Source organism: Hyperoodon ampullatus (genome assembly GCF_949752795.1).
Source record: "Hyperoodon ampullatus genome assembly, chromosome: 16".
In the NCBI taxonomy this organism is placed as follows: domain Eukaryota; kingdom Metazoa; phylum Chordata; class Mammalia; order Artiodactyla; family Ziphiidae; genus Hyperoodon; species Hyperoodon ampullatus.
The window spans coordinates 77,636,844-77,708,177 of NC_136929.1; the positions used below are offsets into that span (position 1 = coordinate 77,636,844).

General features: G+C 50.4%; 2 protein-coding genes across 4 annotated transcripts; both read left to right on the forward strand.

Annotated features, from left to right (window-relative positions):
* The first annotated feature begins 18,369 nt into the window (after positions 1–18,369).
* On the forward strand, positions 18,370–26,059 carry GJB6 (gap junction protein beta 6). Of its 2 annotated transcripts, none has more exons than XM_079721917.1 (2): positions 18,370–18,500; positions 24,554–26,059. In XM_079721917.1, the coding sequence occupies exon 2, from the start codon at positions 24,569–24,571 to the stop codon at positions 25,352–25,354; it is 786 nt and encodes a 261-aa protein (XP_079578043.1). In that variant the 5' UTR covers positions 18,370–18,500; positions 24,554–24,568; the 3' UTR covers positions 25,355–26,059. The 2 variants fall into 2 exon arrangements, with proteins under 2 accessions (XP_079578043.1, XP_079578042.1); XM_079721916.1 differs by having other exon boundaries at positions 18,383–18,562.
* Positions 26,060–41,633: 15,574 nt separating this feature from the next.
* On the forward strand, positions 41,634–45,794 carry GJB2 (gap junction protein beta 2). 2 transcript variants are annotated; one of them, XM_079722004.1, is made up of 2 exons: positions 41,634–41,775; positions 44,684–45,794. In XM_079722004.1, the coding sequence occupies exon 2, from the start codon at positions 44,706–44,708 to the stop codon at positions 45,384–45,386; it is 681 nt and encodes a 226-aa protein (XP_079578130.1). In that variant the 5' UTR covers positions 41,634–41,775; positions 44,684–44,705; the 3' UTR covers positions 45,387–45,794. The 2 variants fall into 2 exon arrangements, with proteins under 2 accessions (XP_079578130.1, XP_079578131.1); XM_079722005.1 differs by lacking the exon at positions 41,634–41,775 and adding an exon at positions 44,514–44,528.
* The last annotated feature ends 25,540 nt before the right edge of the window (positions 45,795–71,334 follow it).

The following is a 71,334-nucleotide window of genomic DNA, read 5'->3' on the forward strand; positions in this document are numbered from 1 at the left end:
GCTCTGATTAAAACTGAGGTCAGGGCTTCCCTGGTGGCGCAGTGGTTGGGAGTCTGCCTGCTAATGCAGGGGACACGGGTTCGAGCCCTGGTCTGGGAGGATACCACATGCCGCGGAGCAACTGGGCCCGTGAGCCACAGCTACTGAGCCTGCGCGTCTGGAGCCTGTGCTCCGCAACAAGAGAGGCCGCGATAGTGAGAGGCCCGCGCACTGCGATGAAGAGTGGCCCCCACTTGCCGCAACTAGAGAAAGCCCTCGCACAGAAATGAAGACCCATCACAGCAGAAATAAAATTAATTAAAAAAAACAAAAACAAAACTGAGGTCAGTGGTCTGGAGCCCCACTACCCAGTCCCACTGACTTTGGAGGTGATTCCAAAGCCCCTCTTTAGAACTAGAAAGATGGGCGATAGTTTGGAAATCTGCCCTGATCCAACCCCTGCTGGTTCCTAGCACCGCTGCCAGCAAGTACAGTAATACTGATGAAGACACGTGTCCTAGACTACCTGAACGCACGAGTGGAGTTACAACGTCTAGTAAATAATGGAATCTGATTTTTTTTTTCTAAGAAACTTTCTCAAATTCTTGCAGTTCAAAGTTACTACATGCTGTTCCTTTTATTTTTTCTCAGCTCCAGCACCCAGACACCCAACGTTAGGAGCATCAATGTCACCTTCTTCAGCATCTCTCTCAATTATTCATCTATTACTCAAATACCTAATAAGTAATTAATTATATACATATGTGTGTATACATACACATATGTATTATGATAGGTAATTGGGAAACGAATTGGAATAAGGCATAATCTGTGCCCCCCAAGAAACTTGGAATCTAACAGAGATGAAAACTGATAGAAGATGCACAGATATTATGGACACCCAGAGAAAGGACATATAAATTAGCCTGATGACAGTGAACAGAGGTCAAGGGACCCTTTCCAGAGAAATGACATATGACCAAGTATTGAACGAGAAACAGGATTAAGATAAAAACAAATGATTTGCTAGAGAGATGGGCAAAGTCCAAATTGTGAAAAACGTTGTGCTTTTCCTCTTGTATTTATGTGACATTCTCAACCAGAGAAAACTGTAGTATGGGGGACAGATGAGTGACCGCTAAGGTGAGGGCTTAGCGCTCTGTACCCTGCCTGTGGTGAAGGTCACACAGACCTACTCCTGTGCTAACGTTCATAGAACTGCAGAGCCTCCACAGACCAAACTTACTGTGTGATCAAAAATACACAACTGCCGGGCTTCCCTGGTGGCGCAGTGGTTGACAGTCCGCCTGCTGATGCAGGGGACACGGGTTCGTGCCCCGGTCCGGGAAGATCCCACATGCCGCGGAGCGGCTGGGCCCGTGAGCCATGGCCGCTGAGCCTGCGCGTCTGGAGCCTGTGCTCCGCAACGGGAGAGGCCACAACAGTGAGAGGCCTGCGTACCGCCAAAAAAAAAAAAAAAAAGTAATTGGGACTTCCCTGGGTTCAATCCTTGGTCAGGGAACTAAGATCCCACATGTCGCGGGGCAACTAAGCCCCCGTGCCACAACTACTGAGCTCACATTCCTCAAGGAGAGAGCCCACGTGCTGCAAACTACAGAGCCCACATGCTCTGGAGCCCGCGTGCCACAACTAGAGAGAAGCCCATGCACCGCAACTAAGACCTGATGCAGCCAAAAATAAATAAAGAAAGAAATAATAAATCTAAAAAAAAGAATGCACGAGTGATGATTCTTAAAAAGAAGATGATGGCAAAGGGACACAACAAGGAAACGATCCAAGGAGAACTCAGCGCTGTGTCACAGGTGCCACCTTCTCGCAAGCCATGTGCCCTGGGTGAGTCATTAACCTGTCCAAACCTCAATTTCCTCACATGGAAAAAAGGGAATAACTCTTTTGTTGTAAGGATTAATTGAGAGAACATATGTAAAGCAATTTATGTCTTAACACAATAGTGGCTCTAAATGATGTATTTAAATAATAATAGTGATACTAGTCATTGACATTTATTAAATGCTTATTCAGGTTCAGACACTGTGTTTTGAGTATTATTTATTTAACCTTCAAAGCCACCATGGAGTTAGGAACTATTCTCTCCATTTTACAGAAACTGAAGAGCACAGAAGTTAAAGTAACTCGACAAAGGCCAACAAAATACATTAAAAAACCCCAAACAATCAGAGATAAAGATGATGCAGAGATGAAGCTGTGATGTAGACTTCACATCACACCGAGATCTCCACGGCCCGTGGAGACCCGCTGAGCAAGGACAGCGGGTTTGGAGGCTCGAATCTGCAACAAGGTTGGTCCAGCCCTCCTCCTCGTGTAGCTTCTGGTCTAAAATAAAGGGGCTCAAGAACCAAAGGCTGTGAGCTGGCTCCCTCCCCCACTCCTCTGTGTGTGTGTGTGTGTGTGTGTGTGTGCGCCTGCCATCTAGCCCACACATTCTGTGGCTCTGAGGTTAAATTATCTAACACCTGGAAAACAGGTGCGAGAAAGAAAAGATAACAGATTTGATCAGAACCCCAGGCCGGGCCCGCGGCAGGGCAGGGACTGTCTCAGGCCCCAGGCCCCCCCGACCCCCCGCTCGCTGCCACCTCCGTCCCTCCCCCTCCCCTCCCCTCCCCTCCCCCCTCCATCAACCTGGCCCCATCCATGAGCACACGCTGGAGGTAGGGACAAAAGACTAACAAGACGGGCACCCTGCCCTTCAGGAGATGGCCACGTGACGAGCGGACAGCAAGCAGGGCCCCACACACCAACCGGAACACAAGCCAGCAGGTGCTGGCCCGTCTTCATCTCCCAGAATCAGAGGGTCGGAGGATGGCCTTGGGGCCCCATTGACGGACTCGGGCCTCGACCTCGAGCTCCGCACAAAACTGAAGACCACACGGCCCAGTCCCTACAGCCCCCAAGCGTGGGAGCCAGAGGGTCATAAATCACCAGGACGCAGGTGACAGGTCGAAGGGGAGGGAGTGTGAACTACACGCAGTGAACATGGGAACCAGCCTTCGAACCCACCCGCCAGACCCCTGAAAACTAAAGTGGATAAAAGGGGACCCCAAAATGCTCATTTTTAATTTGACTCCCTCTTTCAAGAAGAAAAACGTATCAACGACAACACAGATAATCAGGTTAATGCTGTGTTTGCTATACTGTTGACACGAAGTTTAAAAAGCATCCTGCTTCTCAGCAGCAACCATAGGAAAGCTGTGGGTGCATTTGTGTGTTTTGTTTTGGTTTCGGGGGTTTCGGGGTTTGTTTCGGAAAGATTGCTTTTAATTGTTTGATTTCTGTAGGATAATAAGTAACACTTGGCAAGAAAAAAATGTCAGGACTCTGCCGCAGCAGTCAAGTTCCCAAACAATCTTCAGTAGCCCTCGAAAACCAAACACCAAAAGGAACTTCACTGGGGAAAAGAGAAGGAAAAAAACAGCAACCACCAGCAAGCCTCTACATTTTTTGCAGAAGTCCAGTGTTCGGAGAAGCTTCCTTGCTTGGCCCACATCTGCTGATTGGTCATTTGTTATTCAGGTTAAAAACAAAACAGAAGTGGGCATTGTTCTGATACTTGCCCTGATAATATCCCAAGAAAACTCTAGAGCTGGCAGCAGAGAAAAGCAGATAATGGTCAATGCTGTCACTTGACTTTAAAAAGCACTGATTTTTCTTTTAAAGGAACATCTTCAGTTTCCAAGACCGTACACGGTTTCTCACTGCAGCTCAAAATTTTCCACTGGGCTCCCTCCTGGGAACAGACAGGGCCCAGGGCAGACGCTGCGGACCCGCCACACAGGCCAGGGGTCGGCTCTGTCCTTGGATTGCCTGCCACTCCCCGGGAAGCAGGACCTTCTGTTCCTCCTGTGCCTGTAAAGAGGATTCCTCAGACCGGCGCTCTAGGTCTTTTGCAATCACAGTTGAGTTTCCTAGACCGAAAAGAATTACCCGTCATATTTATTAAGTGCTTTGATTGCCTATGATAAATTATTTAATCCTCCAAATAGCGCTTTGAGGAGGCTGCTCCCGCCCATGCCGCCAAGGCAGCCTTTCCTGGTGGTGTGGGGGTCGCCGGCTGAGGTCAGTGAGAGCGGGGGAGGGGCCGCCCGCACCTGCCCGGACCGACCCCCGTGCCCTGCTGGTCGCTGTGTCTCCCACCCACTGCTTCTCCGCGTCACCAGCACCCAGCTCCAGCACCGCTGCCGTGACTCACTCTCCTGGAGCCACACCCCCGTTGCCTTTGCCCCCCCTCCTGTCCTCACCTCCTCCCCGAAGCCCGTCCCGGTCACCCCGCGGCCCGGCATCTCTGGGTGCTGATCCGTGTTTGCAGACGCTGGCTTGTCGGCTGGTGGGTGGAAAGGGACGGTCTGATTCAGACTCGGTTTCCAGGCCCTGATCTTCAGTCATTACCTGCGTGGCCTTGGGGACGTCCCTTCACCCCACGAGTCTCGTCACATCACCACCCAGAGGCACTGAGGGCCCGGCTCACAGGGTGAGCCCCCTACGAGCACTGGGGGGCCTGGGGGCTGGGGGACGGGGTTCCTGCCTCGCACCCTAGACGTGCCCTCAGCTCCATGCCCACCTTCAGTGCCAGTCCAATGACAGCCAGAGGATGGTGCAACTGGTGAGACCAAGGCAAACAGGAGAGGAGAGGACAGGCAGGGCGAGGTGACAGGAGGACCCAGCGCCACCTTCCCTCTCTCAAGAAACTGCTGGAGGCTATGCTTCGGCAAAATGAGGGAATAAAGCAAAGAAGAAACGTGGCCCCAGCAGGGGCAGCGGCGCCCAAGGGGGCGGCGGACATGCGCGGGGGGCCGTCCAGACGGTGGAGGGACAGCGAGGAACAAATGGAGCGCGGAGAGGTCAGAGCCTCGTCCCGGACTCCTCCTGAGCACGTGACGGGCGTGTGGAAAGGCAGGGAAAGCTGAACAATAGACACACAGAGAGCGCAGCGGAAGGAAGCGCCGTCCCTGCGGCTGCGGGGGTGGGAGGTCGTAAGAGAAGAGCGGTGTAAACAGCACGCTCAGTCCAGAAGTGACTTCGTACGCAGTTAAAAGAACATAAAGAACCACCATGTATTTAACCAGAACTGGGGACGTGGATTTGTGACGAGGACAGGGGGAGGGGTGGGCGCTGGGCGGGAGCAGTGAGGGTGAGTGGAAGCCAACCCTCCAGGTTCCGTAAACGTCAGCAGGTCTCAAACCCGGAATCAGGAAGTAGCAGAATAAGCACATTGTGTAGAAATCACGGGGTAACTCTCAGAAGAGCTGTAAGAAATGAAGGGCTTTGGTTGCCTTCGGGGCGAAGTAGAGGGTTGGGCGGAGGGCTGACCTGCTTCTTGAAAGCCTTCTAGGTCTACTTGAATGTTTCAACTGTGTACACTTAGTATGTTGATAAAAATTTTAAAATAATTAGTGTTTCAGTCAATATTTAAGTTAAACGGCACGAAATACAATTAAAACCTGTATTTCACAAATTTAAATAACGGAACATAGTTTTACCAGGACACTCAGCAAGTATTTAGCCCCAAATGAGACAGAACTGGGAAACAGAACCTCCGGCTGAAGGGACGGCGGCCTCACCCTCGGCGGCCCCAGAGGACTGCTGTCCCTGCCAGTGGCATCTGACCCCGCAGACTTAATAATGGATCTGAAATGCAAGACCTCTGAAGACGAAACATTTAGCTATTAACGCTGTTTTCATGATGGAGAGGAATCTAGGAGAACTTAAGGACAAGGAAACGTTTATGACCTGAAACACCCAGGTCAGCCGTCCAAATTGATTAGGCCACGCCCCCTCCTCCCTTGCACGGGCCCTAGAACATGGGCTCTGTCCTAAGTTCTCTTCCCTTCGGAAGCTGGCATAATCCACTCCCCTACGAGTGCAGAGCTCGTCTCCCTCTTCACACATTAGATTACCCTTCCCACCCACAGAAGGGACTCTGAGCCCCACCCAAGAGCGTGTGGTTATGAATATCCCGAAGGCCTTTACTTCTGGGCGATCTGGGTTGTGCAGACGATGCTATGGTACGTTTCCCACGGGCTGATGGAACCCTGGACCGAATGAACCCCAGTGAGCGTCGGACGTCATCACAGGCACAGAGTGGAGAGAGGCCTGGGGGGAAGAATTCCTGTCCCGGAGGAGCTCGTGATCCCACTAAGGATGCTGTAAACCTACAGAACAGGCAGTTTGAGAAGGTGCCTGAGGAGGAAGGAGGGGGAAGGGAGGGCTGATTTCCTGCTGGAACCATCAGGCGGAAACCTGAGGAAGCAGGCGGGTCCAGCAGACTGGCCGCAGCTCCCATCCCAGCATATCCTGCTGCTGCTGACTGTGCCCTCCCTGTCCAGTCACCTGCTGTCACCCTGTCGTCCACCTGTTGGAAGAGAGAACATCCATCTCGAAGCGGGAGTCGTGATAAAGCATTTCCTGATTGCTCAGTTGAAGCACTGTCATTGGGGCTTCCCTGGTGGCGCAGTGCTTAAGAAGCCGCCTGCCAATGCAGGGGACACGGGTTCGAGCCCTGGTCCTGGAAGATCCCACATGCTGCGGAGCAACTAAACCCGTGCGCCACAACTACTGAGCCTGCTCTCTAGAGCCCGCGAGCCACAACTACTGAGCCCACGTGCCACTACTACTGAAGCCTGCGCGCCTAGAGCCCGTGCTCCGCAACAAGAGAAGCCACCGCAATGAGAAGCCCGCGCACCGCAACGAAGAGTAGTCCCCGCTCGCTGCAACTAGAGAAAGCCCACGAGCAGCAACGAAGACCCAATGCAGCCAAAAATAAATAAATAAATTTATTTAAAAAAAAAAAAAAAAAGAAACACTGTCATTTAACTAAACTGCTGGCCCTTCCTCACGGCCCTACCTACCTGGAGCTCCCAGCAATCTGCTGCATTTCATTGTCTAAAATTGTGTCATTCCCGGTCGTGGCTCCTGACACCAGCTTAAAGCAAAATGGACAGCAGTTGACAACCCATCTGCACAACTGTCAGAAAACTCTGAGAAACCACAAGATTTCAGGCAATGGCTACGAAATACTAAATCCCGTGGGTCTCCATCTGCCTTGTCGCCACTATAACCTCAGTGCTCAGGACACAGAAGGGGCTTGATAGGCCTTTGTTGCCTTGAGAAAATGCATGAATGGCCAGTGCACTTATAAGAAATTCTCCAACCCCATTTCTGGGTAGTTATCAGAAAAAACAACACTAACTTGAAAAGGCATCTATGCCCCATGTTCACTGCAGCATCATTTACAATAGCTGAGATCTGGAAACAACCTAAATGTCCATCAGTGTTTGGATGGATTAAAAAAAAGATGTGTTCCCCACACAATGGAACGTTGCTTGTTCAGCCTAAAGAAGGAAATCGTGCCATTTGCAACAATGTGGATGGACCTCAAGGGCATTATGCTCAGTGAAATACGTCAGACAGAGAAAGGCAGCTACCGTATGATCTTACTTCCTACAGCCAACAAAAACCAGGCGCGTAGATACGGAGAACAGACTGATGGCTCTCAGAGGTGGTGGCCGGGTGAGGAAGGTGGATGAAGGGACTCAAAGGGCACGAACTGCTAGTTGTGAAATAAGTAAGTCATGAAGGCGGCAGCACACAGCATGAGGGCTATAATTAGCAACACTGCATGTATGTTTCAAAGTTGCTAAGAGAGTAGACCTTAAAAGCTCTCCCCACAAGGAAAAAACAAAATTCTGTAACTGTGGATGTTGACAGATGTTAGCTAGACTTACCACGGTGACCATTTCACAATATATACAAATATCGAATCACTATATTGTACACATGCAACCAATAAAATGTTATATGTCAATTATACCTCAATAAAAACAAAACAAAACAGAAAAAAACCCCAAAACCACAAAAACAAATTCTCCGTGGTAACAAATGGCAAACTGTTTAAGCCTACAAGAACTTCTATGCTGTGAAAAATGCATAGAATATTTTGAGGCTCCAAGAAAATGTTTCTAAAATACCTGATCTTATGAAAGTAAGAGGCTTAACTCAGCCACATGAAAGCATTGTTATCAAAAGAGTGACTGTCAGACTCTGAGCATGAAAAAGGAAGAAGGAAGATAATGAGCCCTACACAGGGTGAAGCGACCTGCCCACTGCCCTGCCCTGAAAGCACGAAAAAGGAAACTATGAATAAATGGATCACATTTAAGGAAATGACAGAGTGTGACGGCCACCAGGACAAGAAGGACATGAAAGAAAAACTGGAGAGACTCATTAGGGAGAAAAATTTTAAAGATAAAAGGTTTTAATTTCAAAGCTTCCCTCTTTCCCAGCATGTTTCTGAATAGAGCTTGAAAAGGAAGCAAAGTGACCGCAAACCAATAAGTGGCAGCAGAATTCCCCAATGCAGAGCTGGCGACCGCCATCGGGGCCCAGCAGGGACCCCCCCAGGCCTGTCGTGCTCACCAGGGGGGACCTGCAGCAGCGACGGGGGACTCACACACCCGCTCAGGCCACACTCGTGTCCACATCCACTCGGAGTCAGCTCTGAGATATGCAGGAAAATAAATAACACGGCCCCATTTCTCACTTGGCCGAGTGGTGTTTCCCCAGCTCAGCCACTTCTTTGTGAGCAGCCCAGATGCAGAACAACTTTCAGATGTTTCCAAATATCACATCCACTCACCGGGTGAAGCTTCGTCCCAGAGCAGCTTCTGTAGCAGCAGGGCCCAGGGTCAGGAGGGCAGGTCCTGGGTCCGTCTCTTGCTCCTTATGGGACATCAGGCTCGTCCCCGTCCTGTCCGAGATGTGGTTTCTTAGGTGTGAGGGCTACAGTTGCTCTGCAGATCGTGTCAGGTAGCTGCGCAGACAGGCTTTGCACGCTGTCGACCTGCCTTCGCACAGGGTCCGAAGACAGAGACCCGTGATGGGCTGGAGGCAGGGGCACGGCCAATCCAGGCGAGTACTGTATGGCAGACCTGACGCTGGGCCCAGCCAGGGGGTCCTGCACCCCAAAGGCAGCTCAGCTCAGGCTGAACCCCACGAGGAGAGAGCCCCGGGGCGGGGGGCCGTCCTGGGTGTGCCGGCCCCAGCCCAGCCCCTGGCGGACAAGCTGCACAGGACGCGCCCTCCATGAGATGGGCAGGCCCACGGGATCCTGAGAAATAACCTACCAGTGGTTTTGTAAACCACTACATTTTGGAGCCATTTGCTACACAGAACCGGTAACTTAAGCGATAACTCTAATAAAAAGTTTCCGTCGTTGACAAAACTCGGTTCCTTCTACAGGCAGCTCTGAAGAGGACAGCCGTCACTCAGCGGACTAAGCCCTCCTCTGGGTTTACGTTAATTACCGAAGCTCCCTGTCCACAGAGGTGGGAAGAGGGACCCACAGCTGGTACCTGTCGGGCACCAGGGCTGCTCACACCCGGCAGCTCAGCCGCTTTCCCCAACCCTCCCCCAAGACCCACAGACAGTTGGCTTGCTACAAATAAAACACAGATTTTTACTCTTTTCAGTTTCTCCTTTTAAAATTAAAAAACCCACGGAAATAGTCACTCCACGTACTACAGAAAGGAGGGCAAACGGGCCTGGAGATGTGAGCTGAGCCTGCGTCACCCCAGGGAAGCAGGTGGCCGCCTGGGCCCAGGTGCTCTGTCCGGGGCGGCCGCCGTGCCCTGTGTTACAGCCGGGCTTCCAGTGGATCCGCGCCTGGTGCTGGTCCTTCCTCTCCCCCAGTCAGCCCTGGACTGTCTACGAACCGGTCACTCTTCCTGAGCTGGCCGCCAACCTGGTGTTTCCTCAGGTAATCAGCTCCCAGTCGTCGGCTGTGTGACACAGGCCTAGTGAGGAAGCACTGGGGACACGACCCTTGTGACACATGGGACGTCAGGATGCTTTTCAAGCTCTCGTTGCCCAGACAGGGCAAGACAGCGCTGGGTTCCCGTGAACAGCACCTGGAGGATGTCACGGACGGGGGGTGCCTCGAAGAGACGGAGGTCAGGGGCAGGCTGTGCCCTTCCTGTGATGGTTCACTTTAGGAGGCAGAATCAAGGGGCAGCTTTCCAAACAGCGGCACTGCTACTTCCAAGTGTCAAAAGACCCCAAGAGGTAACAGGCTTTTACGGCTACAACCTTAACCTCAAACTGTACGCCCCCTTAACCTGTGTCTGGGTCCACACTGCATGACAGATGACAGAGAAAAAGGATCATCATTACGAACATTTATCATCAACCTCACAGAAGTCAATTGTTTGGGCGGAATTACTCACATGATACATGGAACCTGACCTTACATTTTCCAAGACCTCAAAAAGGCCAGAAACTTAGACAGGAAAGAGCTGGTCTTCTCCAGGAGGGCGCGGCTGGCACAGAGACAGACGAACAGTCAGTGTAGACCGGAGTGTCAGGACCCGCTGACCGTCCCTCTGAGGCTGTGGGTCTCTCTGAGAGTCTAATCAATGCTACGACACCTTCCCTAGAAAGACGCACATAAGCCCTTAGACACAAGCTTTGTGGACAATTGCGTGCAGCTCAGGGACCAGAAGCCCACCCTTGTGGCTCTGCTGGCGGAGCACGAGCTCCAGACTAAGACTCCCCCACACGATGCCTGGGGTCCCCGCCCCGAGACCAGGAGATGGGAGCTCAAGTCCCACCTCCGCCATTTCCTAGCCGTGCATCTTGGTCACACCACTTAACCCTCGAGCGTAGAATGGGGATCACACTTGTATTTCAAGGATTGTTGTGAAGCTTAAAATCAGTTAAGATACACCCGATAGCACATTATCTGCACACAAACAAATGTGAAAACAATGCTGAATATATGGGTGACATTCGTCTGCAAGCCCTAAGAAAGCGTCGACTCCGCTGAAGGACAGGGACGAGGTTTCCGGGTCCCTGTTAGCCACAGGCCGTCCCATCTGTGAGCAAATCAGAGACCAGCACAGTGCCTGGAGGGGCCAGGGTCGCGGACCCCCAGCGGCTCAGCCCAGTTCTGCCAGGGACCGTTGTAAAGGACAGGAACGCAGGGTGAGGAGGTGGCCTCGCTGTCCTCCCAGGGGACTCTCCGCTACAGGAGGAATGAAACAATGTCACTGCTAAGCTGGCCCTGATCTTGTGAAAAACTGGAAGGAGGGCTGAGCCCATGGAACTGGGGTCCCTCCCGGGGCTCCTGCAGGGGCCACAGACGTCCGTCCGACATCCCCGTTCTCTTCTGTCACCTCCCGTTCCCAGCGTCACGCCTCTGCTCTGCTTTACAGAACGGAGGCGTTCCTGCCACCCCCACTTCTGCCGGTGTTTCATTCCAGGCACATGAGGTGGCGGGCAGAGCCCCGGTCGGGAAGCAGGACGCTGGGTTCAGGCACCCTCACGTGTCTGGGCAGGTGCCTGCCTACATGTCTGGCCCTGCCTCGTCCAATGAATACGTGTGAAATGAAGAAATGAACGACCCTCTCGGAGCCCCTCGCTCCTTCCTCTGGAAAGGGAAAGCATCTACCTCCCCTGAGAATTGTTTTCCAATGAGCTCCCGTGTGGGAAAGCACCGCAGGATCCGTGGGGCACAGACAGTGAGTGGTGTGAGGACACACACCCCCCCCCCCGCTGAGGACCGTGAGAAACCACGCGGAGGGGGCCTCCCAGCGGGCGGGCCCTGGGGCCGCCAGCAGAGCTCAGCAGCCGTCACACCCACAGGGCAGACCTGGGCTCAGCGAGACGGGTCTTTGCCTCGATGTCACCTGTGCCCACCGAGCACGAGAGGTGTGCGTGTGTCCACCTTTCAACCGCACCTGCCTACGGACGTCGGCGGCAGCTCTGCAGGGCTGAACCACGTCCCCCAGTGCAGGGTAAGGACCACGTCAGTGTCGCTCCTTGCCCCACACTTAACTACATGGCTTGGGTGTCAGCTATCGAGGACACTGGGTTTTAATGACATGTGAAAAAGTTTACAGCAACATCACACCTACAGATGCTAATTCTGCAGAGCTGATTTCCTAGCAAAGGAAGAGTCTTTAAAATCATTACTCAGAAAACCTACGTGAGAGAAGAATCTGAAAAAGAATAGACATGTGCATATATATATATGTGTGACTGAGTCACTGTGCTGTACACCTGACACTAACACAGCAGTGTTAGTCAACTAGACTCCCATATAAAATACAAAGTTAAAAGAAAAATCATTACTCAGGTTAAGGAAGTGAGTCCTCATTCAAGTTAACAAAATTCCCTGCACACCTGCTGTGGACAAGGCACTTTACTGGCTGCTGTGCTGGGTGCTTGTGCTGGGTGCTGGGTGCTAGATACTGGGTGGTGGGTGCTGGATACTGAGTGCTGGCACTGATGCTTGGTCCTGGGTGCTGGTACTGGGGCTGGGTGCTGGGTACTAGAAGAAGCAATGATATTTCTGTTCTCAGGGGTCTTTTATCCTGAAAACGTGCAAGTAAACTCTCAGTATCACATGTCACAGAGTGACCTCAGTACGGAGTAACCGTGTGAACGACACACAGAACGGTCAGGGGGAAATGCCTGTTATTCATAAGAACCAAGAAAAGCAGCCTGTCAGCTGAGCCCTGAGAACAGGAGTGAATTTTCCAGCTGGAGAAAGCAAAATCCAGACCCCAGGAGCGGCATCACCCAGAGACGCGCAATGCCCGGCACCAAGTGCGTGGAGGGCAGCGAGGCCGGATGTGCCCGAGGCCGGCCGTGCGGCTCCACGTGGGAGGCGGGCACCCAGGGTGGGGCAGGGCGGCCTCAGGGCAGCTCCGTTCGGTGCCACCTGATTCAGGGATGTGAGTTGTGGACCAGCTGATGCACCCACGTGAGGGCCTGGGCCGCCAGCCCGCAGCCTCTCACCTCCTCCGGCCACTCCACACTGGGGGTTGGGCGCGTCCAGGTCCTCTGCCTGCCTGGCCCCCAGCAGGCCCCGGACAGAGGGTCCAGGCCCCCCGCACGGTCCCCAGGGCCCCCCCATTCATGGACCCTCAACAAGCGAGGTGAATGAAAGAATCAGCCAATGTAAAGGTGACAACGGCCCGAATAAAGTCACCAGAAAGATGAGAACAGAGACAACAGAGAAATGGAAGGAGAGAATCAAGGTGGTGCCACCCAGGGAGGGGAGGACGCCGGTGAGCGGGAGGCTGGGATCCCGGGCGGGGCTGGATGGGGCGGCGTCCCCCCGCCCCAGGCTCTCCCCTCCCCCCGCCATGACCTTCTGTGTGGTCAAATTTGGCAGACCAGTGATGAGACACTTTCGAGTCTCTACTTCCCCACCGACCGTTCCCTCGCCCTGTTGGAAACTAGCACACGACGGACAAACTAAATCAAAGTCCTCACCATCCACGGGTCTCGGGGTGTCATTCACCTCGATTAAGAGGAACTGGCTCCAAGGTTGCAATGGCCTGTCGCGGAAGATGCTGCACTTCGGTGCCACCTGATTCAGGGATGTGAGTTGTGGACCAGCTGATGCTAAGCTGCTCTCTTGGCACCAGCTGGACGTGCACAGGCCAGGACGCGACCCGAGCCGTGGGCGGCGAGACGGACGGGGGCCGCCTCCAGCTGCTGCCAGGCAGCGTGGCTGCGTGTCCTCCGAGCCGCGCAGAGGTTTTCATCAAAGATTAGACAGGGCAGCGGTGGGCACGGCCCTGTTCCGCCGAGACGGAGGGCTGCCTGTCTGGATGGCCCGCGCTGTGGGCTGAAGGAAGCCTCGGGAGTAAAACAGCTGCGGCTTTGGGTCAAAGTCCTGCCGCGCGGCTGGCCAGCCCAGCGCACTGAAGGCAGCTCCCATTCTGCAAACAACCCCAGCAGGGTAGACGATAGCTGTGTCCAAACCCTCTTTGCTGCTCAGAAAATAACGCTATGGGAACCCAGACCTGCCGACGTGGGGTGCTCCCTTCCCGTCCTCTGTAAAAGCCAGAAGGCCCTATAGCCCTTTCTAAGCAGCCTCCCCACAGACACTGCAAAGGAGCGACCCTGAGCGTCGAGGCCGGAGCCCCCCTGACATAAGGCAGCTGAGGGGAGACACAGACAGCAGAGGGGCTGAGGGGGCCAAGGGCTGCAGCCCGGGTCTCCCACCCTCGCTTGGCCCCTGCCAGGCGCTGTGTGAGGCCTGGAACACCGCAAGTCCTCACCTATTTGCTGAGCGAATGAGAGAGAAAATCACCACAGGGATCCGTGGGATACAGAACACATCTCTTAAGAGAGCAAAGCTGTTTCAACATTTCAAAGGTTTGTTGTGAGTAAATGCTGTTACAGAGGACTCCTCTGTGAATTAATGCCAGACCTGAAGCTCAAGAGCCCAGGGCTTGTCTTTACTGATTTTTTAATTAACAGACTTTATTTTTTAGAGCAGCGCTAGGCTTACAAGCAGAAAGTATAGAGAGTTCCCACACACCACCTCTCTCCTACACAGTTTCCCCACTGTCAACATGCCCGAGAGATGGTACCCTTGTTACAATGAGTGAACCTATAGACACACATCATCATCACCCAGAGTCCATGGTTTACACTGGGGTTCACTCTTGGTGTTGTACTTTCTATGGGTTTGGGCAAAAACGTATAAGACGTGTCTCCACCATTCTAGTCTCATACAGAGTAGTTTGACCTAAAAATCCTCTGTGCTCCATTTTTTCATGCCTCCATCGCCCCAAATCCTGGCAACCGCTGATCTTTTTACTGTCTCCATAGTTTTGCATTTTCCAGAATATCATATAGTTAGAATCATACAGTATGTAGCCTTTTCAGACTGGCTTCTTTCACTTAGTAATATGCACCTAAGTTTCCTCCACAGCTTTTTGTGGCTTGATAGCTCATTTCTTTGTATCACTAAATAATATTCCATTGTCTGGATGCACCACAGTTTATTTATCCATCACCTACTGAAGGACATCTTGGTTGCTTCCAAGTTTTGACCTTTATGAATAAAAGCACTATAAACATTCGCGTGCAGGTTTTTATGTGGACATAAGTTTCCAGTTTCTTTGGGTAAATACCAACGAGCACAATTGCTGGACCCTATGGTAAGACTAGCCTTGTAAGAAACAGCCAAAGTGTCTTCCAAAGTGGCTGTAAATTTTGAATTCCCACCAGCAGTGAGTGAGGGCTCCTGTTGCCCCACACACGCTCTACAGTATTTGGACTTTCCATGGTTTTGGATTTTAGACATTCTAACAGGTGTGTAGTGGTATCTCACTGCTGTTTTACTTTGCGTTTCCCTGGTGTTGTAGCTAAAAAGTCATCACCAAACCTAAGGGTACCTCTAGATTTTATCTCCTATGCTATCTTCTAAAGTTTTAAAGTTTTGGATTTTACATTTAGGTCTATGATATAACCCATTTTGAGTTAATTTCTGTGAAAGGTCTGTGTCTAGATTCTTTCTTTCTATCTCTCTCTCTTTCTTCCTTCCTTCCTTTTTCTTTTCTCTTTTTCTTTTTTTGCATGTGAATGTCCAGTTGTTCCAACACCATTTATTGAAAAGACTATCCTTTCTTCATTGAATTGCTTTTGCTCCTTCATCAAAAGTCAGTTCACTGTATTTATGTGGGTCTGTTTCTGGGCTCTCTGTTCTGTTCCACTGATCTGCGTTTCTGTTCTCTCACCAGCACCACACCTTCCTGATTCCTGTACCTTTATAGTAAGTTTTGAAGTTGGATAGTGTCCATCCTCCAACTTTGTTCTTCTTCAATATTTTGTCATCCATTCTGGGTCTTTTGCCTTTTGCCTTCCTGCTCTTTTGCCCGGTATAAATTTTATGATCGGCTTGCTTGTTGTTGTATCCACAAATAACTTGCTGAGATGTGGACTGAGATAGTTTAATCTAGAGACCAAGTTGGGAAAAGCTGGCATCTTAATAATGTTAATTCTTCCTGTCCAAGAACATCATTTTGGGTTGAATGGGGTCCCCCAAAATGACATGTTGAAGCCTTAACCCCCAGTACCTGTGAATGTGACCTTATTTGAAAACAGAGTTTTGCAGATGTAATTAGTTAAGATGAGGCCACACTGGATTAGCATGGACTCTAAATCCAATATGACTGATGGCCTTTTAAAGAGGAGAGAACAGTGATCTCAGAGACACCCGGGGAGGAAAACCATGTGACCACAGAGGCAGACACAGGAAGGAGGAGCTGGAAACCTAGAAATGCCAGCCACCACCAGAAGCTGGAAAGAAGCAAGGGAGCATTCTCCCCTAGAGCTTTCAGAGGGATCAGAGCCCGGCCCAAAACTTAATGTTGAACTTCTAGACTCCAGAACTGTGAAAGAAAAAAGAAATACTGTTGTTTTGTTCATTCAGTTTGTGATAATTTGTTGCAGCAGTACTAAAAAACTAATTCGGGCTTCCCTGGTGGCGCAGTGGTTGAGAGTCCGCCTGCCGATGCAGGGGACACGGGTTCGTGCCCCGGTCCAGGAAGATCCCACATGCCGCGGAGCGGCTGGGCCCGTGAGCCATGGCCGCTGAGCCTGCACATCCGGAGCCTGTGCTCCGCAACGGGAGAGGCCGCAACAGTGAGAGGCCCGCGTACAGGAAAAAAAAAAAAAAAAAAAAAAAAACTAATTTAAACATGAATTATCTATTTATTTAGATCTGTTATTTCTTTCATCAGAGTTTTGTTGTTTTTCTCATATAGGTCTTGTACATATTTGCTAGATTTATACCTAAGTATTTAATTTTTGGGTGCTAATATAAGTAGTGTGGTATTTTTAATTTCAAATTTCAATTGTTCATTGCTGATATATAGGCAAGTAATTGACTTTTGCATATTTAATCTTGTGTCCTGTAGTTTTTCTGTAATTGCTTGTTAGTTCCAGGAGAAATTTTATTCTTTTTTTTTTGTCATGTATAAAATAAGACAGTTTTATTTCTCCCTTCGAAGTCTGTATGCCTTTTAATTTCCTTTTCTTGTGTTATTACATTAGATGGTACATCCAATAGGATGTTGATTGGAATGTAGGGCCTTGTTCCTGATCTTAGGGGAAAGCACTGAAACATTTAGAAACAAATAACAGAATGAAAAGCCAGCTGTGGGGCTGGTACAGATCACCCAAACAGAAGAGATGTTATTTGCCCTGTGTTGAGGTGGTCCCTTTTTTGGACACTAGCAAATGCAACACATTCTCTGTGGCTGCTTTGGTTGCAAAGTTCTTTCATCGATGGTCCCGGAACAGCGGCCGCTGGTCCGGAGCATAACCGCACAGGCAGTGTCGTGCGGAACCGGCCATGGGAGTGGGCATGTGGGCCGTCCTGCCTCAAGAGCAAGAGCCGTTTCCAGGCTCAGCTGCTGTGCCGGCGGGCTCCACCAGTCAAGATGCAAACCCTCACGGAGCGGCCTCTACTGTGGGGTAAGGACCCTGCCTGGTGCTGTGGGAATGAGAAAACGTCTTAAACTTCTTATAATCCCCAAAGAAGTTTACAATCTGCTTTAAAAAGTGAGTTATTTAGGGACCTCCTTGGTGGCGCAGTGGTTAAGAATCTGCCTGCCAATGCAGGGGACATGGGTTCGACCCCCGACCCGAGAAGATCCTACATGCCGTGGAGCAGCTAAGCCTGTGATCCACAGCTACTGAGCCTGCGCTCTAGAGCCCACGAGCCGCAACTACTGAAGCCCACGTGTCCAGAGCTCGTGCTCCACAATGAGAAGTCAGTGCACCGCAACGAAGACTCATTGCGGACAAAAAATAAATAAATTATTTTTTTAAAAATTGAGTTATTTTACTATGCTAACGTTTGTGCCCTGCCTGGGGCGGCCTTGGGCATTCAGAGCCGACCTGTGAGAGGGGGCGCGGGCCGGGTCCTTGCCAGGAGCGCGGGGCTGGCTGAGGAAGGCCCCCTTCGCTTCCCTGGATGAGGAGGCAAAGAGCGGAGGTGACTAATAAAATAATCCCTTTAACTCAGTAACGTGGTCATTAATGAATAAAGACCCCCAGTCTCTGTGCCTCCAGGCTGCTCTCTGACAGGGCCTTGCACGGGCGCCTGACGGGCTGTTAAGAGGGCGGCAGTGTCCAGAACAGAGCAGTCTAAGTCCCGGGAAAAACACAGCTTGCGCCGAGCATGGATCCCAACGGGTCCAGCCCGTCGGAAGCCTGGCTGCGGGCCCACCCGGGCTCACTCGCCCAGGCCGGCTCCCGCGGGGCGCGGGCGCAGGCCCTGCCCCCGACCCCCCGGCACTGCGGGGACACCTGGGCCGCCCCGCCGGACCCGGACCGGGCTGGGCCAGGCCCCGCGCCCCGCGCCGCAGAGGGAGGGCCCGCACGCACGCCCGTGCGCCCCGCAGCCAGCGCCCCGGGGCGGGCGCGCTCCGATTCCCGCGCGCTGGTCTCGCCTCCCGCCCGAGGAGCGTCAGGACAGAGGCGGGGTGGGGCGCGGTTAAAAGGCGCTGCAGGTGGGAGCCGGGCCATCCCGGAGCGCGCGGAGGGCAGCTGCAGACGTCGCACACCCGCCGAGCTCGCGGCTCCTTGCTCTTCCTGCCCGTCCGGCGGCCGCGCAGGCGCCGCCCCGCGCCCGGACCCCGCGCTCGGACCCCGCGCCCGGCCGCATCCCCGCCGAGCAGGTGAGGGGGGCGCTACCTCTCGGCCCCTCAGGCGGAGGGCTTGTCTCCGGAAGCCGGAGCAGGTAGGTCGGCGGCCCGTGGCCCCCTCCCCCTCATCCCCCGCGCCCGCCCCCGTCGGCGACCCGCTCCAGGGCCCGCGGGTGGGGGGCGGTCCGCGAAGCCGCCCGCGCCCCGCATCTTCCCGCGGCCCGGCGCGCTCGCAGGAACGAGGATGGACTGGTTTGACTTTTACCCCGGACGGTCCCCACTGACTCCCCACAACAGGTTTTACAGATGCGTCAGCTCGTGGGTACAGGTGCCCCGTTCCCCCACTTCCTCTGCTGCCTTTTGGATTTTCTTGGCTTTCATGGGTCCCTGACGAGGTCCGGCTCGCGTTTAGGGGCGCGGGACTAGCCGGCAAGCCCAGGTGGAACTGGCCGGAGCGGCCGCTGGACGTAAGCCCGGGAGCCTGTGAGCCGCACGTGACAGTAGCACAGTCACTGGACAACAGTAATTGTCACTGGTGACACATCTCAGTAAAAGGTGGCGGCACCAGAAGGTACTTCCTCTCTCGTGGAGGAGACCGGCCCCAGGTGTCACCCGGCACGGGTGTGTGATTTTGACCGGCTTGGCCTCCCTTCCTGGAGAGCAGGACGGAGTCTGAGGTGAGTGCGGCCTGGATGCAGCTGTGGACGCCTGCAGGGGCTGGGGGCCTGCAGCCACGCAGGGACCCGGGCCAGCGACCCTGGCACCATGTCCCCCAGGTCGAATCTGGCTGTGGGTTCAGCGCGTGGTTGAATTCAGCCATGCACACTTGCTCTTTCCCTTGGGCGGACTTGATGCCACAGAAGTCTTTTCTTGCCCCAGTTCTGGCAGAGTCTGGTCAGTATTCTAGAAGAAGACGTCCTGCCCCAGCCAGACTCCTTAGAATTGCAGGATGTGCTGTGTAGAGCTTTGTCTGCTGCTCCGAATCCGCGAGCCACTGGGGTGGTGTTGGAACCCTGCCAGGCAGGGGAGAAGGGGTTATGAAGAGAGAATGTCCATAGAGAGAGCCTGTGATATAACTGGGGGAGGGGTGTTCCCGTTGCCATCACCGCGTTGACCCAACCCAGAAGACGTCAGTCAGTTCAGCTGCTTCGCGGTGTCTTTATTTAAAACAAAATTCTGATGCAGGAAATGGGAACTTCATTCTCTTTTTCTTTTACTCTTCTGAATTATAAGAGCTTTAAGAAGGAAAAGAACCAACAGAGGTTCTGACTGAACAATTTCAACAGGGTGAGAGGAAAATTCTAACTTGCAGGTCCTCACCATGCACCCCTGGCTCAGTCTGAATGTTCTTGGAGCTGTGAGTGGTTTGTATATTTTAGTTAAAAATTGTAGGTAGAATGAAATTGTGGGAAAATAATTTCCGGCCCAAGCTTCTGGGTCCGTGAGGGCATAATCCTGCCAGGGGCTTCATTATCATGTTAAGATTTTTGTTTGACTCATTTGATCCGTGAGAATGGACCGGGGTCCCCAGAGGGCTTTTTCTGTTTTTATTCCCAGGATCATTTAACTCCAGCTGGACTTAAATGTTTGGAAAGGACACAGGTTTGCTTCAGGGAACAGAGACGGCTAAACGGAAAAACAAATTTTTAACTCTTTGAAGTCTTAAGTGGATTAAGAATTACATGTACAGTATTAAAATACTCCTTCCTGAAAAAATATTTTGTGGGTCTAGATTCTAAATAATTGTGGCAGTTTCCTTTGGACTTTAACGGAATATATTAAATACATTTTTGAATAAACATATATATTCAAATTAGAACATATTTTAATTTAAAATTTATCCTATCCTTTAATAAATATTGATTGTATTCTCCAAAGAATTTAATTCAGAAGACCCCCATGATATAGCACACCTCCCACATATGGACATACGATTACATTGAATCTTGGATTATGATAGCTCAGAACCATTAAAGTTTACTTTGGACAAAAAAAAAAAAAAGTACATGTAATTCTACGAATTGTCCATTTTTATGTTTAGACTCCATAGACAGGATTTTTTTTCATTTTTATTGAGTTAATTTTGAAGAAGTATATAAATCCTAAATCCATTTTATCACTGGTCATTACTTTGAAGGGACAGTTGATGGATTTTTGAGTCACTAAATTTACAAATCAGCTGTCAGTTTGTCCCTTGGATGACCTGACATTTCCAGAGACAAAAGGAAAAGACTCTTCTTGATTACGGAGAGAGTTTAAGATTTTTTATTTTAGGCTGCTGACTTGTGGGGTAAGGGAGTATATCCAGTTCCTTAAACTCCACCTTCTTTTTTTTTTTTAATGCTCAGGGGCATGGGCTTGAGGTTTGGGATTGGGCATTATTATCATTATTGTTATTATTTTGAAAGGGAAAAGGATCCACACTCAAGATTTTATTTTGATGTTATTTGAAGTACAGGGCATCAGGAAACTGGCAGGGTCCAGACACCCCCCTTAACAGTTCTGGGGACGAAGAAAAACTACCACCCGAGGTCGTGCAGTGGACCCCCGGGGAGGAACTGAAGGGCTGTGGCCACAGCTACTAGTTTTCCCTTCACGGGTCACATCCTCACTGCCCTCCGGAAGCTGCACCTGGGTTCCCGTTCCTGGGGGGGCGCCACTGGCGGCCCAGTGGTCGGTGATCGATGGTGCAGGGAAGCCGGGTCCCAGAAGCGGGAACCTCACCCTGAGTCTCCTCTGGCCGCAGAGCTGCGAGTGCCTCCGGCGCTGCTTTTGCCTTGGCGTCACTGCGCCTCATCAGCGCAGGCTCCTCCACTGTCCAGAGCCAGTGTGGACATAGTGAGGGATGCTCCGTCCTCAGGCCCAACAGGGAGTCGGGATGACTTTGCAGGGAGTGCAGATGCCGAGGGGATGCTGGGGCTTTCGTTTTGGTCCTGTCATCAGTGAAACTGACACGGCTTTGTTAAGCAAACCAGTTATGCTTAAATTCTTAAATAAGAATTTTTAAAACAAGAAATTATATTACTGAGGCAGAATGCTGATGGACAAACTATTTGAGTGTAAGAGGGAAGCACCATCTCTCTTCCTAACACTCTGTGTCATCAGAAGTCAGGTCACTGATTTCCTATTTTCAGAGCTAAGCAATTGGACCGCAGCTGTGTGTCCACAGTGACTAGAGACACTGCACAGCCCAGTGGCGTTTGCTTCTGTGAGCTTGATTGTCACCACCTTCCTACACAGGGGCCAAGCAAACTTATTCTTTGCCTAAAAGGCAGCCAGGAAGGCGCCAGTTAAAATAAACCGCTCTGGTTCACAAAGAAAGAGTTAATATTTTGCTTTTTATTGAACAAGCTTTTCATTATTAAAGCTTTGTTTAATACTAATTGTGAGGGGTACCTACGGAGGCAGTTACTTTGGAAAGTAATTTTCAAAGTGTCTTCACATCTGCCACCAAAATGTTTCTGGCAGGCCCCCCTGAGGCTCTCCTGCAGTGGAAGAGTCCTGGGGGCAGTGGCTGCAGCCTCAGGGCAGGAAGCCTGGGGGGGTCCACACCCCCGGCCAGTCTTCTGGGAGGTGAGGTGAGCTCTGCTTCTGTTCGAGGCCTCGACAGTGACTTCCAGCCGGACAACAGGGCTTCTCCCTAAGAGCCTCGGAAGGATGCGAACAGACGCCGTAGGAAGCCATCTCATTTCTTTTTTTCCTTTAAAGGCACATTGCTGATCTTTAGTCAGAGTCAATAAGTATCGTAAAACAGATTATTTTCTGTTCAGCTTTGCTACTTTGATAGAGCGTGTAATTTGGGGACCCAGAAAAGTCAAAAGAAATAAAGATGCTGCCACAATAATTGCCCGTTTTTTAAGGAGATGCCCCAGGGGGCAGGAGTCAAGGATTCTGCTCTAGAAAGCGGGGGACCTCGTGGGGGGACATTTGACCTCCGGACCTCTCCCATGACGTCAGCCTCTCCGAATTCCTTCAGGCCAGTGGCCTCCGGCCCCTGGGAGGGTGAGGGTGGTGCCTTACTCAGGCAGCTGAAGATAGACAACTCAGAGGGGAAACAGCCTTCTTACTGGTGGGGGAGTTTAAACTCTCTGCACTTTGGAGGGTTGGAGAAAATGTGACCTTTATTGGAGAAATCCAAACCTTGCTGGTCGGGCATTGAATTCCCCACACTTCAGTGGGAGATGTTTACTAGTTAACTCTCCGGCTTGTAAACAGACAGGATGGACCTCCCAGGTGAGCCGACACTGTAAAATATGTTCAAACCTCAAGATATTTGTGTCTTCCATCCACTGGATGCATCCCGGTGCTTCCAGATCAGGAGGGCGACAACTGGGAAGATTTATTCTAACAACTTCCACCAGGAGCTAAGAGTGAATTCTACAGTTCATAGCCCTCCAGTGAGGTTTTTAAATCAAAGACTCATTACTGTGGACTTGGAAATCCTTTAGGTCATGAGGTCAGTGGTCTGAGGCAGGGGTTAGACGCAGATCCTGAGACCAGTCTTCCTGACCGAGGCCCCCGTGTCCCCCCGGACGCGCATCGGAGGCTCACACAGCCTCCCATGAGAAGCATTAACGACGAGGCACCCCAGCGTTAAGGAGTGTGTGTTTAAAGAGCTGTGCTTTTTTCTCAGCTCTTCTTTTCAAAAATCAAAAACCTGGCTGTCTGTACACTCTGCCTTTGAGTCCCGTTTAGTCCTGGATCCACATAGGAATCAAGCGCCCAGCCCCTCGGCTGCCCTGGGGGCTCCTTCCAGGCCCTTCCTCCCGTTCCTGGCCAGGTGGACGCCCACCCGCGTGCAGGTCATTCTGGAAATGCGCATGAAGAGCTGCCCAGGGGGCCCGGGCTCCACCCTCCTCACCAGCCTGAGAGGGAGAAGGCTGAGCCCACGTTCAAGTGCAAGAAAGTCTCCCCCAGGGGGGTTGACAAAAGGCCTTTGGGGCCCCTCCCCCTAAAAGGCTATGAGAACTTGGGCGAGCGTGTTTTTCTGAGGAGACGGTCTTTCACTTTCAGAAGATTCTCAAAGGGTCCATTATTCTTTTATTTTCTGAGCAGAATACTGACCAACTCTCTGGTCTGCCGTGGCCATGCAGAAGGGGTCCGTTTGATTTGTGCAGAGTTTCTGTAGACGTCAAGGGCCCTTCCCCTCAGGACGGTGGATCAGAGCCTTCACAGGGGACCCTGCACTGCAGGCGGGGCTGGTCCTGCACCTGTGGCTCTTGCTGTAAACTTGGCACCTGTCCGGCGGGGGAGCGGCACTGCCTATTACAGGGGAGAAAAGTGAGCACTTGTTGTAAAAGCCTGTGGTTCTATTTTGGAAGAGGCTCTTTGAGTAGTTTATGGCATTAGGTTTCCTAAGAACACATGATTATGGCAGATGATGTTGTTCAAGCCAGAAGTAAATACAAGCATATTGTGCAAAGTGAACTAATAAGTGTTTGGTTTCTTTTTTTCCCCTTCTCAGTCCACTGGGTAAAACAGATTGTGTCATTCCAGTGAATGATTCTTTTTCTTGGATAAGCCCTTTAACGAATAAAATCTACTGAGGGGGCTTCCCTGGTGGCGCAGTGGTTGGGAGTCCGCCTGCCGATGCGGGGGACGCGGGTTCGTGCCCCGGTCCGGGAAGATCCCACATGCCACGGAGTGGCTGGGCCCGTGAGCCGTGGCCCCTGGGCCTGCGCGTCCGGAGCCTGTGCTCCGCAACGGGAGAGGCCACAGCAGTGAGAGGCCCACAAAAAAAAGAAAAAAAAAAAATCTACTGAGGAACCTCTGTGATCCCTTGGGCAAAGCGAAACAGGGATTAAATGGGAGCTTGGAAACGAATGAGGTTTGCTTGAGGTCCTGGGTTAGTGTCAGGCAGCAACCTAACGTATAATCCGAGTTCAGCTGAATCCAGATGATCGTAAACCCTCACCGGAACGCGAGAGTGTTTTCAGAGTGGGTGTTGTTCCCTCCCAGAAAACCACCTCCTAGCAGCTCAGAGGGTGACCTCAAGAGAAACGTGCTCCTGTCTGTAACATTACAGCGGTCTTGCACATTGAAGGAAGATTCCACTAACTGCCCTGTGCTACTTTTCGCCTGTTCAGGAGTAAAGCGTCAGGATGGACTGGGGCACGCTGCACACGTTCATCGGCGGCGTGAACAAGCACTCCACCAGCATCGGGAAGGTGTGGATCACGGTCATCTTCATCTTCCGCGTCATGATCCTCGTGGTGGCCGCCCAGGAGGTGTGGGGGGATGAGCAGGCCGACTTCGTGTGCAACACGCTGCAGCCCGGGTGCAAGAACGTGTGCTACGACCACTTCTTCCCCGTGTCCCACATCCGGCTCTGGGCGCTGCAGCTCATCTTCGTGTCCACGCCGGCCCTGCTGGTGGCCATGCACGTGGCCTACTACAGACACGAGGCCGCGCGCCGGTTCAGGCGCGGGGAGAAGAGAAGCGAGTTCAAGGACTTGGAAGACATCAAACGGCAGAAGATCCGGATCGAGGGCTCCCTGTGGTGGACCTACACCAGCAGCATCTTCTTCCGCATCATCTTTGAGGCCACCTTCATGTACGTGTTCTACTTCCTGTACAACGGGTACCACCTGCCCTGGGTGCTCAAGTGTGGCATCGACCCCTGCCCCAACCTCGTGGACTGCTTCATCTCCAGACCCACGGAGAAGACTGTCTTCACCATCTTCATGATCTCCGCGTCCGTGATCTGCATGCTGCTCAACGTGGCCGAGCTGTGCTACCTGCTGCTCAAAGTGTGTTTCAGGAGATCCAAGCGAGCACAGAAGCAAAAAACCCCCCCCAACCACGCCCTCAAAGAGAGTAAACAGAACGAAATGAATGAGCTGATTTCCGAGAGCGGGCAAAACGCCATCACGGGGTTTCCTAGTTAAACGGTGCCAGGCACCACGTAGCTGACGTAGCATCACAGAACTGGGGCCTTTCCCAGAAGGCAGTGCCGACCAGGCATCCTGGCTCTCGGCTGAGACTCCGTCCTTACAAGTGGCTTTCACAATTCATAGATACCTGAGTTAGCTTTCTGTAGAATAATTGGGCCATGAATGTGCCACGTAATCAAATGTGTGGTCCGGCTCTACAGCCGGGCCTTGGTGTGACTTTTACATGTGGGTTTAAGTAGACTGTCTGACATGGGGGTATTTCCTGAAAATTTAAGGACGTAACTGTTGTCGACAAAACATTTATCTAGAAATTGATACTTTTATTAGGAAGAGATATTTTTATAGGATTGAATGTCTTAGTTCTGATTTTGAATTTATGTAAAGTATTTTTATAATGACTGGTCTTCCTTACCTGGAAAAACACACAATGTTAATTTTAGAATCATGCCTTAAGTGTCTAATATTTAAGCTTACTCTGTCTTGTTGTAGGTATTGTTTTTCGTTGTCTGCGGACAAATGTGTGAACTGTCCTGGCTCTTAGGGTGGAAAGGGTTCACTGTACAATGTATTTTCACTGCTGTCTGGGCATGGCCGGAAGTGTACGGAAGCGGGAAGCTTTTCCACGGGGCTGACTTGCAATCCTCGTGAACAGCTGATGCAGGAATGCGCTCCCTCAATAAAGATGAGCCCTTTGCTGAAGCCTTCTGTTCTGGGCCACTGCGTCCCTGGCGACCTGATGCGCAGCTCGGGGCGGGCTGCTGGGGGGGCTGCGTGGCTGCAGTGGTGTCCGCACAGCCCTGCACCCTCCTCACATCCCTCTAGCAGGGGCGCTTTAGCAGCCCCCCAGGCCTCAGCTTGGAGAGGGGTCGGCTGCTCCGGGACATGGAAGGTGTCCCCTGGGTCAGCTTCCAGCCCCTCGGACGAGGGGAGAGGGCCCTTCAGTCCACAGCTCCGCAGCCACAGGTGGTAACGGGGAGGCCTTCCTCCCGGGCTTTCCAGGCAGGACACAGATGCCTTTAGTGGGGGTACTGGTGCACCAGCCGAGGACCAATCACCCTGGAGATGTCACACCCCAGGGCCACCCCTGGGAAGGGTGCAGTCAGCACACGTGCTACGCACAGGGACACCTGGTGAACCGCGAATATTCTCCAGGGCTGGACCTGCATGCCGGGATTCCAGACCCTCTCCCCAGAAATGCAAAACAGGAAGTCTCATTTTCTTCAGAGTCCGAAGCAAATTCCAGACATATCCTTTCATCCATAAGTATTTTAGTAGCGATCCATGAAAACCAAGATCTAACCTTTAAGAACAAAACCACGATTTTTTCACGCGGAAAATCCAGTCCACCTCCGTAATTCCTGATGGTCCCATGACAACCTTTCCTGATAAACGGCTGTTTGAATGGGTCTCAAGCAAAGCCCATAAACAGGATGGGGGGACATGGGGGGGGATGAGAAGGCTTTGGTGGCAGCCCCACTGCATGGCAGAGGCTCTTCCCGCCCGCCATGCTCCCAGGGCTCCCAGCCACCCCCTTCCTCCATTTTCCCTCTCTCCTCCGCTCCTTCACTGCCCTCAACGCTCCTGCCCCTGGAGCTGTGTCTCGGCCGCCCATCCGGGTCTGAGGTGATGGCCACACTGCCAGCCTCGCCCACCCGTCACCTCCCAGCACCTTAATCTGGGCCCAGCCCCACTACCAGCCCAGGCCGCCATCAGCACCAGTGACGTTCTGACACCAGTGTAATGGCCTCTTCTCAGCGTCATCCTCGTAAAGCTCTCCTTGAGGCCTTGTTCTGTCTGGATTTCGAGACACTGTCCCCTACCCTTGGGCCTCCTGCGCTGGCTTCTCTCCCTCGCCCCCTCCCTCAGGTGGAGACCTTTCCTTTCCTCTCCCTGCACGCTTCCTTATGAGATATTATCCCCATTTTACAGATGAGGCCACTGAGGCTCAGAGGTTAAATAACTTGACCAAGGCTTACCCAGCTAAAAAGCAGCAGAGCCAAGATTCAAAGCAGGCTGAATGTCTCCAGGGTCGGTGGCTTCACTGCCGCTCCCGCAGCTCGGTGCTCAGGGACCACAGTGCCAAGATGCCCATCACCCCTCATCCAGCTCCAACAACCATCTAGCCATGCCTGTTCACATTCGGGGTGTCTCGCCCGATTATCCCCCAGCCTGGATGACTGTAAAGCAAATCCCAGACAGATCGTTTCTTCTGAAGATATTTCAATATGGGTCCTTTAAGAGTATAGACTGGGACCTCCCTGCTCGTCCAGTGGTTAAGAATCTGCCTTCCAATGCAAGGGACATGGGTTCAATCCCTGGTCGGGGAACTAAGATCCCACATGCCGCAGAGCAACTAAGCCCGCGCACCACAACTAGAGAGAAAGCCGAGTGCCACAACTAATGAGCCCTCGCACCACAACAAGAGAGAAATCCGCACGCCACGGGGAAAGATCCTGCATGCTGCAACAAAGATCCCACGTACCACAACTAAGACCCGACGCAGCCAATAAATAAATATTAAGAAAAAAAGAGTATAGGCTAAGCTTTTAAAACAAAAACACAATGCCACCATCACACTAAAATAGCCAGTCCACGTTCATAATTTCCCAATTGTCCGTTCAGGTTCTTTTCTTTTTTTAATTAAACTTGTTATTCTGAGATAACTGTAGACACATATAGGTGGAAGAAATAAAACAGACATCTTGTGTGCTTTTGGCAGTCTCCCCCAATGGTAACATCTCGAAAAACTACCGTCCAAGATCTCAGCAGGACACAACACTGACACAGTCTGGATACAGAACATTTCCATCACCACCAGGATCCTGGTGGGGCCCTTTTATACCCATACCCGATACCCTCCGATTCCGATCCCACCCACTCCGGGCAACCACTAATTTGCTCACCATCTCTCTGATTCTGTCGTTTCAGGAAAGTTACATAAATGGAATCGTGCAGTATGCAACCACTGGGACTGGATTTTTTTCTCAGTGTAATTCTCTGGAGATTCACTTGGGCCGCCGCACCAAAAGTTTGTTCCCACTGCTGGGCAGCTTGGTGGTTGCACGTTTCATTTTTGAAAAGCAGCCGAAGTGTTTTCCAGAGCAGCTGCATCATTACACACCCCACCAGCAGCATCTAAGTCAGCCGGTCTTTCCTGAGCCTCGCCAGCATTTGGTGGTGGTGGTATTTTTCATTTTAGCCATTCTTTTTTTTTTTTCAATAACCGGTTTTTAGATTGAAGTATAGTTGATTTACAATGTTGTGTTAGTTTCAGGTGTACAGAAAAGTGATTCAGTCATACATATATTCTTTTTCAGATTCTCTTCCATTATGGGTTATTACAAGACATTGAATATAGCTTCCCGTGTCGTTTTGTCATTCTGACAGGTGTGTTGCATGTGCTTTTCCCAAAGAGCTAATGAACTTGACACCTTTTCATGTGCTTATTTGCCGTTGCTCTGTCCTCTTCATTTCTTCGGCTCGTTCTCTAATTGGATTGTTTGTTTTTCTACTGTTGAGTTTTGAGAGATCTTTATGCTTTGAGAGATCTTTATGTATATAGATACAAGTCCTTGGACACAGATAGTGGTTTATAAATATTTTTCACTCTGTGGCTTTTCTTTTCATCTTCTTAACAGGGTCTTTTGCAAAGCAATAGCTTTTCATTTTAATGAAGTCCAATTTATCATTTTTTTAATTTTATGGGTTGTGGCTTTGGTGTCAAATCTAAGAACTCTTTGCCTAGCCCTAGATTCCAAAGATTTTCTCCTATGTTTTTTCTAAAAGCTGTCTAGTTTTATGCTTTACATTGAAGTCTGTGGTCCATTTTGTGTTAATTTTTATAAAAGGTCTGAGACTTGAGGTTCACTTGTTGCCTGTCAACATCCAGCTGCCCCAGCATCACGTGATGAAAGGCTCGCTTTCCTCCATTGAATGGCTTTGGCACTTTGTTAAAAATCAACTGGATGGCTTCCCTGGTAGCGCAGTGGTTAAGAATCCACCTGCCAGTGCAGGGGACACGGGTTCGAGCCCTGGTCCGGGAAGATCCCACATGCCACATAGCAACTAAACCCATGCACCACAACTACTGAGCCTGTGCTGTAGAGCCCTCGAGCCACGACTACTGAAGCCCGTGCACCTAGAGCCGGTGCTCCGCAACAAGAGAAGCCATCGAAATGAGAAGGCTGTGCACCGCAACGAAGAGTAGCCCCTGCTCGCTGCAACTAGAGAAAGCCCGCGCGCAGCAACAAAAACCCAACGCAGCCAAAAATAAAATTAATTTAAAAAAAATCAACTGGGCATGTTTATGTGGGGCTGTCTCTGGGTTCTCTGTTCCACTGACCTCTGTTCTCTCCCTCACCAGCACCACAGTCCTGATTCTTGCGCTACATTAATGTCTTGAATGCTTGAGTGATTCTTCCCTCTTTATTCTTTTTCAAATTTTTTCAGCTATTCTAGTTTCTTTCCCCTTCCATATAAGTTTTAGAATAATCTTGTCTATGTCTACAAAAAAATCTTTCTGTGTGTTTGATAAAAATGGCATTAAACTTGTATATCAATTTGCAGAGAATTGACATCTTTATTATGTCAAATCTTTTATCAATATACACAGCATGTCTGTTTATTTACTCCATCTTTGATTTCTTTCATCAACATTGCATAGTTTTCAGCATACGAATCATAAAAGTTTCGTTTTATGTAAAAAGTAAAAAGATTTACTTCTAAGTATTTCATTTCCTTTGAGTGATTGTGAATAGTATTGTATTTTAATTTCAGTGTCCATATGTTCATTGCCAGTATATAGAAATAAACATTATATTTGTTGGCTTATTTGCTTGTATCCTGTGATCTTGCTGAATTCATTTAAAAGTTCTAGGTTTCTCTAGTTTCCTCGGGATTTTGTGCACAATCATACCATCTGCAAATAGAGATAGTTTTATCTCTTCCTTTATGATCTATGTGTCTTATATTTCTTTTTCTTGCCATGTAGCACTGGCCAGAACTTCAAGCACTATGTTGAATAGGAATGATAAAAGCAGAAATTCTTGTTCCTGATCTTAAGGGGAAAGGATTCAATCTTTCACCAGTACAATCTTAACTGTAGGGTTTTTGTAGATGCTCTTTATCAAATTGAGAAAGTTCCCCTCTATTCCTATTTTTCTGAGGGTTTTTATTATGAATAAGTGTTGAATTTTGTGGGAAAAAATGTTGCATTAAATGATATGATCATGTGACTTTTCTTCTTTAGCCCATTAATATGATGGATTACCTTGACTAATCTTCATACAGAAACAACCTTGCATCCTTGAAATGAACCTCACTTGGCCGTGGTGTGTAATTCTCTTTATATACTACTGAATTTCATTTGTTAATATTTTATTAAGCCTTCTTACATCTATGTTCCTTGGGGATGTTGGTCTGTAGTTTTCTTTTTTTTTTTTTTTTTTTTGTACTGTCTTTGTCTGGTTTGTGTCAGGGTAATACCAGCACTACAAAATGAACTGGGAAATGGTCTTGCCTCCTCTGTCTTCTGGAATAGGTCATGCAGAACAGGTACAATCCTTCTTTAAACATTTGGTGGAATTTCCCAGTGAAACTATCTTGGTCTGGACATTTCTTGAGAGTTTCTCTTTTACAAATTCAATATCCTTAATAGTTCCAAGGATCTTAAAATTATCTATTTCATATTTGGTGAATTGTGATAGCTTGTGTTTCTTGAGGGAGTGATCCATTTCATCTAACTTGCAAACTTTGTAAGTATAGAATTGCTTATAGTACTCCTTATTATCCTTTTGATGTCTGCAGGGTCTGTAGTGATGTGCTCTGTTTGATTCCTGATACTGGTAATTTGTGTCTTCTCTCTCTCTCTTTTTTTCTCCCTTTGTCAGTCTTGCTAGAAGTTCATCAATTTTATTGATCTTTGCAAAGAATCAGCTCTTTGTTTCATCAATTTGCTCTATTCTTTTTCTGTTTTCAATTTAATTGATTTCTGCTCTTTATTATTTTCTTTCTTTTGTTTGCTTTGGGCTTATTTTTCACTACTCTTTCTAGATTCTTGAAGTGGGAGCATGGTTTATTGACTTGAGTCTTCTCTTCTTCACTCATGTTTGCATTCAGTGCTGTAATGCCCTATCAGCAGTCCTGCAGTGTGTCTTGCAAATTTTGATGCCTTGGATTTTTTATTTTCATTCAATACAATGTATTGACCCATGGTTTATTTAGAACAATGTTTTAGTTTCCAAGTGTTCAGAGATTTTTCCGTTTTCTTTCTTTCCACTTATTATCAATTAATAATTATTGATCTCCACTTTGATTCCACTGTGATCAGAGAACACACTCTCTTATTTCAACTATTTTAAATGTGCTGAGGTTTTTTAATGGCCCGTGTATTAAGCATGCCTTTTATCCTGATGTTTTGGCATCTGTGGCCTTACTAACACTGGGGAGATGGCCCCTCCCAGGACTGGCTAATTCCTAGAGACAGCAAACAACTCTTCTGTGACGTGCACTTTTCATACGCCCACCGACCAACCCCAAACCCACACCCACACCTCCTCTCTCAGGCTCTCACAGGGCTCTCACACACCAGGCCACTGTCCACCTGCCCTAATCACCCTAGAGCCAGGCCCCAGACCAGTGGCTGAAATGTTTCACGCTAGCCAACCCTACGCCTGTCTGCCCTGCCTTGCCTCACCTTTCCGACAGAAACCGCACTGAAGGATCTGCCCGAGGGGCCTGCCTGGTCTGCTTCCTTCTCACCAGCTTTCAGAGCTGTTTACTTTTGTATAATTTCCAGGGGTTTTAGTTGTATTTGGCCAGGAAAATAGGAAAAACAACATCAGCCATCTTTCCAGAAGTGAAAATTCCCTTCTTTTTAAATAGCAGTTGGCTCGGAATCACTGAAATCCACACGCTGCAGTCGGTTAATGTGTCTCTCAAGCCTCTTTAAGCTGCTGGTTCCCCTCCGCCTCTTTTTATTTCCTTGTAACTTTTGTTTCTTAGAATCTGGGTCATTTGTCTCCCAGAGTTTCTCACAGCCTAGACTTTGCTGATTGTGTATTCATGGTGGTGTTTCATGTTCTTTCATCCTCATGTTTGCTATAAACCAAGAGCAGGTGTGACATCAGCATTATTCCCCAGTCTCTCTCACTGGCGTCTCTGTGCTCCCCATCCCCGTCCCTGAGTTTCCCACATATATCCCACCCCAACCCCCCTGACCGCCTCCCTCCCCCCGGCATCGCACGAGCTCCCTCCTCCAGCCTGTCCTCCTAGACTAGCTCAAAGTCTTCACTCCCAAGACACCCTCCCCCAGGGTCACTGTGGTGTTTGTGCTCCAAGGTCCTTGCTTCTCCGCTGGCGGGGGTGGGTCCTGGACAGCTCACTCTGCCCCCCAAACGTGTCCCTTCACACAGTGAGCACCGGTCTGTGTGTGTGAGTGTGTGTGTGGAATTCACTGGGGTCCTGATCACCAGCCCTCTCTCTCCAGCTCCAGGGCAGGGCAGTGGGAAGCTCGCCCTGTGCCCTCCCGTGGGGACCTGAGGTGGCTTCCCGAGGCCCAGAGAACAGCCTCCCAGCCACCAGGACTGCTGTTGCTATGGTTTCCCCAGCACCAGGGACACCTGGGTGAATGCTGATGCTACAGCAGACATGGCTGCCCAGGGCCTTTTGAGGTCATCGTCAGAGGGAAAAGTTGGAGAAGTGACAGAATGCCTTGAAGTCATTCAGATGTCAGAGCACAGCAGGAAAAAGTCACCACGATGAGGAACTAAGTTAACTGTGAAACCACGGCCAAGAATCATTTTAAAACTAATATTGCAGAGACTCCACCTTAATCAACCTCAGGAACATGAAGGTTCTCGTTAACCTAAATCGTTTCTGGGTGTGATTTATTAGACAGACACTAAAATAATTTATTTCTAGCTTGTTTGCTAATATAACTTTTAAATTTATGGATTCAGGATTAATGTGGTTTTTTTTTTTTTTTTTTAATTTTTTTTGCGGTACACGGGCCTCTCACTGCTGTGGCCTCTCCCGTTGCGGAGCACAGGCTCCGGACGCGCAGGCTCAGCGGCCATGGCTCACGGGCCCAGCTGCTCCACGGCATGTGGGATCCTCCCGGACCGGGGCACGAACCCGCATCCCCTGCATCGGCAGGCGGACTGTCAACCACTGTGCCACCAGGGAAGCCCTAATGTGGTATTTTAAATTGTAGTTAGCACTAAGCTCTAAGTAAGCAATCATTTCTTTGTATGCCGTGTTACCCTTATTCATCGCTTATTAGCTAAGAGATTGGTTTCTATCCAAAACATAGTAATAGGGCTTCCCCAGTGGCACAGTGGTTAAGAACCCGCCTGCCAATGCAGGGGACATGGGTTCGAGCCCTGGTCCGGGAAGATCCCACATGCCGCGGAGCAACTAAATCCGTGCGCCACGACTACTGAGCCTGCACTCTAGAGCCCGCGAGCCACAACTACTGAGCCCACACACCACAACTACTGAAGCCCACACGCCTAGAGCCTGTGCTCCACAACAAGAGAAGCCACCACAATGAGAAGCCCGCGCACCGAAAAAAACAGCAGCCCCCGCTCGCCGCAGCTAGAGGAAGCCTGTGCGCGGCAACGAAGACCCAACGCAGCCAAAAATAAGTTAATTAATTAATTTTTAAAAACACATATTAATAAACCCTGAGGCAGTGTCTTCTGATCTGTCTTCTGGTCATCAGTATCCAAATAATCAATGTTCAGAAAAAGGAAGGCCTAAGTTGAGAAGAGAAGTGATTGTTTCTGGTTGAACTTCAGCCTTGAAAGGACCCGGGAATGGCCTAGATTCTGCCTACCAGTCGTGAGGAACGGACATCTGGGTTCAGCACTCACACCAAAGAGATCCTCCTGGCAACACGCCACGGCCTCTCCCCTTCTCACCAGATACTGGGACTTGGGATTTTATCCCATTGTGCCTCCACCCTGGACACGGCAGTTCTAACCCAAACAGGAGGCGGACAGCCCTCAGGGGGAGTGAGCGTTGCGGGGTCGGGATCCCAAGTTTCCCCTGAGGCACGTCTGTCAAGACAGCGCTGAATCCAGCCACAAAATGGTGAGGACAAACTAACACATACCACAGACCAGGGGTTCCCAAACCCACTGGGTCAGACTGTCTGGCCCCACAGCCCAGGAATCTGCATGTTTAAGAAACTCTTGAGCTGGTTTTTATGCAGCCAGCCTGGTCCCACCTTCCCATGGAGCAGTCAGGTTTCAGCGTCGTTCAGAACACCCTCCCAGCTCCACTCCAGTCTAACCCAGCCAGCTCCAGGGGATGTCTGCATTCCAACACCCCCTCCACGGGGAGCCTCAGGCTGGATTCCAGAAACACTCACCGACACAGCATTTCAGTCAGGAGCCTTGAAAATAGCTCTGGAAATGCAGCTGGAAGTGCTATGTCACGGCTGCAGGATGCTAAAAACCTGCACAAACACTAGGGCCTGCTTCTCCTCTTTGCAGCCCCCGGGGACCAAAAACAAGAGTCTGCCCTTCCAGCAGCCTGTCGTCCACGTCCCCCCCTCCAGCTCCCACCCTGGGGAGGGCGCCCTGCTGGTCACTCAGCAAACACCCTGCGGGTGGCCAGGCCCTCATCTCCTCACAGACAAACCACAATTAAAGACGCTGATAAACAGTCTTCGGGACCTGCTGTCCGTCTTTATGCACTCGTCTGCGTCCTCACCCCTTTCCTGCCAGCTCCTTTGCTTTGTTCTCGTGCCGCTATCTGCTTTCTCCTTCTTTTCAAAGGGTTCTCCTTATCTTCCCCCAGAAAGACAGAAGGTCAGGAGCCAAGCCCATCACGAGGTGACAGCCCAGTGGCATGGTTTGCTCTGTCAGGGGACTGCACCTCCTGCAGGTACAGGATGTCGTCTGAACCAACATCGATGTCGGGACCACATCGTCCCTCCGAGGGTGGAGGTGGGTCGACTTCTGGCTCCAGCTGTCCCTTCCCCCAACATTAACTCCATCCTTTCTGCAAAGCGAGTCTAAGGGGGGTGCTGGACTGGATTAAAAATGCCCTCACAGAGTTGTGTGATAAAGAAAACCTACAACATTCGGCACACTCCAGAGTATCCAGTCGTGTGTAAACGATTCACCCAGGGACCTCTGCCTTGGATGATACCCAGAGACCCCTTCGTTTATGTTTGTGTGTTTTGTGTGTCAGTCACACAGTCTACCTTAGTGGTCCAAATACGTGACTTCTGCAAGTCTGTTTTGTCCTTTGGTAAATTGTAGGCAGGCTATGCTGTCCGAAAACATAGCATCCTAATAACCTAGTGCACAATGTCACACAGCCTGTAAGGGAAGACGGCTGCTTCCCACCAGACGGCGGCTGAGATGCTGCTGCCTCAGTTGAGGATGAGACCCTCCAGGTTGACCCACACCGCTTCCCCCAACCGTCCACTCTACGTACGGAGCCCCCGACCACCAAAGAGAGGAGCCCAAGCTCCGCCCTCAAGGGTTTATTTCAAACGCAGTAAAGAAACAATAGGCTATCTATCTATTGTCTCCTCTTTCCCAAAGCACAATAGTCCAACACCCACTTCTGACATTAAATACGTAACCCATTAAAATAGCCGACCTGTGACCCTGAGCACACTAGACATCAGGGCATTAAGTATGTGTCCTTTTTTAGATAAATAATTTTATTGTTAGTAAAAGACACAGTCAGATAGCGCTGTTGCTTCTCCTCCATCCCATGAACCCACGAACCCACATCCTCAGGCCAGAGAGGAGCCCCGGGGAAACAAGTCCGATGGAGGAAGGCATCTTCCAGGGTCATAAGCAGCTGGGAGCTGCTGGGGTTCCTGGGGCAGTGAGCTCTCAGGGGCCACGGCAGAGGAGGGGCCACGCTCAGGGTCTGGGTGTCTCTCCTGCTGTGACACCACTTCTCCTGAGGCCACAGTGATATGCTTTCGCCCTGGAAATGACGTTCCAACGTTTTGTGACAGAAGTCTACAGCAACCAGTACATTTTACACTGGGACTAGCACACGTGTGAGTATGAAAACACACACGAAACAAACATTTCCTAAAACACGACTTAACTCTTATTAAGAGCAGTGTGTTCTGATATTTCCTATTCTATTCTATTTCATCTAATTGTGAAAAAAAGAAAGACATTTATTTCCCAGCCTATTAACGAGGTCGCGACAAGCAACACTAAAGGACAAGAGTATCCATCTTTCTCCAGCGATCGTCCCCGTTTCCCTGACGAGTCTTCCCAGTGCCATCTACTGGGCACTCTGGGTATTGCAAGCGCCTTTTTCCCAACACAAAGACTTTTCAAGGATGAGGTGAAACCAGAGAATTCTATACACCAATAGAGTATGTGCTTCTTCCCCCAACGTAGAAAGGGCTCTGAAACAGTTTAAGGAGAAGTTTAGATGAATGGCTAACACACAAACCAAGCTCTGAATTCTAAGATCAAAGACACCATGTCCAATTCCCAAAGAGAATTTCCAAGCCAGAGAACAGCCACCTGACTGGGCTTGTCGGTGCAAAACTGACCCTGGAATCGGTGGTTTCCAGACAGCGACAGACCTGGGACCGTCCACACTAGCATTTCACAAAAAGCCGCTGTGGTCTAGCAGACACAATCCAACAAGGGAATCATTACTCTGCAGCCCTTTGTCAAACCTATGCCTATAATTTTTTTTTTTTTTTACTAAAGCAACCCATAATATGAGTGTTTACTAGACCATAACTTATTCCAAAAGCTCTTCAAGATGATATATGACACAATATTGTTCTAACACACTAAAATGTAGAAATCTCTTTTGTTCCTTTATGAGTTGTGCAGAATTTCCTTTTTGACAACTCACCAAAGCTTACAGAATTTAATTTTTATATTCAGTAGAAGTCAATTTTCCCTACCAGTTTGCCTGGGGAGTTATAGCTTTGAATTCATTTCTGACCAACACGTGCTTTTGATAGAAATACATTTGGAAGCATCTTTGTAATCTCTCCACAGTCTGCTTAAATAATCATACAAAAGCTATACGGATGTATTTGCCAGTAAGAGCATATGCTCATCCAGCAAAGCCAAGGAAATTGACTTATTTTACCACGGCCTTGCAGCTAACACATCTAACAACTCAAATTTCCCCCAAATATTTTATGTACGAATATAAGAATAGAGTGAGGAAAATGGAAAGGCTTATAACAGTTTCAAATTCAAAAGTTGGAATTTTTATGACTTTGAAATTTGAAACTGAAGAGAAGAATAATCTGAAACTGAAGAGAAGAACAATTAAATTAGTGAAATCTGTAAGTTTCACATACTTGGAATGGAACAACTGATCTTTTTCCCTAAATTATTTGACATTAACAATTATCAGGATACGTAAGTGAGGGTGTGGGTCAAAGGTACAGAGAGAAATCTTGTGAAATGCTGTTCTCCTGTGATAATTATACACAAAAACGTGAAAGGCCATTCCTGCTTTAAAATGATATTATCATATGTAAGTCATTATTAACAAATAAATTATGCAGAGACTTCCAGGGGTTCTGAATATCTGCTCATTTGAGGAGGGCTGGATTTTCCCTTTTTTGCCAATTATTAATATGATTAATATTTCAACAGCAAAGTCAAGGAAGTGGCTGCAGACCAATCGCTCATGGCTCAGAGACATCCAATGATCCCCGAACTGCCAGGTGTCAGGACGGGGACTCCTCTCTCTCATAAGTCCCTTCTTGCCTTAAGACATTTCTGCTATCACCTCTGCTATTACGTATGATTTGTGAGTCAGAAATTTAACTGAGACATTCTTTATGTACATTCAGACCATCCTTCCCAGGGGGAACTCAAAGGGCTGCCCCATCAGGCAGCTGGCAGGCAATCATTCACTAAAATATATTAAGAAGTAGGATTTGTCTCACACTGATTTCTTGCACAATAGCAGCTTTTTTTTGGCTTAGAAATATCAAATAGCTTTACACATTAGCACTTCCCCTTATAGCCTGACAACTGCATCACTTTAATTTTTGATTTTTCACTAACGATTTTTTAAAGCAAATTTATTTATTTATTTATTTATTGCTGCATTGGCTCTTCATTGCTGCACGCGGGCTTTCTCTAGTTGCAGAGAGCGGGGGCTACTCTTCGTTGGGGTGCGCGGGCTTCTCATTGTGGTGGCTTCTCTCGTTTCGGAGCACAGGTTCTAGGCGTGTGGGCTTCAGTAGTTGTGGCATGTGGGCTTCAGTAGTTGTGGCTCGCGGGCTCTAGAGCGCAGGCTCAGTAGTTGTGGCACACGGGCTTAGTTGCTCCATGGCATGTGGGATCTTCCCGGACCAGGGCTCGAACCTGTGTCCCCTGCATTGGCAGGTGGATTCTTAATCACTGCGCCACCAGCGATGTCCCTGCACCACTTTAAATACCTGCATAAAAGTTCAGCTCAATTTTGAATGCCTGGGACTTGTCTGCTTGCTACTAAGTACATATGTAAAAACCTTAGTCACACATGTCTCTGACACTGTGGGGTGACAGGTGCAGCTGTAACAGATATCCACCAGTTTAGTCATCGATATTTATTCAATGATACCCTGACCTTCCCTGAAAAGGGCCAGTCCTCTGTATCAGCTTCACTCAAGACCTACCCAGGAGACACCAGAGTGCTTCCATAAAACCGAGTCCAAAACTATGCTCTATCTTGCTTGGTGCCTAGTTAATGAGGCCGGAGAGCTGTGCCCATCATGCTGGGGAGGCTGAAGCGGAGGGCAAGACGGGTCAGCCTTCTCTGGGGACTGTTATGTTAAAAGACGAAGACCTGAAAATGAAGGCTTATTTTCTTTCTTTTTTTAAAAATTAATTAATTTATTTGTTTTGGGGGGCGTTGGGTCTTCATTGCTGTGCGCGGGCTTTCTCTACTTATGGCAAGCGAGGGCTACTCTTCGTTGCAGAGCACGGGCTCTAGGCATGTGGGCTTCAGTACTTGTGGCACGCAGGCTCAGTAGTTGTGGCACACAGGCTTTGTTGCTCTGTGGCATGTGGGATCTTCCTGGACCAGGGATCAAACCCGTGTCCCCAGCACTGGCAGGTGTGTTCTTAACCACTGAGCCACTAGGGAAGTCCCTGAGGCTTATTTTCAATGTTTACATATAACAAAGTAATGCATTTAACCAAAAATAATGCAGCAATATGATTGTGCTATTCACAAAATAATTACAGGATTTTTAAAACATTAATCTGTGGTGTGATCTGCTAAGTGCATATACGTCTAAGCCCGTGTGGCGATAACTTCAAATGTCCAGAGGTGAGGCCCTTTTTCCATCTTACCCTCCCTCCCCTCCTCTGCTCTGGAGGACACAGAAATACCTCCACGAGATTTCCCGCCCTATCGGAACCCAAGTCTGGTTGGGAAGAAAACACCAGTGCACAGAAAACAACAGAAGTCACACCAAACAGAAGAAAATCAAGTGCTGCGTTGTAGTTAAGACTCAAGAGCTGTAGGGGTTCTACCTATAAATCCTAAAATACAGAGTGGCTAGGATGTTCAATGAGCCAGCAATACACTGTCATTATGCAAATCAGGAGAATAAGTCAGGGAACACAGGAAAAGGAAATTGAACAGCAACCTGCAATCATGATATAGACACGAAAAGGCAAGGGGAAATTCTTCAGTGGGGGAAAGCGAGTCAGCTTTCAACGTCCAAACCACCTTTACCAGCTGGCTTCCTGCAAAGGTTCCAGACACTTCCTTCACTCCAACCCCAGAGCCCCACAGAGCGATGCCCTGACAACCTGAAGGGCGCTGCCGGCCCCCCAGCTCCCAGGAGGCTCAGGCCAGGAAGGTTCCTCCAGGCCACCCACCTTTGCCTTGTAATTTCCAACCAGCCGATTCAGCACATCTCTCAGATACGCCTTGTAGGGCTTTGTCTGTTCATGAACAGACACTCCTTTCCGGACTAAGACCTGGGGCTGGAAGATGGGGTAGTGACAGGGGGACAAACTCAGGTTCGCCCAGCAAGAATGGCCTAAACTGGCCCGTGGTGACGGGGTGCAACTTTTAAAAGGAAAAGTCAATACCTCTACGCTAATGCTCACAATCACAGGAAACCCATTTCTAAGGCCACATCTGCCCTGTCAGGGTGAATCATCTCTGCTCAACTTAAAACCGACCTAAGTGACGCCAAGCGTGGGAGCGAGCACGCCTGCACCTCAGGGCTGGCCTCTTTGCAGGAACCCTGGGGTGAGATTCCTGCCCCCCATGCGGGACACGGTTCCCCAGACGCGGCCCACTCTTGCGATTTTAATTCTCCATCCACTTGCTTTGTGAATGTCAAAATACCCAGCCACATGTGAACAATGAAACCTTGTAATCCGAGATCAAGCTTCCGGGAGAGGAACCGAGCTTCCCAGGGAGCCTCTCCAGAAATCGCACCAGCGCGCCCCTTCGAGACGTGTGTGCAGGGGAAGGGGTCGGTAGACTTCATTCAGGGGGGGCTCCCCACCCCGAACTGAGTAACCTTGCGATTTCTCAGCCGTGGGAGGAGGAGGCCATGGGCAGGCCCCGGGGGCGCCCTCTGATGGGGCGCAGGGCTGGGCCCGCGTGCAGGGTCCCTGGCGCCGGCCTTGGGTCCTCACCACGTCCAACCCCGGCCCTTGGCACGTAGTTGAAAGTGATCGACTGAAACAGGAACTCAAGGAGACATTCGTTAGGTTTGCCTGCGAGGTTTGGGGGAGAAAGAAGCAGGCCCTTGGCCAAGCCCGGCGGTGCCCGCTCCTCGCCCACCGTGAACCCACATTCCCAGGAGGGAAGCGGCCCAGGGCAACCGCGCTGCCACGGGGGGAGCCTCGCGGGGAACCTGACCTCCGGCCTGAACTTACTCTTCAAATAAAAAAAAATTAAAATTAAAATTAAACCGGAGCTTTGACTACGACAGTACTCTTGAACCGGTCCAAGTAGAAATAACAATAACAGCAACGGCAACGATCCTTTAACCTCACCCTCTCCCCAAAAACGCAGGGAGCCGAGGCTCAGCGTCGCCCCGCTCGGACCCAGGCGGCCGGGGGGCTGGGGGCGCGGGGATCCGGGGCGCTCGGGGGACTCGGGGACACGGGGAAGCGCTGAGGACCCGGGGCTGGTGCGCCCCGCCCGCGGCGCTGGGGGCGGCCGGACGCCGAGGAGCCGCCCCCTCCCGGACTTTCTCAACAGCTCTGGGGAAGAGGCGGGGTGCCGGGCGCGGTTAAAAGGCGCCGACGAGCGCACAGGTGTCCAAGGCCCGAGTGTCCGGCGCGCCGCCCTCTTCCGACTCCGAGCAGATAGCGGCCTCCGCCGCCCCCCGCGCCCCCTCGCCGCCGCCGCCGCCGCTCCGGCCCCGCCGCGCGCTCCGCGAGACCCCGGGGAGTCCGCCCCGCCCGTGCGCCCCGCTCCAGTCGGTAAGGCCGGCGCCCACTCTCGGCTCCTCGGGACGGCTGGGGGCTGCGGACCCGGCGGGCAGAGACCCCAGGAGGCCTGGGGCTGTGGGACCCTGGGGGAGGGAGCCGGGTCCCCTGGGCTGGATCCGGCGCGCACCGAGGCCCCGCGCCGCCGGGCCCCGGGCAGTGGCGACAGCGGCGCTGGGGCGCAGGGAGGGTGGCGATCGCCAGCCCCCGGCCGGGAGCTCCTCGGGCCGAGTCTGGGGTTGGACCCGGCCGACCCCGCGGTGCGCAGCGCGCGGACTGGCCCGGAGTCGGGGCCGCGCGGGGAAGGAGGGCCGGACAGGTGCACGGCCGCCGATCCGCCTGGCAGTTGGCCTGGTTCCTCCGGGGAAAGCCTGGCACAGACGCCGGCGCGCTTCGCCTGCCGCCACCAGGAGCCTCTCCACCAGCAGCCTCGACCTGGCCGAAGGGTTCGCTCGGAGAGGAAAGTCGATCCCGTGGGTTAAGCGGAAGCGTAACCTGGAGGAAACTGACTTTTACCTCTTGGCGCCCCTTTGCCGCCCCGCACAGCCGGATCGAGTCCGCGCTGTGGTTGCCTGTTTTTCTCCTGCAAATTCGAGAGCGACGTTTCCAGGGGGCGGGGCGGTCGGGGGGCAGGCGGGGTGGGGGGCGGCTTTCGGGGCGCTGGTCCCAAACCAGGGAGCCGCGCTTTAGGGCCGGCTGCGGCGGCCCTGGACGTCCCCTACCGGACAGGGAAGAAGCCTAACCCGTCTTCCAGCTTCCTGAGAGCTGGCCCCTGCGGCCGTCCCCCGGGACTCTCTCGAGATGTGTGGCGACAGCCGTGTCCCCATTTGCCCTTTGAGTCGGGGTCGGAAGTAGTGTGCAGCCAAGTCACAATTACAGACGCGGGGGGACGGGAATGGGGGGGCCTGTGGGCCAAAGGGCCACCATCAGCAGAAGTGAGGACTGCGAAGCTAAGGGGTAAGGGATCCCTTTTGCCCCTTCTGGAAGCTAGTGCTTCACCCAGCAGCCTACCGACAGGACAAAACAGCTCCTCCGCAGCCCCCCCGACCCCACCCCCGCAGGTGTGGGCCGGCCGGGAAGGACAGCTTCATCCCGCTGGGCCAGTCCGCCTCTCCCTGTTACCCCAGCCCATCGGGATCCAACTTTAATTTCCTCCTCTTCCTAAAGGATCTTTAGAACAGGTAGCTGCAGCCCAACCAGGAGCTTTCAACAACAGTATAGGGTTTACTTGGAACTGTCTTCTCAGCCACTGCTGACTGGACTGGTTTGAGGGGTGTGGGTCGTGCACTTGGCACTGGCCTCACCCCAGATTTTTAGCCAGATGTACTGATACACGCCCGACGGTCTGTTTCTGTGAGTGTCCTGTTTCCACTTAGTAAGTGCCAGCAAAGAACTGGAGGGTCTGATTTCACAAGAGCTTTGAGTACGCTGCTAGGGCAGGACGGACCAGGTGCAGAACCTAAGGCTTCCAGGACCGTCTGTATTTAAGGGTCAGGGGTGAGCCCAGAGCAGCCCTTTTCCCAGCGATGTTTCTCTCTTTCGAGCTGAGCTGGCTGAGCGTTTCACGAGGATGTCTCAACACTCGTAGCTCTCCTGCCCTGACCCTTCTCGGGTCTCTGCCGTGTCCTCTGAACGAGGTGGCCTTGGATGGTTTCAACCAGACCTCGGTGCCCCCAGCAGCGCCCCAGAGGCAGCAGGGCGATCAGACTCTCCCCAACCTGCGCAGGAAGCCCATTGGGAAACAGGACCCGACTTGCTCAGAATAAGGACAGCACTAAGCTTTTAAGTCAGAGAAGCCGGAGGACTGAGAACCAGTTTTGAAGGGGTGGACACATTACTCATCAGATTGTGGAGGGTGGGGTCTTGTTTAAAAGAGGCTTGGTTGAGACAGACAGGTGTGACTCTAAGTACGTGAAGACTGTTCATACCCTGGGGTGAAGAGGCCACTGCCTGGTGGAAGGTGAGCGCACAGGCTTCCCAGGTCCCCTCAATAGGCAGCACGTCACCCAGCAGCATCGGTACTGACCTTCAGTACCCTGAGGGTGCCTGGTAGGGCCAGTCCCTGGAGAATCGCCAAATTAAACTTTGTCATTTTTTTTTTACAACGCACCCCTTTAGAAACACTTCTAAACACCATAGCCCGTGATAAAAATGCACCGTCGCAACACTTCTCAAACCTGAGTACTAACCGATCGGTCAGTCCCAACAGGACAGCGAGGACCCCAATCTATACACAGAACGGTCACAAAAACCCACGCACACAGGGGCTTTTCTCCATGGAAGGACCATTTCTAACCTGCCCCTTTTCATATAGAGAAAGGAACTGAAGCCCTTTGGGAAACATTAAACGTGGATTTTACCGTGGGGGACACTCATTTCACTGCTGCATCCCACGTCCATGAAAATGAATTGAAATAAGTGAAGGAAAGAGGTGCTGCCGGGAGACTTGGCCTCTCGGCCTTGAAGGCGAGGTGGTCCCCGGCCGGCACGAGGCCAGGGTACCGTCCAGAGCAGGCACTTGGGAGCACTGAATGCCGTTGGAGGGTTGGGGGGACCCGCGCAGGGGTTCGGTCAGCGCCTCCAGCAGGGCCCTGCGTCGGCACGCACGTTTGCCGGGGTGCCCCACCCCACGTGTTGACTGTGTGCTACGGACTGGGTGCACTACTCAGCTGAATGTACCCCTCTTTACTAGAGAACGCGTTCCAGGTGTTCTGAGCACTACACGGCTAACCCTACGGACAGAAGAGGTTGGTTGGTTTTCCTCTTGTTGGGTGAGGTAGTGTGAGAACTGGCATTTGTTCGGGAAGGGATCTCTGGGTGCTCACTTGCCCGGACCCAGCAAGCCCCCCACGAGCCGGTCCTGCCTGGTCCCCTCCATGTTGTGTCACTTTGTCTTTTCCAGCGCCAACTGCCCGGACGAGAAGATGGACTGGGGCACGTTGCAGACGATCTTGGGCGGAGTCAACAAGCACTCCACCAGCATCGGGAAGATCTGGCTCACTGTCATCTTCATCTTCCGCGTCATGATCCTCGTGGTGGCCGCCAAGGAGGTCTGGGGGGATGAGCAGGCCGACTTCGTGTGCAACACGCTGCAGCCCGGGTGCAAGAACGTGTGCTACGACCACTACTTCCCCGTGTCCCACATCCGGCTCTGGGCACTGCAGCTCATCTTCGTGTCCACGCCGGCCCTGCTGGTGGCCATGCACGTGGCCCACTACAGACACGAGAAGAAAAGGAAATTCATGAAGGGAGAGATAAAGAGTGAGTTTAAGGACATCGAAGAGATCAAAAGCCAGAAGGTCCGAATCGAAGGGTCACTGTGGTGGACCTACACCGGCAGCATCTTCTTCCGGGTCATCTTCGAGGCCGCCTTCATGTACGTCTTCTACGTCATGTACGACGGCTTCGCCATGCAGCGCCTGGTGAAATGCAACGCGTGGCCTTGCCCTAACACGGTGGACTGCTTCGTGTCCAGGCCAACGGAGAAGACCGTCTTCACGGTTTTCATGATCGCCGTGTCTGGAATTTGCATCCTGCTCAATGTCACTGAATTGTGTTACTTGATGATTAGATATTGTTCCGGAAAGTCCAAAAAGCCAGTGTAACACAGTAGCCAGCTTTAGATAAAAGAGAGCGTGAGAGGATGAGGCAGTCAGTCCTCAGCTGTGGGGCACAGTCACCCACGTCTCCCAGGTCCAGCGTCTCGTCTTCAAGGCCACCTTTGACCCCCTGTAGATCTCACGTGCGACCCCAGATGCCCCCAGAGGCTGCACTTCTCTGAGTGACCGAGCCTCTGCTGCTCTCCTCCGAAATCGGTCCGGTGAGGCCCGAGCCAGTGGGGGTGACAGTGCCAACAGTACTTCCCTATTTCAGACAAAGGATATGGCGTTTGTCTTCCTTTCTTTGAGGAAAGGAGAGAAACGCCAGGGCCTGAAGACGACGCTGAGAAGGTCTGGTTGATCCCCTTAGGGCTACCTTTGCCATTTCCCTTGAATTAAAGGTAAACATGAGAATACTGGGTTTTTTACTTGCTTTGACGTTTTAGTCTTTAACAATGGACGAGGTTACCTAATGCTTCAAACTCTGTTATACTTTTTTAAGTGAAAATTTTAAATAAGATATGTTCTTTTGATCTACAGGAACCATTTACTATACGTTCCTCTTAATTTCGAAGGCTCAGATTATGATATGTAAACGGTGTATAATTAGATACTCTCAGTGAATTTAAATATGGCCTTTCAGGTATGAATGGTTTGCAGTGCCACCAAGAGGCTGTCCGTTGTATGAACTGTGGTGTGTGCTACATGGAAGCATTTCAGCTTCTCTCAAGTGAAACAAACTAGAAGTCCTTAGTGATGGCTTTTAATAGCAAACGGCCTCATTTCAAAAGCTTAGATGTGATTTTGTATGAGAAATACAGATTGGATGTACCACCAGCTACTACCAATGGTGGGTTGCCTCAAGACACCCTCAGCTCCCCTACGACGTTGCCTTTTCTACTCCCATGGTCCACGGGAAGAACACTGACTTAAAGTGATTGCTTGGGAGTATTTTATTGCCACAGTACAATTTAATGGTGCAGAACAAAATGGAAAAATTGGGGGGGGGTAGTTACTGTTTCTAAAGAACAGAGGGAAAGACTAGACCCTAAATTCTGACAATTAGAAATGAGTTTCATCTACTTCAAAGGTTTGTTTGCTTCCCTTTTCAGCATCCAGGTTTTTTAAGTGAAAACAGAATTAATAGACACTTTTTAAAAATACAAACTAGGGTTTAGATAACTATTTAGCAGTTCTATAAGACAAATCAAATCCTAATATTATCATGATGCTTGACATGGTTTCCAAAAAATGGTACTCAACATACTTCGATGAGAGTAAAGGTTTTCCTGTTGCCAAGAATAGCATTATAAAAACATTTTGTAATAATGAATAATGGCTTTAATTACATACTTGTAACTAAAATAATTTTGTCATATCTCAAGACATTGAAATATTAAAATATAATTAATTCAATAATAGTTATTTAAAATCTATTATAGTTTTTAATCGAATAGCAGCTTTTAATTTCACCTATAGCCAGTTTTGTAAAAGTATGTTAATATTTTATATTTCAAACACTAAATGGGTAAGTTACCACGATGTCTGTCTGCGATTCTGGGATTCTTCCACGCCAGTTACAGAAAAACCTGTCACCAGAAAGACTGACAGGGCAGGGAGAAAGAAGGATGATTCCTACCCCACCCCACGCTCACCGCTAAAGGGTTTCTGAGGAACACGCACAGTGTGGGGTATGGGTTGCCTTTGCTGCTTGGAGGATGCTGAGTTAGGGTCACATGACCAGTCTGGCTCCTAGAAGAATTATTTAAACACTTTAAAATGTTATTCACGGTCAAGGTTGGCTGAGGCATGAGAAAAATTCTGTCAGGTGTCTTTTCTATGGGGTTTTCTACAGAATTTCATCCAAATGCACGTTTGTATATAACCGCAACTGGTCTTATAAACTGTTTTCTGTTCTGGGAGCCCTTTCCCATCCCTGTGTGAGGCCTGATGGCCCCGGCACCCTCCCGGGACAGCCAGCAACAGGCCCGTGGTCTGAGCCTTCCTCCAGGGACCTGAAAGCATTTTACACATCAGTAATTACAAGTGTTTTTATGAGGAGCCATACGCTTTTTAGATGATTTTTTTTTTTTTTTTGGCTGTGCCGTGCAGCTTGTGGAATCTTAGTTCCCCAACTAGGGATCGAACCCGTGCCCTCGGCAGTGAGAGCACGGAGTCCTAACCACTGGACCGCCAGGAAAGTCCTTAGATGGATTTAAAAGGACAAAAAGCAGTCAACTTTCCTCCAGGTGATAGAGGAAGGATAAGAAATGGTCCCCGGCCACCTTCCAGGGTGCCCTACACACAGCCTGTCATGGGAGCACGTGACTTTTTATTTTTATTATTATTTTTATTTTATTTTATTTTATTTTTTTTGCGGTACACGGGCCTCTCACTGTTGTGGCCTCTCCCGTTGTGGAGCACAGGCTCCGGACGCACAGGCTCAGCGGCCATGGCTCACGGGCCCAGCTGCTCCGCGGCATGTGGGATCTTCCCGGACAGGGGCACGAACCCGCGTCCCCTGCATCGACAGGCGGACTCTCAACCACTGCGCCACCAGGGAAGCCCTGCACGTGACTTTTTAAATAGATGTGCTCACTTACAAGCTATGAAGATTATTACTCTCGGGTATTAAAAGACTGGATTGAAATAATTACAGATGACTACTGACCACTTTTAAGAACTTACAGACACGCTTGGCCACATGCTTGAAAATTAGAGCTTGAACTCTGGAAATGATCGTCCTGAGTCTGTATCTCAAACCATCCACTTACAATTTGTAGTAGGTAAAAAAAAAGCTCTGTTTTGTTTTGTTTTGCTTTGGGTCGCGCCGTGTGCCTTGCGGGATCTTAGTTCCCTGAGCAGGGATAGAACCCAGATGCCTGCAGTGGAAGCACCGAGTCCTAACCACTGGACTGCCAGGGAATTCCCTGTTTTATTTTTAACGATTCCACCAAAGTTCTCTGTGTCAGGTTGGCCACAACAAGCCTGTGGCCTCACAGGCCAGCCTCGGGAGGGCCTCAGCGCTGGCCAGGTGCCAGCATGACCTCTGGGACCTTAAGAGGCAGTGGCAACAGCCCAGCTGCTAATTCTTTCTTGTTCGAGGCTTATTAGGACACTAGCAATCCTGGTCTCAACTCTTCCGTACGTGTGAGGCTCTTGGCAGGTGGATCCGGGTTGAATCAGGAGGACAGAGGTGGGGTTCTCGGGGTGGCTGAGGCTGAGCTGCCCCTCACGGGGTCATTGACCTCGGGGGTGGGCCGGGGTGCAGGCAGCGCGCCGAGGGGTCACCGTGGGTGCACAGGGGCTCACTTGCTTCTCCAGACCTGTTTCCTCATCTTAAAGGGCCTGCCGAGTACTCCCCGAGGTTAATGGCAATGCAATTGCGAAGTAAGTCAGAAAGAGAAAAACAACTATCGTATATTAACGCATATACGTGGAACCTAGAAAAATGGTACAGATAAGCCGGTTTGCAGGGCAGAAAGAGAGGCACAGACGTAGAGAACAAACATATGGACACCAAGGCGGGGAAGTGGTGGTGGGATGACCTGGGAGATCGGGATTGACATATATACACGAATATGTATAAAATAGATGACTAATAAGAACCTGCTGTATAAAAAATAAATAAAATTCAAAACTTCAAAAACAAAAATACGGTAATTTACGCAAAACTCTCCGCGCAGGAAAGCGCAAAGCGGAACACCACTGGGCTCTTTTCCACTGGACGCATCCCGGGCTGCACAGTGGATGGATGGGGCTCTAGACAGGAAGGACCCTCGCAAAGCTCGGCACACGGGAAGCCTGGGGAAATGCCCGGCTCCTCAAAGCCTGAAACAAGTCCAGCTCGGCTGGGGCGGGGGACTGAGACACCCCTGAGGAGGGGGAGGAAAGGCAGAGGGTGGATGGGACAAAAGGGCGGCCCTGTCTGTAACTGGAGAAAGATCCCGCGTGGGAAAGCAAGCTTTGATTCATCCCCTTAGGGTTGCCACACACCTTCCGTGCACATTACCAAGTACTTTACACACAGGACGTCATCGAAGCCACCCGGAAACGCTCCAGAGTTGTAGCCGAGGCCTCAGGATAGTGGGAGCAGCTCAGGTCAGGGGCGCAGGGCATGTGGGCGGGATTCCGGAACCCCCAGGGCTTCATTCCTGAAGCTGGCGGCCCTTCCCCATCGCCTGCAGGGCTGAGGGATCCTGCCTCCGGAGACACAGGTTCCGTTCCTGCCCGTCGCTAAGTATTTATTTACTCAGCCAGTATTTACCGAGTGCCAGCCGAGCGCCAGGAACTGTTGGGCAGCAGGGCTGCGAACAAACAAAACACAAACAAATCCCCCGAAGACGAGTGCAGTGGAGAAAAATAAAATCAACGGGAAGTAGGAGGTGCCGGGGCCCAGGCAGTGCGGCCTGGCCGCCAGGGCACCGGCAGGTCGGGTGAGGGAAGAGCCGCAGGTGAGAGACAAAGGCCGGGGCGGTGAGGGGCCCGAGAAGGGGCCTCTGGGCTGACGTGACATCTGCCGCAGGACACCTGCTTCCCCGTCTTCTCTGCCCTCTGCTGGACCAGGAGGAGTCTGTCTGCCACTCAAGAACCTTCCATAGACGAGAACACGTCCAAGTTTAACCCTAACTTCATTTTCCAGCGACACGGGTCCTCGTTCGCCATTCATTCGTTCACTCACTATTAAGCTGCTCCTGGGTCCGGACCCACCGGGTCCAGGCAGAGAAGAAACAGGACCAGACGCACTCTCGCCTCTGCCATGGAGCCGGCCCCGGCCGGTGTCCAGCAGGAGAGGCACCTCTGGACCCCCGTCCTCTCCGCAGGGAGGCGGGCCCAGCGACCACCTGGGACGTGGCCTTATCGCTAAAGGGGTCTGATCTCGAGTTTGCTTTTTAACAGCCTCATCTCCTTTCCTCATTGTCAATCAAAAAGGCCCCCGACATGATGTGTGTAATTGTAGAATTAATATATAAATACATTTGCTTTGGGATTAAATACAGAAATAGATAAAGTCAAGGTGAAAGTCTCCTCTCCAGCCCTGCTCAGAGTCTGGGTACCAACGTCTCGATGCAGAGCCGCCCAGAAGTCCTGCGTTGCAGGTGCTTACAGGCAAACATGCACACACACACACAAACACATTGTTGGCTGGTCTGCAATTCTTACATCATTTTCTCTGTGATAGCGTCTCACTTGGTAATGCGCCTTGGAACTCTCTGTAGGTCTGTATGTATAGCTCTGACTTGTTCTTTTTAGCAGACGTGCAACGTTCCGCGGAATGGCCAGCCTTAGTCGTGTAACCACGGCCTCGTTAGTGCGCAATGACACCGTTTCCAGCTTTTCACACAGAGGACGCCCCTTCCTCCCCACTTCCTCCTCCACTCCCGCCCACACCTCCTTTCAAGCTAGACTTTCCTTTGTAGCACGTGTCGCATGGATTTTCCAGCCTAAATTCAGGACTCGGCCTTCTCCTGCGTGGATTTCATCCTGCTGGTCCTGGCGCATCCCTCCGGTCCATTAGACCTACCTGGTCCCCGTATTCAGTTTATTAACAATGCCTTCCAACTGTATGTCACCTGTCAGTTTAATGAGCCTGATTCAGTTACTTCAGCCGATAAAAAGGTTGACTGTGGAACGCTTCCAGACACTTCCTTCGAGCTTTGCCACAGTCCATTTACCAGCAGGATTGGAGTTTTCAGGATAAATGTACTTAGCTGGGTCTGGTTTGCACATTTTCTTCTTACTAGTAAGGATATTATGACAACTGGGTGAAGGGGCTTACACAGACATCCGAGTGTGTTTGCCACTCCATTATCCACTCTAGACACGTTCGCTGAGGTCCTCGTTTGCAGAGCCCCGCGGGCCCCTGGCGAACGCAAAAGTGATTCCAGAAGAGGTCACGGTGTGCAGGGCAGATGTGTCCCAGGCGGTCACTTCACAAAACAGAACGTCGACTAGCTGGGTGTGACCAGCACACCAAGCACCGCAGGAAGAGGTCAGGGCTGGAAATCGTTTCTTTGGGGCCTAAAGGAACACAAACTAAACCATGAAAGATGGCAGCCTCTTGCCAGGAAAGGAGACTGGTGTTCAGTATGGTGTTCTTCCATGTCTTTGAGAAGCTGCATAACTTATCAAGACCGATTTCTGCCACTTGCTGTTACAACTGGCCGGCGGGTTTCTGGGGAGCCCAGTGGGGATGGGACCCCTAAGCGATACCTCCGCTTGCCTCAAGGGAACTGCAGGGCACAGCACCACCCCGATACACCCCCAATTCCCTCGCGACTGCAGGGCGCCAGGCGGAGGCGGTTTTCTTAAGAACCTGCCACATCTACCCTCATAGAAACCACATTGCTTCCATTGCTCTGGGTTTGTATTTCCTATTTGTAGGTATATAGCTGTTGTTTCTTTAGGGTAACCGTAAAAAATGAAAAACAAAAATTCACATGTAAACATGCACCATTTCCTCTCATAAACAGTATATGAGCAGTATCAGCAAACTTCTATGACCTCATGGTTATATTTACAAGGTCCTGATTTAGGTTTTTCCTCGGGTTTCTCTAACTATTCCATTGCTTGTATTTTGAAATCTTACCATCCAGGGCCATGAATGCCACGGTGAGATTATTTCTTATTCAACACTCATCTGTGGGGCAGGGAAGTCTCGTATTTAAAATATTTTTAGAGACTTCCGGGGAAGATGGCGGAAGAGTAAGACGCGGAGATCACCTTCCTCCCCACAGATACACCAGAAATACAGCTACACGTGGAACAACTCCTACAGAACACCTACTGAACGCTGGCAGAAGACCTTAGACCTCCCAAAAGGCAAGAAACTCCCCACGTACCTGGGTAGGGCAAAGCGGAGAGATTCCCACACAGAGGATCGGTGCCGACCAGCACTCACCAGCCCGAGAGGCTTGTCTGCTCGCCCGCCAGGGTGGGCGGCGCTGGGAGCTGAGGCGTGGGCTTCGGTCGGAGCGCAGGGAGAGGACTGGGGCTGGCGGCGTGAACACAGCCTGAAGGCGCTAACGCGCCACAGCTAGCCGGGAGGGAGTCCGGGAAAAAGTCTGGACCTGCCGAAGAGGCAAGAAACTTTTTCTTCCCTCTTTGTTTCCTGGTGCGCGAGGAGAGGGGATTCAGAGCGCTGCTTAAAGGGGCTCCAGAGACGGGCGCGAGGCGCGGCTGAAAGCACGGAGCCCAGAGACGGACGTGAGGCGCGGCTGAAAGCACGGAGCCCAGAGACGGACGTGGGACGCTGGGGCTGCTGCCGCCGCCACGAGGCCTGTGTGCTAGCGCAGGTCACTGTCCAGGCCCCCCTTCCGTGGAGCCTGTGCAGCCCGTCACTGCCGGGGTCCCGGGATCCAGTGACGGCTTCCCCGGGAGAACGCACGGCGCACCTCGGGCTGGTGCAACGTCGCGCCGGCGCAACGTCACGCCGGCCTCCGCCGACGCACGCTCGCCCCGCCTCCGTGCCCCTCCCTCCCCCCGGCCTGAGTGAGCCAGAGTCCCCGAAGCGGCTGCTCCTTTAACCCTGTCCTGTCTGAGCGAAGAACAGACGCCCTCCAGCGACCTACACGCAGAGGCAGGGCCAAATACAAAGCTGAGACCCGGGAGCTGTGAGAACAAAGAAGAGAAAGGGAAATCTCTCCCAACAGCCTCAGAAGCAGCGGATTAAAGCTCCACAATCAACTTGATGTACCCTGCATCTGTGGAATACATGAATAGACAACGAATCATCCCAAACTGAGGAGCCGTGTGGATGAAAGGTTCTTGGTGCTGCAGCCAGGAGTCAGTGCTGTGCCTCTGAGGTGGGAGAGCCAACTTCAGGACACTGGTCCACAAGAGACCTCCCAGCTCTACATAATATCAAACGGCGAAAATCTTCCAGAGATCTCCATCACAACACCAGCACCCAGCTTCACTCAACGACCAGCAAGCTACAGTGCTGGACACCCTATGCCAAACAACTATCAAGACAGGAACACAATGCCACCCATTAGCAGAGAGGCTGCCTAAAATCATAAAAAGTCCACAGACACCCCAAAGCACACCACCAGATGTGGACCTGCCCACCTGAAAGACAAGATCCAGCCTCATCCACCAGAACACAGGAACTAGTCCCCTCCACCAGGAAGCCTACACAACCCACTGAACCAACCTTAGCCACTGGGGACAGACACCAAAAACAACGGGAACTACGAACCTGCAACCTGCAAAAAGGAGACCCCAAACACAGTAAGATAAGCAAAATGAGATGACAGAAAAACACACAGCAGGAGAAGGAGCAAGATAAAAACCCACCAGACCTAACAAATGAAGAGGAAATAGGCAGTCTACCTGAAAAAGAATTCAGAATAATGACAGTAAAGATGATCCAAAATCTTGGAAATAGAATAGACAAAATGCAAGAAACAGTTAACAAGGACCTAGAAGAACTAAAGATGAATCAAGCAACAATTAGAAACACAATAAATGAAATTAAAAATACTCTTGATGGGATCAATAGCAGAATAACTGAGGCAGAAGAACGGATAAGTGACCTGGAAGATAAAATAGTGGAAATAACTACTGCAGAGCAGAATAAAGAAAAAAGAATGAAAAGAACAGAGGACAGTCTCAGAGACCTCTGGGACAACATTAAACACACCAACATTCGAATTATAGGGGTTCCAGAAGAAGAAGAGAAAAAGGAAGGGACTGAGAAAATATTTGAAGAGATTATAGTTGAAACCTTCCCTAATATGGGCAAGGAAATAGTCAGTCAAGTCCAGGAGGCACAGAGAGTCCCATACAGGATAAATCCAAGGAGAAATACGCCAAGACACATATTAATCAAACTGTCAAAAATTAAATACAAAGAAAACATATTAAAAGCAGCAAGGGAAAAACAACAAATAACACACAAGGGAATCCCCATAAGGTTAACAGCTGATCTTTCAGCAGAAACTCTGCAAGCCAGAAGGGACTGGCAGGACATATTTAAAGTGATGAAGGAGAAAAACCTGCAACCAAGATTACTCTACCCAGCAAGGATCTCATTCAGATTTGATGGAGAAATTAAAACGTTTACAGGGCTTCCCTGGTGGCGCAGTGGTTGAGAGTCCGCCTGCTGATGCAGGGGACACAGGTTCGTGCCCCAGTCCGGGAAGATCCCACATGCCGCAGAGCGGCTGGGCCCGTGAGCCATGGCCACTGAGCCTGCGCATCTGGAGCCTGTGCTCCGCAACGGGAGAGGCCACAACAGTGACAGGCCTGCAAACTGCAAAAAAAAAAAAAAAAAAAAAAAAACGTTTACAGACAAGCAAAAGCTGAGAGAGTTCAGCACCACCAAACCAGCTTTACAACAAATACTAAAAGAACTTCTCTAGGCAAGAAACACAACAGAAGGGAAAGACCTACAATAACGAATCCAAAACAATTAAGAAAATGGGAATAGGAACATACATATTGATAATTACCTTAAATGTAAATGGACTAAGTGCTCCCACCAAAAGACACAGATTAGCTGAATGGATACAAAAACAAGACCCATATATATGCTGTCTACAAGAGACCCACTTCAGACCTAGAGACACATACAGACTGAAAGTAAGGGGATGGAAAAAGATATTCCATGCAAATGGAAACCAAAAGAAAGCTGGAGTAGCAATTCTCATATCAGACAAAATAGACTTTAAAATAAAGACTACTAGAAGAGACAAAGAAGGACACTACATAATGATCAAGGGATCGATCCAAGAAGAAGATATAACAATTGTAAATATTTATGCACCCAACATACGAGCACCTCAATACATAAGGCAAATACTAACAGCCATAAAAGGGGAAATCGACAGTAACACATTCATAGTAGAGGACTTTAACACCCCACTTTCACCAATGGACAGATCATCCAAAATGAAAATAAATAAGGAAACACAAGCTTTAAATGATACATTAAACAAGATGGACTTAATTGATATTTATAGGACATTCCATCCAAAAACAACAGAATACACATTTTTCTCAAGTGCTCATGGAACATTCTCCAGGATAGATTATATCTTGGGTCACAAATCAAGCCTTGGTAAATTTAAGAAAATTGAAATTGTATCAAGTATCTTTTCCGACCACAATGCTATGAGATTAGATATCAACTACAGGAAAAGATCTGTAAAAAATACAAACACATAGAGGCTAAACAATACACTACTTAATAACGAAGTGGTCACTGAAGAAATCAAAGAGGAAATTAAAAAATACCTAGAAACAAATGACAATGGAGACACGACGACCCAAAACCTATGGGATGCAGCAAAAGCAGTTCTAAGAGGGAAGTTTATAGCAATACAATCCCACCTTAAGAAACAGGAAACATCTCAAATAAACAACCTAACCTTGCACCTAAAGCAATTAGAGAAAGAAGAACAAAAACACCCCAAAGTTAGCAGAAGGAAAGAAATCATAAAAATCAGATCAGAAATAAATGAAAAAGAAATGAAGGAAACGATAGCAAAGATCAATAAAACTAAAAGCTGGTTCTTTGAGAAGATAAACAAAATTGATAAACCATTAGCCAGACTCATCAAGAAAAAAAGGGAGAAGACTCAAATCAATAGAATTAGAAATGAAAAAGGAGAAGTAACAACTGACACTGCAGAAATACAAAAGATCATGAGAGATTACTACAAGCAACTCTATGCCAATAAAATGGACAACCTAGAAGAAATGGACAAAGTCTTAGAAATGCACAACCTGCCAAGACTGAATCAGGAAGAAACAGAAAATATGAACAGACCAATCACAAGCACTGAAATTGAAACTGTGATTAAAAATCTTCCAACAAGGGCTTCCCTGGTGGCACAGTGGTTGCGAGTCCGCCTGCCGATGCAGGGGACGTGGGTTCGTGCCCCGGTCTGGGAGGATCCCACATGCCGCGGAGCGGCTGGGCCCGTGAGCCATGGCCGCTGAGCCTGCGCGTCCGGAGCCTGTGCTCCACAACGGGAGAGGCCACAGCAGTGAGAAGCCCGCGTACTGCAAAAAAAAAAAAAAAAAAAATCTTCCAACAAACAAAAGCCCAGGACCAGATGGCTTCACGGGCGAATTCTATCAAACATTTAGAGAAGAGCTAACACCTATCCTTCTCAAACTCTTCCAAAATATAGCAGAGGGAGGAACACTCCCAAACTCATTCTATGAGGCCACCATCACCTTGATACCAAAACCAGACAAGGATGTCACAAAGAAAGAAAACTACAGGTCAATATCGCTGATGAACATAGATGCAAAAATCCTCAACAAAATACTAGCAAACAGAATCCAACAGCACATTGAAAGGATCATACACCATGATCAAGTGGGGTTTATTCCAGGAATGCAAGGATTCTTCAATATACGCAAATCAATCAACGTGATACACCATATTAACAAATTGAAGAAGAAAAACCATATGATCATCTCCATAGATGCAGAGAAAGCTTTCGACAAAATTCAACACCCATTTATGATAAAAACCCTGCAAAAAGTAGGCATAGGGGGAACTTTCCTCAACATAATAAAGGCCATATATGACAAACCCACAGCCAACATCGTCCTCAATGGTGAAAAACTGAAACCATTTCCACTAAGATCAGGAACAAGACAAGGTTGCCCACTCTCACCACTCTTATTCAACATAGTTTTGGAAGTTTTAGCCACAGCAATCAGAGAAGAAAAGGAAATAAAAGGAATCCAAATCAGAAAAGAAGAAATAAAGCTGTCACTGTTTGCAGATGACATAATACTATACATAGAGAATCCTAAAGATGCTACCAGAAAACTACTAGAGCTAATCAATGAATTTGGTAAAGTAGCAGGATACAAAATTAATGCACAGAAATCTCTGGCATTCCTATATACTAATGATGAAAAATCTGAAAGAGAAATCAAGAAAACACTCACATCTACCATTGCAACAAAAAGAATAAAATATCTAGGAATAAACCTACCTAAGGAGACAAAAGACCTGTATGCAGAAAATTATAAGACACTGATGAAAGAAATTAAAGATGATACAAATAGATGGAGAGATATACCATGTTCTTGGATTGGAAGAATCAACATTGTGAAAATGACTCTACTACCCAAAGCAATCTACAGATTCAATGCAATCCCTATCAAACTACCACTAGCATTTTTCACAGAACTAGAACAAAAAATTTCACAATTTGTATGGAAACACAAAAGACCCCGAATAGCCAAAGCAATCTTGAGAACGAAAAATGGAGCTGGAGAAATCAGGCTCCCTGACTTCAGACTATACTACAAAGCTACAGTAATCAAGACAGTATGGTACTGGCACAAAAACACAAAGATAGATCAATGGAACAGGATAGAAAGCCCAGAGATAAACCCAAGCACATATGGTCACCTTATCTTTGACAAAGCAGGCAGGAATGTACAGTGGAGAAAGGACAGTCTCTTCAATAAGTGGTGCTGGGAAAACTGGACAGGGACATGTAAAAGTATGAGATTAGATCACTCCCTAACACCCTACACAAAAATAAGCTCAAAATGGATTAAAGACCTAAATGTAAGGCCAGACACTATCAAACTCTTAGAGGAAAACATAGGCAGAACACTCTATGACATAAATCACAGCAAGATCCTTTTTGACCCACCTCCTAGAGGAATGGAAATAAAAACAAAAATAAACAAATGGGACCTAATGAAACTTAAAAGCTTTTGCACAGCAAAGGAAACCATAAACAAGACCAAAAGACAACCCTCAGAATGGGAGTAAATATTTGCAAATGAAGCAACTGACAAAGGATTAATCTCCAAAATTTATGAGCAGCTCATGCAGCTCAATAACAAAAAAACAAACAACCCAATCCAAAAATGGGCAGAAGACCTAGACATTTCTCCACAGAAGATATACAGACTGCCAACAAACACATGAAAGGATGCTCAACATCTTTAATCATTAGAGAAATGCAAATCAAAACTACAATGAGATATCATCTCACACCAGTCAGAATGGCCATCATCAAAAAGTCTAGAAACAATAAATGCTGGAGAGGATGTGGAAAAAAGGGAACACTCTTGCACTGCTGGTGGGAATGTGAATTGGTACAGCCACTATGGAGAACGGTATGGAGGTTCCTTAAAAAACTACAAATAGAACTACCATATGACCCAGCAATCCCACTACTGGGTATATACTCTGAGAAAACCATAATTCAAAAAGAGTCATGTACCAAAATGTTCATAGCAGCCCTATTTACAATAGCCCGAAGATGGAAACAACCTAAGTGTCCATCATTGGATGAATGGATAAAGAAGATGTGGCACATATATACAATGGAATATTACTCAGCCATAAAAAGAAATGAAATTGAGCTATTTGTAATGAGGTAGATAGACCTAGAGTCTGTCATACAGAGTGAAGTAAGTCAGAAAGAGAAAGACAAATACTGTATGCTGACACATATATATGGAATTTAAGAAAAAAAATGTCATGAAGAACATAGGGGTAAGACAGGAATAAAAGACACAGACCTACTAGAGAATGGACTTGAGGATATGGGGAGGGGGAAGGGTAAGCTGTGACAAAGCGAAAGAGAGGCATGGACATATATACACTACCAAACGTAATGTAGATAGCTAGTGGGAAGCAGCCGCATAGCACAGGGAGATCAGCTCGGTGCTTTGTGACCGCCTGGAGGGGTGGGATAGGGAGGGTGGGAGGGAGACGCAAGAGGGAGGGGATATGGGAACATATGTATATGTATAACTGATTCATTTTGTTATAAAGCAGAAACTAACACACCATTGTTAAGCAATTATACTCCAATAAAGATGTAAAATAAATAAATAATAAAATAAAATATTTTTAAACCATCATCTAATATTAACACAGCAACTCTTTAAATATTCAGTATTATTTGGTCTTAATGCCCTTACATTGTCTGGGGAGAAAGTCACCTAATATATTCCACTCAGAATTTTCAGGTTCTTTATTAACTGTGAAATCTACTTTACAAAACTGGAAGAATCGGTTTAGGGCCATTGTGAATCACAAGAACTCAAGAAAGCATGAATTTTTCCCATTTGCCTCGACTTTTCCAAAAGGAAAAGATGTCAGTGTAAACAGATATTTGTTTGCCTACGTTCACAGCAGCATTACTCACATATGTCAAAAACTGGAAGCATTACAGGCGTCCATCAACAGATGAACAGATTAAAAAATGTGGTTCATATGTTCAATGAAATATTATTCAGCCTAAAAAAAAGGAAATTCTGACACGGACTACAACATGCTGAGTGAAATAAGCCAGTCACAAAAGGACAGATACTGCATGATTCCACTTATATGAGGTCCCTAAAGCAGTCAGACTCACAGAGACAGAAGTAGAAAGGTGGCTGCCAGGGGCTGGGGGGAGTGGGCAGGGGGGCATAATAGTTTAATGGGGACAGAGTTTCAGTTTGGGAAGATGAAAAGCTCTGGAGCTGATAGTGGTGATGGCTGCACAACAATGTGATTGTACTTTAAAGTGTACACATAAAAAAGGTAATATGGTAAATTTTATGTTACGTATACTTTACCATACTTTTTTAAGATGTCTTTTCTCAACACAAGAGACAGTGGATGGTGTCCATGCAGGACTCTGATGGTGGCCACAAGCGCTGAGAAGTGTTCTGAGCCCAGACACACATCATACGCTGAGAACACCTCCAGGCTATTTCACTAGTGCTGTAACGCCCCACGTAACTCCCCAGATTAGCCATAAACATGATGCAAATGAGACAAGTCTTAGCACGGAACCCCGTCCTTCCTGACCCGTGGGGAACACTCCTCTCAAGTCCGGTCAAGTCGTTCAGGGAAGAAGCCCCAAGTTCAAATGCAGGAGTGACCTCTCCTCACCTCGGAAGTACTTGCTGTGCTCTGTCGCCCGTGCCAGGGAGGATATGACGAATAGAAATCATATTCAGGAATCAGTGATGAAAACAGAGGGAATCCCCGTGGCCGCATCGTAAGAGCTCACGTCCCTCTAAGCCCCCGAGCTGCCGCCAAGTCCCCGGTCAGCCCCTCTCCCGAAGCTGGTGTGAATTCACGTCCACTGCAGTACCGTGCCCTGGTTTCACTTCCACCCCAGAAGGAAGCAGCAGCTTTCACAATACTCACATCCCCTAAATCCAGAAGCACATGGGGGAAGAGTGTGCTCCCAGCCGTCAGCACATGTTAAGTCACAAAAAGAATTCTTGTGGGCTTTTCGTTCTCAAGCATCATGACTACCTTTGTGTTTCTGAAAACGTACGCAAAGCTCCGGCAGCAGCGAACAGAGTCACCGTCTTTACCAGAAACAGGAAAGGACACTTCTGTGGTTGTTGGCCTTTTTTAAACAGTGATTTCTTTTGGGGCTCCTTCTGCTTTGTCAGGAACAGGAAGGTCCTTTTGTTTATGGCCTGGGAGGTGGTGGAGAGCTGAGCTGAGCGGCTGCATGCGTCGCTGCCTCGGGGCCGTCCTGTGCGGCTGGGGGCCGGGGGCCGGGGGGGATACTGGGCCTCGTGTGCACAGGCCCTTGATGAGAGCCGCAGGGACGGAACCCCCAGGAGCTCCTGCCCTGACCCCCTACCTCTCCCACGTCCCGTGCGTGCGCTCTGAGATGAGACCCCAAGGAGCTGAACAAAACCCCGGTCTATTGTTTGAACTGACCGACCCCGCCTTAGCCCGGGACCCCAGAGCGGTCCACCCTGGACCCCAATAAAGGACGTGCCCAGGTCCTGCTTCTCCCTCTCTCTGCACCTGCCTTGACCTCCCCGGGCGGCCCCGGTTCGTCCTCCAGGACCCGTGAGTCCTAAACTTCTCTGTCTCAACTCCCCAGTCACCGCCCAGCTCCAAGTGCGCCCCGGCCTGGGGTTCACGACCACCGTCAGAGCAGAGAGCGGAGCTGTGGTCCCGCCAGAAAGGAGCGGAGCAGAGGAAAGCTGGGATGTTCAGCTCTGACCTTGCAGGTGCGGGAAAGCCCAGGGGCTGAGGAGGAAACTCACTGGATCCCAGGGACGAACACAGAATGATTCTGGATTCACCCGCGCAGTCCCAACACGGCTCTGAGGAGTCACAGTGCCCTTGCAGAAGGACAGGGGATCGTCCTGTCGCGACAGTGGGAACAGCCCGGGGACATTTCAGGTGGAGGAACAAGGCGAGCGGTGCCCGAGGGGAGAGAAGGCGGAAGGTGGGCCGGCCCGGCTGTGCAGCTGGTCTCGTGGGGACGGGACGCGAGTGCTGCTCCAGGAAGACAGCTCCGAGCTCCAGGCGCTGCAGAAGGAAACCTGCAGGGACGGGAAGGGCCCGACACCCTCGTGCAAGGCCCGGGTCAACCCAAGGGGTCGTGCACCTCGGAGTTTGTTAAGGGGGTAGATCTCCCGTTCAAAGTTCTTCCCGAGAGAGAGAGAGTCAGAGCGAAGAAGGACGCACGCTCTCTGGGCAGCGAGACCCCGAGCCGGCGTGTCCCCACGGCGGTGCAGAGGGACTTTGGGGCCAGGACGAAGGCCAGGCTTTCCAAGGACACAGGCCCCAAGATCCCTCCTGAAGGCTGTGCAGACGGTGGCAGCGGGCCGTCTGTGGGGGTGCAAGGAAGCGGCTCCTCTCAGCGAGGCCTGCACGTGGACGGCTCTCCCAGGAGCGGGGGCCCTGGCCTCCTCTCCAGCCTCCTTCCCCGGGGCTGCCCGGCCTCCCTCCTGCTCCGGAGCGTCCTCTTTCCGCTCACGTGTGCAGAGACGGTTCAGCATTTCTCGTGCTGACATCACTGGTACAAACCAGTCCTGCAGAATGAATGGTAGCACAGTGGCTACCTGAGCTTTTCCACAACCATTAGGATTCTTCACATTAAAGATCCCAAAGCATGTTTTGTCTGAAAAACAAAAGCCATGAAAACGCTGGTGCCTGTTTTCACAAAAGGAAAACTGCACCTCCAGAAACGTGAGCTCATCAGCAGTGCTGAGTTTGGCCCCGAGCCCTTGTAAAATTGATCGCGTGATCTAGGTAGAGGGCGCGTAAAGTCGGTTGGATAAAGCACACCAGATATTCTGCTGGCCGTCCTCAACTGCGCTGCCTCCCAGGTGGGAAGATGGGTCCCTCTAGGAAGACGGCAGAGGCTTAAACATTTATCGTCAACAGCGATAGGGACTTCCCTGGCGGCGCAGTGGTTAAGAATCCACCTGCCAATGCAGGGGACACGGGTTCGAGTCCTGGTCTGGGAAGATCCCACATGCCGCGGAGCAACTAAGCCTGTGTGCCACAACTACTGAGCCTGCGCTCTAGAGCCCGCGAGCCACAACTACTGAGCCCACGTGCTGCAACTACTGAGCCTGCATGCCTAGAGCCCGTGCTCCGCAACAAGAGAAGCCACCACAATGAGAAGCCCACGCACCACAACCAAGAGTAGCCCCTGCTCATCACAGTTAGAGAAAGCCCATGTGCAGCAACGAAGACCCAATGCAGCCAAAAATAAGAATAAGTAAATAAATAAATAAATAAATAACAACAGTAATATGCAATGTTTGTAAGCTGCTTTGTAGCTTTTCCTGGTACCTTCACATCTGTGGGTTCATTTAAGTCCTATACTCAACACTTTGAGGTTGTTGGTATTATTCCAGGTTCACAGATACAGAAATTAAGTTCAGAGAGATTAACAGGCTTCCCCCATGGTTATACAACTTATCATAACCAACACTCGAGTAACTTTTTGAGCATACAGACCATTTAAAGATCAATATGAGAACAAGCCTGGCATTGTGGCCGCTCGTGGGCCTTGGTAGGGCTGGCGGCTGCCAGTTTTCACTCCCGCGACGCCCTTGCTACAGGAGTGACCTCACGTTGCAGGGCAGCAAAGTGCTGCACAGAACTCGGTGGCTTGTCCAGAGCAAGACGGTGAACCAGGGGCCGCATCGGGACTGGAAAGACCTCAGCCTTTTGTGACCTGCAAATGCGTCCTTCCGTCTGAACCTCTGCCCAAGGAAGCGTTCATGTCACTGGTAGATTATTGTAAAGTTCTCCAGAATTTCAACCCCTGGCACTCAGTGTAAGCACCATCTCTGTTTTTAAAATGGTGGAGAACGGTGACCTTAAGGCCCAGCGAAAGGGAAGAACTTTCAAAACCCACCATCACAGGATTCTGAGATCCTTCTGCCGAGACAAAGAGAAGGATCCTCCTGCCTGGAGGAAGTGGCCCTGACCTCAGATCCCGGTGGCTGAATGGGGCAAAGAGGGAGGCCCGGGCGACCGGTAGGTGCTGCTCTCTGGGTCAGTCCCAGGACAGGTTTTCGGAAAGGGTGTGAGGGCCTCATCTCCCACAACCAGTGAAGAAGCAAACTTTGCTGCTGGAATAAAGGAATAGGACCGTGGAAGCTGAACGCCCGAGAGTCCGGAGCCCCGTGCAGACGGACAGCAAGCACGCCCAGCACCTGGAGGGGGACCAGCCACTGGGCGCTGAGCCGACAGAGCGAGCAGGACAGCCAGGGAGGAGCCCGGCCTGGAGGCCCTGAGAACCCGTCAGCCGTGGACCGCTGCGGCCTGAGGCTGGCGGGCACGCCCACGCCCCTGGTGGATGAGAGCCGCGGCCCTGCCCCCGGCCCGTTCCCGTGCCCCACCAACACCTACTCAGTGTCCACGTGTACAGACCCGCCTCTTAAATGCCCAGGGAAAGCTCCATCCAGGTGAAAACTGAGACAGGAGGGCAGCTGTGCTGGGGGGCCAGCCCCGAGGGCTCCTGGAGGAGAGCGCCCCAAGGTGCCCTCCCAGCCCCCTCCTTGAGGAGGGCTCCACGTGTGGATGAGCTTGGAAGGTGGAACTGGCCCGTGAGGCTCAGTCCCCGGCTCTGCCCTGTGCCCCGGGGGAGCCCACAGGCTCCCGATTCTGTTTTGGAAGGAGAATTGGAAAACCACCTTGCCGTGCCTTTATAAAGCTGATGCTTGATTTCCACCTCTGGGTCCCGCGTCTTATTTCTCCACGCCTTCTGAACTTGCAAGGAGCTCGGAGGGTGCTGACGTCGATTTGGATTAAATGAAACCCCCGAGGGCCCAGCGCCCACCGCTGGCCCCACTCAGCGCCAAGTGCCTGCTGACTCTCCACCCTCAGAACAAAGGGGGGACGGGTTGGTCCTGCCTCGATGCGGGGATGCTTGCCAGCGGAGGGGACACCGCAGGAGCCAGGGAACATGCAGACGAGGTGGGTGGACCCTCGCTAAGCGGACGTGGGGCAAAGTGATCAGACAGTGAGAGCAGAGGGAAGGACAGCCCCGCCCCCCCAAGGGTGCCGACCGCCCGGCGCGCAGGCTTCCCTCCAAGACCTGCCCGCTCCCCGCGCCCTTGTCCCACCCTGGGTGGGCAGCCTGCAGCCGGAGCCCCTCTGACGTCACCACGGCCTCTGAAGGCCCCCTCGACGGCCTCGGAGCCGTCATTTCTGGAAGACCCAGTCCTCCTCTGCATCTGACCTTGGCGTCAGGACGCTCCTCCAGCTGGAGGGTCTGCGGCCGCCCTGACCACACAGAGTGGATGTCGCCCTAAGGACCCCCTCCACCCTCGCAGCCACTGCCACGCAACTGTCCCAGCGCGGAGCTCCCTGCACCTCCCCCAGAGGCTCCCCTGCTCAGAACTGGCTCTGTTTGCGGGATTCCTGGCCAGAGAGACGTGGAGACGGGCTCCTGTCTCTCAGGCCTCAAGGTCATAAGCAGGTTAGTCCTATAAGTCCTTGAGAGACAGGTTTATAGTTCTAAGGGACAGAATCAAGCAGAGAGCTTTTCAGTGAAGTCCTTATTTTCTAACTCAGAGGACATTAAGAAACATTCCCATGACCACCTAGAAGAGTGAAATGCACGGGGACAGAACCGTAATGGGGCTGGGGGAGGGGGAGGGGAAGATGACCGCTGACCACAGGCTCTGGACACGGGGGGGTCAGCTCTCACTGACCTGCTGACACTCAGGGACCGTTTCCAGCTCTGGGGCTCAGAGAGGTGCGCATCCTTCACTCTCCGACCGAGATTCTGCACCTGTGAGCCTGAAGGACATTCTGCGTGGCCGTTCCCTGTTGTGACCCACATGGTATCCCCGGGGGGACCGGCCTCCTGGGTCCATCGTCACCTGGCAAGTGCCCAGGAGCGTCCGAGAGCTCTGAGAACACTCAGCTTGCACTGCTGCCACCCGCTCAGAGCTCCTCCTCGTGTGCAGGCCCCCAGCACCCCCCACCGGCCTCGGACACCCCAGGCCCGGGGCTCCCTGCCCGGCACCGTGTTCTCTCGCGCATGGTGCTTGTCACCCTCAGGCGCCCCGGGACCACCGTCCAGTGCTGGGTTCGTGGGGCAGCCCTTCTGCTCCTCCCCAGAGCTCTTGCAGGTGCCCCACCCCGGGGTCTCCAGGTCTGGCTCTTTTCTGGGAAGGCGCACTCATCCTGTCTCTTCACTTTGGGGCCCGTGTGCACAGTGGGGAGTGGGGGAGACTCCTGCCAGGATGTCCTGCTGCCTGAGAGGTAAACTCCTTCTGAACTGTCATCCAACGTGTGCCTTTCACATCTGGTCCCCGTCTCTGTTTCCAAACCCGCCCCTTATTGCTTCCTTAGCGAAGTCCTTCACTCCAGCCCAAATGGTCTCTGCCTGGAGCTGTGGATATGTCCCATTAGCTTTTTCTTTTAACTGTGGTAAATACACATAACATAAAATTTACCATTTTTAAGTGCGCAGCTCTGCAGCATTAAGCACCTTCACGTTGCTGGGCAGTCATCACCACCATCCGTCTCCAGAACTTTTTCATCTTCCCAAACTGAAGGTCTGTCCCAATTAAACACTAACTCCCCATTCTCCCCTCCCCCAGCCCCTGGCCCCCACCAGCCCACTTTCCGTCTGTATGAATTGACTTATCTAGGGACCTCACATAAGTGGAATTGCACAGTATTTGTCTTTTTGCGTCTGGCTTATTTCACCTAGCGTAATGTTCTCAGAGTTCGTCCATGATGTAGCCTGTGTCAGAATGTCCTTCCTTTTTAAGGCTGAATAATATTCCATTGTATGGATGAACCACATTTTGCTAATCCATTCATTTGTCATGAACTCTTGGGTTCCTTCCATGTTACAGCCACTGCGACTAATGCTGCTGTGAACATGGGTGTACAAATATGTCTTTGAGACCCTGCTTTCAATTCTTTTGGGTATATTCCCAGAAGTGGGATTGCTGGATCATATGGAAATTTTATTTTTAATTTTTGGAGGAACCACCATACTGTTTTCCACAGCAGCTGTGCCTTTTTTTTTTCTGCGGTATGCGGGCCTCTCACTGTTGTGGCCTCTCCCGTTGCGGAGCACAGGCTCCGAACGCGCAGGCCCAGCGGCCATGGCTCACGGGCGCAGCCGCTCCGTGGCATGTGGGATCTTCCCGGACCGGGGCACGAACCCGTGTCCCCTGCATCGGCAGGCGGACTCTCAACCACTGTGCCACCAGGGAAGCCCTGAACGAGTGATTTTAAACTAAAAGGAAAAAGAAATCAGGTAACAATTTTTTAAGCACCTTAAACCTAGTTACTTAAAAGCACCACTAAATTCTGCTCTCCACGATTACGACAGGATTCCTGTGTTTGCTCTGGGCGTCCGCCTTCAAGAAGGACATCTATATCCAACAAATATTTGTTGAACTTCCTTTGTATACAAAGTGCAGATTTATCCAGATTCTATTACAGGCCCCTGAAAGGTAGTTCCAGCCCTGACCACCAGGAGGCAGCCGAGGCGAGCACATCTTCGTGGCCGGTGGGAAGGACAAGGGCCAGCGGTGCCTCTGCGGGACCCACGCGCCAGGGGCTCCCCGCTCACAGAGCAGCAGTGCGCTCCAGGCTCTCGTCTCTGCACACTTTTCTGAGCTGGAAATGTTGTCGAATATGGAAATGGGACCTATCAATTGAGAATTCAGCTCTAAGCAGTTTGGCGCGCGCACGCGCGTGTGCGTGTGTGTGTGTGATATATGCATGTATGTACATATATATATTTCCCCTGAAGTCATCCTAAACACAATCTCTCTTGAAACCAAATGAGAAGCAGTCTTTCCAACTAAAACTTAAACTACATGTTTAACATCTTAGTTGTCTACCCAGAGTATGTACAATATGACACGTAAAGAAACCATTGTCTTCTAGTCTTGCTAGTCTTTACACAACATCACTGAAAATTTTTATTGTAGTAAAATATACATGCTATAAAATTTACCGTTTTAACCATTTTAATTGTACAGTTCCGCGTCTTAGTACATTCGCGTTGTTCTGCAATCACCTGCGTAACCTTTTCATTTTCTCAGACGGAAACCCCGCCCCCACTAAACACCACCTCTCCGCCCCCCGCCCCGGCACCAGCGTCCTTTCTGATGACTTTAGGTACTTCATATAAGTGGAATTGTACGGTATTTGTCTATTCGTGACTGGCTTATTTCACTTAACATGATGTCCTCGAGGGTCATGTGTTGCAGCCTGTATCAGAATTTCCTTCCTTTTTCCCGGTGGATAATATTTCATTGTACATATAAGCACATTTTTTTTAGCTATTCATGGAGTTGTTTCCACTTTTTGGCGATTGTGAATAATGCTGCTATGCACATGCGTACAAACATTTGAGTGACACAATATCATTTTAAATCGGCATTTTTAATGAAAAGTTTTACATTATTGCAATATTGTATTTCCACTTTTTATCCTTGGAATACCAATAATAGTGTTTGTTTAAGAGACTAAGTATTAAGAACTTTCAGTTCTTCTGAGATCAAGAAAAAATAAAACTATTCTTGCACTTCTCAGAGAGAGTTAAAAATCGAGAAAAATATCTGAAGACCTTCTCTAGTAATATTCCCCAATTAAAACAAAACCTAAGTCCACATAACCACCACCTACTACACACATACACGTCCGAGGTCTACAACGTGAAGGTGTTGTAGACATGCCTCTGGCAGCTTAGCTTTCCTTCTCCGTGGGAGAACCTCAAGTTCAGATCTCAACTGAACAGGCAGATTCTGCGGGGCAAGCAGGTTGCTCATCAAACAGATCCGAGCGCTAATAAAGGCTCCGTGGGGCTTTGAAAACAACCAGAGCCTCGAATTTCGCCGCCTTCCTGCCCCAGTGCCGCCGCTCACTCGGGACTGGTGAGGTCGCGGCCGGCCCCTCCAGTCACCCAACATTTACTACACCTCCTCCCGGGCCGCCCGGGGAACGCGGGCGCAGAGCAGCCCAGGCCGCCCGCAGCGTAGACGCGGCCGCCCCCTGGCCCCCCGCAGGGCGAGGCGCCTCCCCAGGAATCCCGGGGCCCTCGACTGAATTCAGCTTGTCTGACTTGAGCCAGGCTCGCCGCGCTATTTAGGGACCCCCGCACAACGTGGCCGCAGCGGCCGCGGAACCCACACCCCGGACGGAACCCGGCCCCGCGCGGCGCCCCGCACTCCACGTCCCGCGCCCGCCCGCCTAGCACCCTCAGCGAGCAGGCGGGAGGTCCAGCCGCGGGGCAGGTGCGGGCGCGGGGCGTGGAGTGCGGGGTGGAGCCAGGCGGAAGCGGGCTGTGGAAAGCGGGGTTCGGAATGTGGAAAGGGGCGCAGGACTCGGACTAGGGGGCGGGGCGGCCGTGGAGCGGGGTGTGGGACGCGCGGTGAGGCGGTGGGATGTGGGATGGGGACGGGGGGCGGGGGGCGGCCGCAGGACGGGGCTGGGCCGGGCGAGGCGAGGCGGGGCGGAGGCGAGGGGCGTGGCGCGGGGCCCGGGCGCGGGGCGCAGCGCGGGGCGCCGGGATGGCTCCGGGGCGGGGAGCCCGGGTGGCGCGGGGCGCACGCGTCGAGCCGCGCGCACGGGACGGCGGTGTCCGGCAGAGCGGCCCGAGCCCTGCCCGCGGGAGGAGCGCACCGGGTCGGCGCGGTGGGTAAGCGCGGGCTGCTGGGAATTCCCTCGGGAATCTGGGGGTCGTTTGGGGGCAGCGGGAACGGACAGCGGGGCTCGGGCACTTCCTGGAGGCTTTCGGAGCCACTGCCACCCCTTTGCTCCTGGAGAGCTCGGCGGAGCGATGGCTTCCTGGGTGGGCGGCTGGAGGCGGCTTCAGGCCTCTTCCTGGGTTTTTCTCCTGAGGGGGAGCGGGACCTGCCCTAGAAGTTCAGGTCCAGGGTCTGAAGGACCCTGTGGACGCTGGGCCGCTGCCGGCCTCGCCACGCTCCCTGCGGGGTGCGCGCTGCTGTTCCCGAAGGTCTTGCCTCGCCTGCGTTCCTTTAAGAAACTCTCAACGTTTTTAAGGAAAGACTTTGGCTCTAAGTGCCAAGACCTCATTTCTTGCCGGGTGTGCGCGTGGTGGTGTGTTTAAGTAGAATTTGTAGAGAGTGGAAAGATCCCTTATCTGCGCCCTGCCGGAGCCCCTTTGGGGCTGTGCTGACAGTCGTCGCGGTGAGGCGCAGGCATTTGCTGTGCTGTCTGGTCTGGTGAACAGAATCCGTCCTAGTGTGCAGACCTCTCGGTTCAGAGTATTTGTGACAGGGACTTCAGCGACCAGGGGAGTCCTCCAGATTTTGCTTTATCAAGATATCGCCCAGATGTGCCATTTAAAAATGGTTGTATACAAACAGCCGGGATGCGAACAGCTTTGGGTTTTATCACCCAAGAATTCAAAATGATGATTTATGACATGTGCTTCACTTCACTGGCAGGCCATCAATGTGGTGTGAAATGTATTGCAAATCAGACATTAAAAGATTAAAGAGGAAAAAGGACTTTTTTTCCCGAAGGTCAGTATATTCAAAGTAAGCATCAGCTAATCAATCTGGCACGGGTTCCACTGCTTCAGCAGTTTGGTTCTTGTTGAGATAAGCATCTAATGAGGGCAGTGCACGTGACTGTCGTGTAAAGTAATTCACAGAAACTTTACAACTGTAACTAATTAGACAATGCTGTTCATGTCGACCAGCAAATGCTAACTGGCTTAAAGCTGTCTTATAATAATGGCGTGTAACAGAATTTCATTGTTTGCCAATTACAAAAAGAATTTTGACATAATTTCCCTGAATGTTGCTTATATTTTTGTGTTCATTTTCTTAACTAAAATAACTTTTACACTACACATTTGAGACTTCAAAATAATTATATGTATTTATCACAACCATGTTACACAGTCTCACACATGTAGAGAACTTAAATCATAATTCGCACTTCACCTGTTACCATTACTTGAACACGTAACACAGAATAAATAGGCTACACATGCCTTTAGGATTTTTACCTCAGTGTCGCACATAAATACATCAGTAAACACATAGCTTTTGTAATGTATTAAAATATTATTGGGACACTCTAGACAGTGGGAAGGCCTTTGAGAAGCACTTCACCCTGTACAGAAGGCATGGTTCCCAGGGTCTGTGTGTGAAGAAATACAGCCAAACTCAGTTGTCATCTCAATATACCATCTCCTTCTCCCCCGACTGTATCAGCACCCCCTCCCCAATCAGGGCCATTACCAGTACTTTGTAACACGTGTCATATTACATTTTGACCAGTTTTTTACAAGCCTGCCTCTCCCATACACTGAGGGGATGGATGGGATCTGAATTATTCTGGTAACCCTAGTGTGTAGCACAGTCCCACACACGTAATAAGCGTTTGATAAACGTTTACTAACTTGAAGAGGGAAAAATATCCAATACATGTGACCCTAAACAGCACACATGTGTCTCTAAAAACAGTATGTTTATATGGGGATATATGTATACATGTAGCTGATTCACTTTGTTATACAGCAGAAACTGACACAACATTGTAAAGCAATTATACTCCAATAAAGATGTTAAAAAAAAAAGTATGTTTTTGCAATTTCAATGTAATTCTTAAAAGCAATAAAATAGCGATAGATTTTCATCTTAATTTTCATTCTTACAGTGGTGGAAAATTCATCATGATAGATAGGTTAGTACTCTACAACTTGCTTTTTAGTATCTGCATCTTCAAAGT

Coding starts and splice junctions, on each gene's coding strand:
- GJB6 (XM_079721917.1), top strand. CDS start 24,569: ATGGACTGGGGCACGCTGCACACGTTCATCGGCGGCGTGAACAAGCAC.
- GJB2 (XM_079722004.1), top strand. CDS start 44,706: ATGGACTGGGGCACGTTGCAGACGATCTTGGGCGGAGTCAACAAGCAC.